Consider the following 72,089-nt stretch of genomic DNA (forward strand, 5'->3'; position numbering starts at 1 on the left):
ACTGCGGCCTTCGCTTCACCCCTTGCGGCGCGCTTACCTGTCGGTGGTCCTAAGCAAATATTTCAGGGCCGCGTTCGATCCAATTTGCCCCGGTACGGGTCTCCGCGAAATCGAATTAAGATCCGCGCCCGCGAGAAACGGGAAACGAGGGAAGATCGTTAAAAGATGGTCTGCGTCGCGGAATCGCGGGCCGCCGCGCGTGTAATAAAGTTGGCAAAGAAGCGATAATTTCGGGGCTCGCATTAAGATGCTCGTAATTCCGGAGCGAGACGGGCGGCGTATAATGACCGGCCGCGTAAATGACAGACCCGAGAACATAATTGGCATCGGTGCGGTGGTGCGCTCGAAATTCCTAGCTTCGGTGGGACCACGGCCGTATACTTAGCCGGAGAACCACGACGTGTGTCCGTGTGCTCGAGCTTCTTCCGCGATGTCAGCCGATATTACGCTGTTTAGCCCCGAGACGTGCGTGCGTTTCGCTGCACGCTCGTCGATCACAATTTTCATCCGGTTCCGTCTTCCGTTAGCAAGGAGAAAACTATCGTATCGCTGGACAACGTTCTTATTTTTCTGTTAAGCTTACGAAACGCATCGCGTCAGGAAAGTAAAACGACAATTTGAACATCGGTGATTAGAGAGGAGTTGGCACACAGGTGCGAAGGCGCGAAGCCAGCTGGATAGTTGAAACGGTACGACACGAGGAGATCTCCGGCGCGCGATGATCTAACTCACCCCTCCCGAGGGGTGGCTGGCACGTACTGCATAATGCTGCTACCTGTGGCTCTCATTTAAATGTACTAAACCTCGCTCCCTCCGGCTTCCTCTCCCCCTTGGCCGGCAGTTGCTTTGCGCGCAGCGAAACATGTCTTTTTTATCCGTTCCGTCCCTGTCAATGCCACCCCCTCGGGGCCATATCGGGCCCGACACCCGTTCGCTAATTAATCACACCCGTATTTAACGTTGACTGTTGAATACGATTGTGTTGATCGATGCGATATCTTGAAGTCTCTTTTTTTTTAAGAAAGAACGGGTTCGATTGCCAATGATGCATGCACCTGTTGATTGAAATTGAATCTTTTTATTTAAATTGCAGTACTTGCAAGTCTTGAAACTATGTTTAAAATGTTATACTAAACTAGGACCTGTTGCGTGTCCCGCGAAATCTCAAACTAATTTTTATGAACCGAAGCGTAAGATCCCGATGGTAACGAAACAGAGGTAAAATGAAAAAAGAAGGAAGTGAAAAGTTTGATAAGATACGAGTATAAGAGGATACAGTAAAGTAAACGATGAAATAGTCTCGAGATGTTTAGGAAGTACGGAAGGATTCGAGGTCCGCTCCGCAGTAAGTGTTCTCGCTCGATGTCGGCGCAGAGGAGCGCTCGTGGCGTGAACGTCAGCTAGCAAAGGTAGTCGAGCGGAGGCTCGGAGTCGGATGGGTACCGGCCGAGTCCGAGGGGTGAGGGGTGAAAAAGCAGTGGCGCCTGGGGTGCGTAGGACGCCTCGGAGGCGCGGTCAGTTCGGGTTCCGCCCGACGGTGACGTTCGTCGACGGCCACCTTGCTAGCGGGGCCAATGGTGAAGCGAATGGCACCTCACAGTGGGGATGTGCAGGATGTTGGCGCGCATGACTCGGTCCCACCGAGCAGCTCCGGGAGCCTCGGGAACCTCGAGCAAGCTGCGAGGCGAGGCAGTCAGTCGCTCTCAGCTACGACATGCATAACGCATGAGAGAGCCCGAGCGAGATCTTTTCCGAGTCCGTACCGTGCTCGTCGTCGTCGCCGTCGTCGTCGCTGCCGCTGCTCTCTCTCTCTCTCTCCCTCTCGTTCGCTAGTTCGCTCGCGCGTACACATACTCGCGCGAGGAAAACACAGTAGCGCGCGAGCGCTCTTAGTACAGCGACAGGAACGGCGGGCCGAGGCTTTTACTCTCTTACCGTGATCGTGCTCGTTCGCCTCGGCACTCGTCCTCGTGAATCAACGGGCCGCTGCTATCGCGTTCGCCGGACGAGAATCCGCGAGTGTCTTCGCGCCGCGCACCCTTCGCGGACGTGCCAGTCCTCGGGTAGTCACCCCCGACGTCGCCGATTGTGATGATACGCACCGCGATGCACAGTGATCGCGAGTGATACCTGCACCGTCTCATCAGCACGCGAATTCTCAGTTAGGATTTCGGGTCGAGCTACACCGGTGTGCCTTGTGCAGTTCGAACGGAACAACGGAGACGAAAATCTTGGACGGAGGTAGTGGTGATAACGTACGTCTCCGTGGGGATCCTCCCCGGAGGAGGAAATGAGCTTACGCAGGTTTTCGATACAACGTACGAGTTGGTTAAGCTATGAACGAGTCTTTCGCGCGTCAAACAATGTCATCTATTTGGAATTTGGTGTATAGCCGCGAACGATGGACTGTGCGCTAGCTTACAAGTGTGGTCGATGGTAATCGACTCGACTGCGGTAGGACCGGACAGTGTTTGTAACGAGGACCGAAAGGAACGCAAGTGATTCTGTTCCAGCCTGTTGTGATCATCGAATATCGGCCGAGAAACTTGTAAGATAACGAGGTGGAACGGGTGGTCTCGAGGATATACTCGAGTGAACGTCGGAAGAACATCAGTGAGAATAAGAGGAAGAGAAAGAGGAATAAGGTAGGAAATCCGGGGCAAAGAGAGAACGAGGCCGGGAGAGGAGTCACGAAGAGAAGAAGGAGGCAGTAAGGGTGCCCGAACGGGCAGCCCTGAAGGATTCAGAAACGGAAAAGAGGGTTTCGCGACACCTCTGCACGAGGGGAAGTAGATGGCCGCTACCACGTACATGCCGATTAGTAGCGCAGTGTCGTCCGACCTGGATGGTGGTTCGGGTACCGCGATCGGGATGAACATCGCCGTGGGTGGCTACTCCTCGGGCTCGCCCCGCAGCGCCGCCGACGCCGGGGAGATGAAATACATGCCGGCGCCGCATCATCACCAACACCATCATCACCATCATCAAGTGACGTCGTCTCCGTCGCCTAATGGGTTGTCACATCCGACGGCGAACCTCTCGTCGGCGAACCCCTGGGTGAGCCTGCAACCGAGCGGTGATCACTGGGTGACTTCGATGGGCATGCACCATACGAGTCATCATCCTCACCATCATCCGCACCAAACGAATGCCGGGCTTGACGTGAAGCCGCTGGCGGCTGCGGCCGCGACCGCCGCCGCTGCAGCCGCGGCCGCGAACGAACAGTCGATGCACCAGCATCGCGGCGGGCCTCACCAATCGCCCGGGATGGGATCCCCGCATTCCTGGCACGCGCCGGTGGTACCGTCGGCACACTACAATCCGAGCGGCGGCGCGGCCTCGCCGACGACCCTACAGCAGTACCATGCGGCGATGAACGGCATGCTGCACCCGCATCCCCATCAACACCATCCCCAGCTGCATAATCATCAGACCGGGTTGCATCCAAACCTAAGGGACCCGGGCTCGCCGGTTGGCCATTCGCTGCACCCTGGCCACGCGCACGACCGAGATCAGAGCGCCGGCGAGGAGGACACTCCGACGTCGGACGACCTCGAGGCGTTCGCGAGACAGTTCAAACAACGGCGCATCAAGCTGGGCTTCACCCAGGCGGACGTCGGTCTCGCGCTCGGTACTCTCTACGGCAACGTCTTCTCGCAGACGACGATATGCAGGTTCGAGGCTCTACAGCTGAGCTTCAAGAACATGTGCAAGCTGAAGCCGCTGCTGCAGAAGTGGCTTGAGGAGGCGGATTCGACGACCGGATCGCCGACGAGCATCGACAAGATCGCCGCTCAGGGCAGGAAGCGGAAGAAACGCACCTCGATCGAGGTGTCGGTTAAAGGAGCGCTCGAGCAACATTTTCACAAGCAACCGAAACCGTCCGCGCAGGAGATCACCACGCTCGCGGATAGCTTGCAGCTCGAGAAGGAGGTGGTCAGGGTGTGGTTCTGCAACCGACGACAAAAGGAGAAGAGGATGACGCCGCCGAACACGCTCGGCGACAGCATGATGGAGGGCGTGCCGCCCGGACACCAAGGCCAGCCTGGCCTCCATCAGAGTTACCATCCGCAGGATCACCTCCACGGATCGCCGATGGGCCATAGCCATAGTCCCCCGATGCTCAGTCCTCAGGGCCTCACGGCTCACTCGTTGGCGGCCCACTAGCGTTCGCCGGGGCCTCCCCCGTTGGGCCTCTCGATAACCTCACAAAACTCGGTGAACAACCCGGCTTCCTCGCCGCCGGAGACGCTCCCTCCGTTCTATCATCACTATCTGCAGGCGCGCACGGGCAGCTACTCGACCAGCTCGTAGTAACCGCGTTACCGCCTTTAACGCGTTCCGAGCACCTAGTCCGTTCGACCAGACCTATTGACGATAAATAGCGTCGTCGTCGTCGTGATTGTGATCGTGATCGTGCGCCACCCTTGCCGAGCTCAACCTTCGTCTCCGACGACGAGGTTCAACGGGGTACAGTTGAGGCCGAGGAGTCAGAAGCCCGCTAACGGGGAGGCTCTTATTTACGGGCGCGAGAAGAGACAAACCGCGGCAATCGCGCCCGTCAAAGCCGCGTTTAATCATCGCCTCGGATCGGCTCAAATCATCTCAGGGATACACGCCAACGCCGTCGTCGTCACAGCCGCAGCAGGATCCAACGAGAACTGTTTCTCACCCCCCTTTGCTATCAAACGAATCGAGCGCGTGATATCCCGGTGTCGGAAAAGTGTATAAGTCGGTCCAGTTCCTTGGAAGAACGGCAGCAGTACTACGCTGTTTCGTCGTGGTCGTCGTTCTTGTTTTCGTTGCGTTTGAACGAAACGGTGAAAGGGGAAGAAAAGTGTAAGGAACGCTGTTTGTGAATTTTCGAAGGCCGACGGACGTACTTGGCCGTACCGAGCGGAGAACAAGAAAATATAAAGATAGAGCCAGAGGCGAAGAGCGGTACATCCGCGCGGGATTAGTTCTCGCCGGATCATGTAAAATAAGTAAATATGGACTGTAAATAATGTACTAGATAAAGCTAATAAGTTAAGTGAGAGCGCGCATCGTCGTCGTTGTCGTCTACATTGCCGTCGTGTGGAACGGGTTCGATCGAGGGACCGAACCGGAGGAACGAAGTTTGAAGGGAACGACGCGACGCGACAAAGTAAACGAATAAAAAAAAAACAGACGAACACACAGATTGCAAAAGAGGGATGTGACACGCGCGTTCGCGAAAAACGGGGAAAAACGCGCGTGTCGGGAAAAAACGTGTGCCGAATCCTAGCGACAGCAGAATCCCCTCGCAATGAAAAACCCCTTCTGTATAAAGAGTAAGTATACATAAATACACACATATATATATATACACAAATGAAAGCTATATATATATAAATGAATATAGATATATATAAATACAAAGTCTATGTATATGAGAGAGAATCTATGGCGACGTCGAGAGGTTGTAGCTACATTATTGCGACGTTCGAACGAATACACCGTATCGCGAAACAAAAACGCTATTGTAAACGACAATAGGATCTGTCATCATTATTTGTCATCATTGCGATGAGTTTATTATTATTGCTATTAATATTATTCGTCCCCCCTTATTGTCATTTATTATTCCTTATTATTACGATTATTATTAATTATTGCTATTATTAATGTTATCGTTTTGTGTTGCCCGGAGGCAAATCGCAGAGCGAGAATATTAGTGTTTTTCGTCGCCGCCGGGCACTGTGTGCGATTCCCTTTTCTCTCTTTTCTCTTTCACCGTGTCGTTCTTTTTTAATGTCTCTCTACCCCCCCCTCTCTCTCTCTCTCTCTCTCTCTACGTTTCCGAATTTCGAGGGCTCTCTTTTTCCAAAATCGTCGGCTGTTTTTAAGTAATGCGACTGTACGTACAAAGACTCTCGCTCTGCGATTAGCTACGACAGACGGTCCGTCTGAAATTTTTACGATACGTATTTCCCCTCGGCGTCGCGATGGCGGACCTCGTCACTTTTTCCCTCCATTCTCTCGATTGGCTGTAAATATTAGGATTAGGACGTCGTCGCGACATTGTGGGAAAAAGTAGACGGTGATCGTTCGGGAAATTCCCGATAATTTTACGAATTCCGACCGCGACTCGATCGATGCTCTCCTCTTTTTCAAAAATCACGTATCTTCCTTACCCGAGCTCTTTGCCTTGAAAGGAGCATTCGCGTCGTACGTTCCCTCGTAATTAACGTTGGTCTCTAAAATTCAATGGTAGAACCTCGTGTCAGGATGTTCGAGGGTTGGACCACCCTCACGATACTTCCCAGGGATACATGTTTCGAATTCAGAGACGACACGAGTTGGTTTCCCCAATTTGCTTGTAGGCAACAGTTAAAAAATCATAAAGCTACCTCGTTAAGCTTATAGCCGATGTTTAGGGGTGGCGAATCTCGAATACAGGGTGGCCGATTGTAGACGAATCGCTACAGTTCTGATAGTTCCCTTCTAATGATACGTTACGCACGACTGTACTTTGTTTCTCGTTAAGGCGTTCCTTCCAAAAATCTGAAATCCCTTGGACTGATTTTTCAGCCGCGCGAGATATACGGCATCATTAGGGCTCGCGATGTCGACGTTTCGTGGTCGGGATTACGCGTGTTAACGGTTGACACGGTTTCTGTGATTATTTGCTCAACTGGCTCGAGTGCCGGCGCTTTATCCAGCGAGTCTCCGGTCTCGCATCGACGTCGCAGCTCCACGAGGCCGCGATTTCGATATGAACGCGACGAATCGCGTTTCCGAAGAAACGAAAGAGACTAGAAGAAGCACGGGCCAATTTTGCGCTGCCATTTCACTGTTCGAGGAAAACGCTGTTAGCCGCGTGGAAAGAGAGAAAGAGAAACGCGTTGTTACTGTTAACGAATCGTCGCCACTCGACGCGTGTTAATCCCAGCGAAACTTTTTTGGTAACGAGTTTCTGATAAATATTCGTCGACGACCGGGTTCTTTAGTTTTTGTTATTTTAATGAAACCGGGAAAGAGGGAACGGAAGGGTGTCGATTGGATAACGCGTGGAAAGAGAAAGGGAGAGCGAGGACGATTTGTTGAGCCAACGAAATCGTGTATAGGTTGTTTTGTTAATTTTATTGTCCGTTCGGAGTCGCGTATCCTCTCGCCCACGATCTCGCGGGAAGATCTTGGCTTCGGACTAGCATCGTCTAAGTCCGATTTTATTATTGGTGCAACGAATTAAACTGCGACAGGATACGCGAGGCGTTACGTTCAATTTTGTAAATAGAGAGACAGAGGGGGAGAAAAAGAGAGAGAGAGAGAGTTTCGTTTTGTAAATAGATGCGAGAGAGAATCGATTGAACGTGGGAGAGGGAGGAGGAGAGAAAGGATCGATACCTTGGTAGAAAATGCGTCGGAATCGAGGAGCACGATTAGCCCGTATGGTCCGATTTGTGTTTGATCAGTGAAAAATCCGAGCGTTGCAAAAGTTCTTATCGTCAAATTTCCAATTCCGCGAGCGTCATCGGGCTCCTCGATTCCCCGGCTGAGTTTTCAGCGACGCAGGTGAAAAATCTGATGATGCGCGGTACGAAAAAAACTGCGAGTGGGAGCGGCGTTGAGTGTACATGTGTAAAGGAGACTGAAAGGGTGACAGGGTGAGTGAGAAAAACGAAGAGGCATGTAAAGATACTTATAGACGTTTCGTACGTATGTGCACGCAGAATCGAAACGAAAAAGAAAGCCGAGCTCGCGCAAAAATCTGTAAACAACTTCTGATTCTCCCTGTATATTATTATAATTAAATATTAATTATTATTAACGTAAAATGAGTAAAAAAATACGATTTGGCGAATGGTGGTGACGTTTTGTTAGAAAGGCAGAAACTAAATTACTACTGAATTTTAATTAATAAACGACATATGAAAGTAATACAACGTATTTGCCGTTTTTTTTTTGCTTTGCAAACACTCTCACCTGAAATAGCGACAAGATAATAGGATAAATCGTAACGATTCCCAATATTGTTTACACAATACTCCGATTCCAATCTTATTAGACTCGGTCACCGACGTGGATCACCGTGTCGTCGACGCGATCGACGGAGCTGACATATTTCCTACAAAGTCGCAGAGTCCTATTTCGAAACAAGCACATCCTTCTCGTTTCAATTATTAGTTATATCGCAGGGATAATAGAACGCGCAACCGTTAATCATCGCGGTAGGTGACGCGACAAGTGGATAATTAGACAAGAAAAAGGTTCGACCGGTGCAACGTAACAAAGACTCTCCCCCTCGAGCACCGATTTCATTCCTTCCACGTGACGTAACTAGTGAAAAAAGAAATTGATTCCTAGCACGCGATCCTCAGTTTGTCGAACGATCAAAATTTCTCTAAATATTCTATCAGATTTTCTGAATACGCTTTTCAGCGGGCATTAATTCCTACATTCCACAGATATTTTCACTATGCAGAATGAATCGATAACAAGCGTCACACAAAATAACCTGCTTAGTAAAACATGCTGCGTGTCAAGATCATTGAATAAGTAAATGCATCCATGTATTTTGACGAATCAAAATACGTTTCCGTCAGACTGTATAATGAAATCGATGAGTAATGAATAGTTTTAAATGCCTACGGATTCAACTTAACGTAACAAGGTTTTCATTTAAAACGCGAGGAGGGGAAAGCAAATAAGGTTGCTTCTTCTCTAGGAGCGTCCAATTAATTCGATCCCTGAAAATTTCGGATTGCTCCTCGGCGAAACGAGATTCCATATAATTGCGTTACCCGGTTTCAACGACGATGTTACCGATTCCAATCCCAGGGCAAGCCACGATTCCAATCCGCCGCGCGCCGCTGCCGCGAAATAATTGGAGGTAGATTCCGGCTGGTCCAATTTTTACTCGCGGCTCGGAAGCGGATCGTTGTTACACCGGGAATTCGATTCTTGCGCAACTTCCTTCGATCCACTTTGCACAGCTGCGATTTCGATACGATCATTGTCGAAATTATCGATAAGAAGCAACGTGGAACGGTTCAGGGTTAAACCGTGACGTATACTTTGTAACCGGACGTAACCAATCGTTATATTCGAAACGCGTCCTAGTGTTTAGCAAATTTCGGCCCAGTTAGTATGCGTCCCGTCGTGCTCTTTTCACAGTTCGTTGATTCCACTCGCACGCTTCCCTTTCGTTCAAAAACAAATCAATCTTTCCAAAGGAAAGAAGAGAGACTCTTTTCTCACCCCTTGACGTTCACAAAGAACGAGAAGATAATCCTTTAAAAAAAGAGTTTCCTAGTTCTATTATAATGTAAGAAACGTAAAGTACTCAAAAATTGCTTGTGTAATCATGATAAAACGAGTGATAAATTCTGATGGATCATGATCCTTTCAAAGGGGAGGCTTCGCTGAAAGGTGTCACGTTACGATATCTTTCAGCTACTTGGCCGGACGGTAATATTAATAATCGGCTGTCGATAGCCCGACAGCTAGTAATCCAGCCGTTTCTCGCGTAGACAAACCAGATTGCCTGTTTGCCAGATTTACTAACACTCTGCCCGAGAGCTATAATGATCCCCCGGCTCTATTATTTAGAAGAATCCGATTCGTCGAGGCGCGAAGAGTATCACTTACGTTAGGAATTGGAGTTATTTATCGGTGCTTGTCATTATTTTAGTCGAGAAATTTGTCCCCTAATTAAACCGGTTAATCGAGGTTTTATCATACGTCAGGAGATAAAATCGTGCTTCCGGTTCCCGTGCATTTACACGAGTTCAATCGTCTTTAATTGGTACATTCACGAGGTATGCAAATCAAAACGTTCAAGGTATCAGTTTAAAAACTGCATTGTCGATAATCATTTCTGACGTCGTTTAAATATTATAATGTGCAAGCGCCTATAAATGCATAAAATCCGTAATTCCAGGTAACGATGAACAGTCCGCAAGTGTGAGCTACTCTTTGTTCGGGTGTTTAAGGGGAATCGGCGAGACCGGGACGGGTAACCGTTAAATCAATTTTAGAAACAGGTTTCAATCCGACGAATGTTTCCCTATCGATTCTAGGATCTGCCGACGCTGGCGTAAATCGCTGGCGACGTAATTTTTGTCAGGCTCGCGACTGACATAACGAGCAACAGACTCGACCAACCGGTCGTCAAGGTGGAGAGGACTCTCTTAACGAGATCGCGCCGCGATTAATTTCTATCCTTAACCCGTGAACCCATGGGTTTGCGTAATATCTGTGGCGCGCGTGGCCGATCGGCAAAAGGAAAAGGCGCGAAACCAGGTGACGAGTAGAGAGAATCGTCGTCGTCGGATGGTTTCACCTCGTCGGTGCGTGACGCGCGCGAATAATGAGGCGGTGAGGTTCGAACGGGGGTGACAAGCGTGGATTGCGGCGACACTGACAGACGGTGAGAAGAAGACGGATAGAGGAAGAAGGGTCAAAAGGGAAATCGCGGAAAAGCGGAATGAAATAAAAGCACGGGGACTGAAAGAGAAATAGAAAGTAAGCTGGACGGGATGGAAGAGGGTGGAGGAAAAGTGAGAGTGGGGGTGTAGAAGAAGAAAAGGGTGAGAAGAGAGCAGCGAGCGCAGGCGCCGGCCGGCTACCCCTTCGGAAGTGGCAAGACATGCGCTCTCGGTTTCCTTGTTTCCTCTTCGTTTCTCCTTCGAATTTCGCCACCCCTCCGTTCTCGTCTCTCGCCACGCTTCGTTCACACCTACCCGAATTATCGTTATAGGCGTATACACCGTGACGTCTGCGTACAACAGGATCGCGTACGTGCTCCGCGATTCGCGTTACGTCCAAGCTTAGCCATCGATAAGGCTTTTCCGATACAGGGAATACGTACCACGGGATTATTCAATCGATTATTCAATTGTTTTTTCCCCCGTGCTCCGATCAGATGCGCTCCTCGATGGACAGAGACTCAATGATACCTCCGCTTTTGAAATCACGTCCTTCCCAACAGGTTTCTTTTTTCACCCGGATGACTTACGGCGCCAGGCTAATCGGTTGATTGACATTCCTCGACTCATGCGTACATTGCGTCGTTGGAAACGGGATAAAAGTGCAACCTGGCGTGGCTCGCGTAACGCGACCTTAACCGGAACACCGCAATTATACCTGGGAAACACCTTTCACGAATTCTTGCCGTCAACGCCAATTAGTTTCCTATCGTTTCCGATTACATTATTGCCAGTGGAAACGCGAATGTCTAATTTATAGCCGCTTCGTAATCGGTCGATCGGTCGTTATGGCGTTCTTCTCTCGGATCCATCGAGTTTCCGCGAGCGATGCTCGTTGACATTCCAGGAACGCATTAGCGAGGCGTGAAAAGATCCTGACAGCATTGATTTAATAACCGATGCCCACACTGGGATCGCCGATTCTCCCGTTCGCGTACGAACGGATGCGCAGGAATATACGTCCGTTCGCGAACGTGTATACACGCGAGAGGGAACGTCGACGGCGCGACGTCGACGAATATATACGCGGCACTCCGCGCGGCACGCGTGTGCGGAGGAAACAATTGAATCTCGTCCTCGTCTCTTTCTCTCTCTCTCTCTCTCTCTCTCTCTCTCGCGTTCGCTCCTCGCGGTTCTTCCTCTCCGTCTCTTTCTCTTTCTCTATCGCCCCCCGTGTGTCTCTTCCTCCACCGACCAGCCAGCGAAGCTTAATAAGCACAGCTACCTACATTCCATTTCCGGTGCGCTGACGTCACTTGACAATCCGGCTACGGAGAGCTCGTCGAGCCACGTACTCGTCCATCCTTTAGGTATACCCACACCTCTCGCGAACGACGACGTTCCACCGGCTACGATTTCCTCTCGTGGCCTCCGATCGACGCCCAACCGCGTCTCCTACTACCTCTTATCGAGGACAATACCAAGTTTCGCCTGCTTTTCATCGTCCACTCCGATTCCGAGCTCGAATCTGGGACCTGACGTTCAATCTCGATTCATCGCGATTTCAGTTCGTCAGTTTCAAGTAGAATCGTCGTTTCTCATCTCGAGAGTTTCCACTTAGACATTTTGGAGGTTGATACAAGATCTTTGCGAATTTTTCTGGCTCGGTTGCCACAGTGGTTTCTCACGACGCGTGTCCGATGTTGCGTAGCTACGACTAGAGAAAGATAGTAAAGACTGAGCGAGAGAGAGCGAAGCAACGCAAGCAGGTAGGCCTTGAACAGCTCCGGACCCACGCGCTCGGGCTCTATAGGAGTGTTGCCTCGCATATAGAGGCATTCTCGGTTGGCGCTGCCGGGCAAAAGACAGATAAATAACTCAGGTATGGCATTGGCTAAGTAAACGAGCCTACGCGCGCATTCGTGAAACGTACACCTGTACGACTCGCGCCGCGTATACTCCTCGCGAGCGTGTACGTGTATATACACGCGCGTTAAACGCGTTTCGCTCTTTCTTATTCCATCTTAGCTCGTCTCTCCTCTGCTCGCGAGCGGCAAACAAGCGCGTAGGCGTGACTCGCGAGAGTAGTGTCTCGATCCTACGGACGCGTCGCGCCGCGCCGTTTTTATACGTGCGGGCGGCTACGCTCGCCGATCGAGGCCATAGGACGGGCCTGCTTAGCTCGGCTGCTCGTTTAGGTAGCCAGGACTCGCGATAGGTGTGCTCCAGAAAAACCGACGCGATGGACAGTCGATGGACGACGCGCGCCGACTTTGGTGCTATCACTGTCACGATCGAATCCACTTTAGGCCGGTCTCGATTCACGATACGCGGATTCCTTGATCGAAGGACGAGAGATTGCAGCCGGTTCGCTAGGAATCAGACCGGAAAGCGGTGTTCCGTTCAACGTTTCAGCGCGCCAGTTCTGATCGGAAAATCTCCATTCAGTCTCACGGTTTTCCCTAGGTCCGCTCAGGTTGGCGATCGGTACAAATACGCACGAACTGACGGACGGCAGGCCGCACGCCTTCTTACTCACTTATGAAGTTAATTGAGGGCAAGCGTCCACCACCGATCTACTGACTAACCCGAAAACATTTGCAGCCGGCGTAATTGTTCACGCGACCAAAGCGATACTCGAGCTTTTTCGGAAAAATTATCAACGAGAAAATCGAGCGTTTCATTCATAGACAACGATCCGTGCAAATAATCAATTACGCTCTGTCAAAGATAGCTAGGTAGTGCGTGTATTTGCAGTTTTCTTGTAAATGTAACAGAAGGAAGCTAATCGAATTCCCGTTGGCGTTCATCGTCTAGACTTTGCATCGAATCAACGGATCGTTGAGCAGAGAGAAGACCGGCTGGATGAATTATACTAATGGCGTGACAAGTTACAAATATTGAATCTAATTATGGTAATGCGCCGGTAATCTATTTACATTGCTGAATAATGAAGACACAGGTGGCGCGGAAAGATCCCACCCAGGATTCCGGTGCGAGTGACCCAGAGAACAGAGAAAGCAAATAAGAGCGAAAGAGAGGTTGACGCGAGACCTGTCCATCTGAATTTTATTGTCGAGTCAAAAACCGCATCTCAATTAATTTATATTAGCTCTCTGTTAGACCGGTGATTGGCGTTCGTTCCTCAATGACATCGAGCTTCGATCGAGCCGTAAAATAGGGAGCGTTATCTTGACGAGGTTCCTCCACCCGAAAAGTGAAATTTGGACGTTAAGAAACGGAATGCGACGATCGCGTGCGTACGCGAGGCGAGCGACGTTCCGCCTTTTTGCGCTTCCCTGTCCGGCTGTCGACGACAAGAACGCGGACGTTTAATGCAATTATACGTCACACGGATTGGCGTTGACTCGAATTCGTGCCGTCACGCTCTCAGTCTCGACTTTTTCCACCGGCACCACGGGTCCTCGGCCCTTTTCCGCTTACGTGACGCCCGTGCTACGTGCATTTTCACTCCCGCCTCCGTGACAATTATTCCGTGCGTGACCCTCGAGACCCGATGCCGTACGACGCGACGGATTACTATAACCAGCGTTTTGTACGAAAGCTTTTCCGCCAATCTAGCCGAGATCCAGATAGCCGAACCGCTTTTATCGCGTGCACGCGCTTCGGCTCAAAGATTTGTCCATAGGAACGCGTACTAACTTTTCGAAGGGTGGAGCTTTTCGAACGCGATACGAATAATTCGATCGCCTATATTTGCTTGTACGCGCGCAATCGAATCCGCGGCGTCCGCCAACGGACAGGTTAATTTGATCGAGCTTTCGGTGAATTCAGGTGTCCACTCTCTACGAATGAATTTATAATCGCGATTGGAAATGACAGCAGGTTGATAGCATCGGGCTTAGGTCGGAAAACTGATGTCCACTCTCTGCCAATTCGCTTGTTTCCGTTTCAATCGATTGACAAGATTTAAGGATGTATTGGCTATACAATCAATCCCAAAAGTTTATGCACTTTAGAAACTCATTTTTTAAAAAGAAATCAGACGCCGGAAGAACATTGCTAATAATAAACAACAACAAAAAATTTTCGATTTTTCCGAGATTTTTCCAAGGGGTACCCCTTCAGATTTGGTGCAATTTTCGTTTTTTGCCCATAACTCCCAAACGGATGGACTTATGGAAAAATTGCATAAGACCTTTCTTGTAGAGGATAACGAGATCTACAATTTCTGTATAAAAATTTTCTGCTAGCGTCAATAGTTAACGAGTAATTTACAAAAAACTGTTTTTTCGTTTATCGTCAATAACTCGTTAAATATTAATGCTAGCAAAGAATTTTTATACAGAAATTGTACATCTCGTCGTCCTCTACAAGAAAGGTCCTATACAATTTTCCCGTAGATTCAACGGTTTATGAGTAATTAAGGAAAAATGAAATTTTTTGCCAAAAGTTCGCCGTTTCGACGCTGGAATGGTCGGATTTTGTCAACATCAATAAAATACCAAATAATCATACGTAACTCATTAAATATCGAAATTAGAAGAAAAGTGCACTATTTCTAATGATAGGAAATGCGTTTTTCTAAGGAACATAAACTTTTGGGATTGACTGTATAGCCAATACATCCTTAACACGTTTGATTCGCGTTTCAGGTGAAACCTGTTAGGGAAAGAGTCAAAGCATAAGAATATCGTTGTTCTTCTGATTGACGCATGGTCAGACGTTTAAAGGGAAGAAGAGGCTGATGTAGGGTGGCGCGTGTCTGGTCCGCGTGTCTCGTGCCGGTGGCGCATTCCGCATGCCCGCGGGAGGCCGATAAAACGTATGCAGATTAAAACATTTTATTTGAATGATAATATAACACTTGTTGATGCAAGCGCGTTGGCCTAGGTTAGCATAATAAACATTATGTAGATCTGTACGGGGCGAGCAGCTATCCGTTCCGTCCCGCCGTTACACAAACGCTTGTTAACTCTCTCCTCTCTATGCAGAGGCGCGCGCGCGAGTTGCCGCGTGTTGTGCCGTGTTCTCCGCGTTCTCCAGCGTTTCTCCCTCCTCTCCCAGAGTGGCCCGTTCGTTCCCTGCCACCCCTCCCTTCTACTCCAGCCTGCCCCTTACCGCATCCACGAGACGTTCATTCATTAAAACCGGAGAGAGAGAGAGAAAGAGAGAAAGAGAGAGTGAGAAAGCACGCATTCTTAATTTTATCGATGCTCCGATCAACCGTACTTCTTCTTCAACTTTTCGTCTCTCGAGTCTCGCTATCATTTTTCGAACGGAAAAAACTCCATCGACTCCGTTTTCATTGTCCCTTCATTATACAAACGTTGATTTATTAATTGATCGAATTTCCGATTGGATTGTTCTGTTTGCTCGTCATCGTTCCGAGAGCTTGAATTCCTCAAATCGAGCACAGCGTCCGTAGGTGTTGAGGGAAAATGTCAAGGAGAAGGTGTCGACTCGACGAGAAGGCGAGTTCGTCACTCTATCGAGGCTCGTTGCGTATCGTCCTACGAGCTTTTCACCGGTACTGCGGCGCGGCGAGACGACCGGATGGCCCATAAAATCGAGCTACTTAACATCTGCGCGCAGAGCCGCGATGCGTTTCTAATCTCGAACGAGCGACGATTCAATTAGTCTCGCTCGTTCTTTCCTTGCCTCCGGAGATTCTTTACTCCACCGCGGCTTCTTTGCTCGCGATAACTCGGTGGCGTCGTAAAACCACGCGAATTACGTTCTCCGCGAGCTCGTCGCGAAACGCGGAAGCGAATCCTATCGGTACAAAGGTTGAGAAACGATCAGCTGCTAACGAGAAACTGGAAACCCTCATAAATGCTCGGGGACTTCGAAACAGTAATAGATCCCGCAGTGCATTTCTATTCTTGACAGAATGTAAAAAAAGGCTTGCAAATTCCTTGATTTTAATACTTTTAGCATCACGTTGTCCATTATTCAGAAGCTAGGTTGGGATAGGTTGGCGTCAAGCGTGCATTTAAAAACATTTACTCAGACGTTTACGTATGGATAAGGAGTGCGATATAGTTTGAGATGATTCAGGAAGATCGACGAACTCGAGAGGGAAGGGTAAACGCAGCTTATCCCGTTTAAATGGGTCGCGATAGTCGTGGCGCGAACTTTAGCAGCAAGCTTGCTCGCGCAGATTGTCCCGGCATCAAGTGGCCACGATAATAGGACCTATGACACGCACGTAGAAGCGTACGTACATGCGCGCACACGCGGCAGACCAAGTTAAGTGGCCAGCACTCGCTGAAAATAACGTTCAATTCCGACGTAACTGCACCTATGACCCTGACTCCTCTAGGTTTACCTTGAGCACTCGTTCAGAAATCCCTCTCGCTGAAAATCGCCCTTTAAATCCAACCCCCCGGTGTTCTTGCAAATTATTTTTTTGCAACATGCGAGCTTCTAGGTGTAATGTTGATTTTTTAGTTCATCCCCTCGAACCGATGTAGCCAGCGCATACATTTTTGGGCGACTATCATTTTCATCGAGTGAAATCGTTAGCCTAATAACGATCTATTCGTGGAGTGGACCGCATCGTCCCTGACCCTCGAAGGGCACCTGCCCTTCGGGGCGAGTTCGATCCGCGCGAGAGAGGCCGAGAGCGTAGGCAGACCCTTTCTCTGTCTGGCCACTTTCAGTCAGCGTAGCGCCGCAATCGGATGTAAATGCGATGCAAATTTCGAAGGGTCGGGGAGGGAGGCGCGTAACGGCGCTATCGGACCACCGAATGTACCGGGTGACGCTATAAACTAGAGCACCGCAGAAGGCTCGAAGGGATTGCGGAGCACGAATTCCGGCCACGGGCCCCGCTGACAAATTTAACGACCGTCACACCCGAATCTGCGACGAAATATTTACCTAGAAACTAACCCCTTCCCTCGTTTCAGCGTTACGTATTCGGAGAACGCTGTCGGATCTATCGATCTCGCACCTCTTCGACTGTCAGCAGCTGGCCAATTGGTTAAACTCAATTATCATTTTGCCTGAGTTAATCGTTCGGATTATTCACTGTTTAAAAGTCTTTCGCTATTTCCATTTTAATGAATTCGTTTTCATGGACACATCTTATTTTGATGGCTATTCGATGCGTATGCGAGACACAATTTATCCCAGGAACCTTCGCTTTCCCTTTCGATCGGACGTCCAGTAGAATTTTCCGCAATGGCGCAGCTAGGATAAATCTGATTTCTTTCTTCACCGGTTGAACGTGAAGCGTGTCGGGCAGATGGAAAGGATCTCGCAAAAAAGTCCTTCCTGAAATCCAATTCCAGACTCGGCCAACGGGACGGTCATAAGAGATCTCCGTCCGAAGGGCGGAAGAGCAAAGCGAGGGAAAGAGAAGTGAAACAGTGGTGGAGGAGGATAGGGTAGTAAGAGCAACACTGGGAGGGGAAAGAACGCGAGGAATTAGCGGTAGGACGCGTGCAATGCGGCCCGCATTGTTGTCCAGTCGTGTTAGCGGCGGTATAGGCGAGAAAAGAGACGCGGTTGTTTGCGGGAGCCAGGGAGAGAAGCGGGAGCAGTCACCCCTAGTTTTTCCGCTTTTGTTCGCGTAGCTTCGCCCCTCCGCGAGTTTTCGCGTTGTTTTCCGTATTGCCGATTTCCGATCTCGGCAGAGAACCAACTGATGATTCATCCGAACGACGCCGCGATCGTATCTTCGCTGATTCCCTGATTGAGAGCACCGAATGCGATCTTCGCTCCCGCTTTTTCCCCAGCGAACTTAGCGCGTCAGTTTTCCTCGTTCAACGCTTTTTTTCATCGTTTAGTTATCAGAAGTTCGCCTTGAACTTTATCATCGGTTGCCAGTCGAGGATCGTAAGAAGTTATTTTTACAATACCGGTAATTGCGCGGTTCAGTTCTTTCCATGGATCCGACGCCGGTCTTCGGATCGACAACAGTCGAGTGATGGAGTAGACGTCGCTCCGACCTCGTTCCCGCCCTTTCGGATGCCCGTGTCACAATGCATTGTCCTCCGCTTCACGGTTTTTGTTCGGACGTGTTTCGCCGCTCACGTTCCACGCTTCTATCCACGTTCCACGCGCGTCGGGGATCGTTTACGGGGGTTCCACCGCAGCTGTCCCTGGCTACATTCGATCGAACTCCACTGTCTAAATTAGCCCAGAATCGAAAACAAAATCCTTCGGTGAAGTCGATTTCGTATTTGCACGTCGCGAAATTTTCCAACGAAGTGTCGGTAGAAAACAGCCGAGGGCAAAGATCGCAGGTAGTTTGAGTTAGAAAAACGCGGGGAATGATTCATTTCGCGGTTCTACGTCGGTGATAAATACGAGGCTACATATTGTTGCGTCGAATCGGAAGACCGGTGGCGCGACATGTGTCCAATGACGCATTCCTTTCTCCGTTTTGTGGAACGGGTATAAATTCCGGCGAGAGCGGGCAGACATCCGTGGCCACCGATTTCAATCTCGCGGTCCTTTCATAAAAGGACTCGCGGCCGCGAGCGTGCAATAATTCTCCCCATTCTACTCGGTGTTCATTAATTACGGCGCGAGAGGGGTGAAAGAGAAAGAGGAATTATGGATCCACCTTTATCCGTGCATCGGCGAACCGACCAAGGATATGCCCGTTCGCAGCATTTTTTTCGCGCCGGCGATAAGCCTCGCGATTACTTATTATTCGTGAAATTCTGTTCGGCTACCGCGCGCGTGGGACGCTTGTCGCCGATTTTTCTTGGCAATTTTCCGCGAGATTACATCGCTCGATGTTCTTGCCTCGGCCAAAGGAAAAGTATATTCGTTTTATGCGCATTATCTCGCGTATTGAAATATCGAGACCGGTTCTCGTTGAATTTACGACGTCGGGTGACGACGCACTCCAACTTAATATATTGTACGAAATTTGTAACGATTCTCACTTGGAGAGTCGCGTGGTACCGTCGCAGAACGGTTCGTGAACGTTCACCTCTGTATCCAGCAGCGGCGAGGGCCTCCTCTGCGACAAACGGGAGCGAGGCCGAGCGCGCAGCGGGATACGAGCGGATAGAAGCTCGATGGAAAACGCGGAACAAAAAGACGTTAATGCCGAACAGTTTATAATCCGTAGAAGTTAAGATCATGCGACAATGGGCCACGCGGAGCGTAATAAGGGGCGCTTACAGGATTACGCGCCAGGTAAACGTTGTGCCCCGATTTTATCCCTCCTGCTTCATGAACACGTTGGAAAATAGGAAATTTTCATCCAAAGACTTCATAGAATTGATCGAGTAGTTTGATATCTCAATAAATACGTAAAGACGTAATGAATTGATTGAACACATTTTTGCATACATTTTACGAACGTACACGCACCGACTAGTTTTTGAACGAAGTCGATCGTGAATGTATGTATAATAATACTTTGTGCCGGTTATGGCATCGGATGGAGAAAGGATAATTAAAATAAAAGATGTAAATTGTATAAAAGACGAGAAATTTTCGGAAACATTGTCGCCTGAAAAGAAGAGAAAATTCACGGGTGGACATGGGTAATAGGATAGGTAGTATGCAAGCGGCCTTTATGTTGTCGGTTATGGCAACAAACTATTATTCTACGTACATTGTAAGCAATTGCCAACTAAGATATCGTACTACGTTTGCAGTTGACTACAGTTATATCACGAAATTGAAACAATATATTTTAGTGTCAAAGTCGACCTCGTTGATTTTACGACTTCTCGATTACTTGGAATTACGTTGACCAGAGGGTAATTACGATAACGCCACGCGGCGTCGCGTTGCGACCGGAAAAAACAAACGGGTCGAGGAGAAACGAACGACAGGAATTTGGTCTGTAAGGTAAACGCGGGTATCAATTCCGATCGATCAATGGGGCTTCGCTGGACGATTAGTAGGCGAACGGCGTTTAGCCGTTAAATACGACGTTTCAGAGCGTAATAGCGGCAATTATCGTGTTAGTAGCTATATTCCGAAGGCATCCGTCGCTTCGTACCTTTCGCTGTGTAATTACGTCTCGTTAAAGACCTCGGGAATGTAATCCGGCCTGCCAGCCGACGAAACTGGAAAACCCGCGCTCGCCTCGCCTGTCTAATACTTTTTCCCTCTCATTCTTTCTCTTCTCTTATCTCTTCCTGCCGTTTTTCTTCCGCGTCCCACGCGCCACGGAACATCTTGTCGCTGGTTTACATTGATTTTCAAACGGCTCGGATAAAATTTGTATCGAGGCACTCGGGGATCTTTGAAAGCGCGAGGAGCGGTCGTGAGGGCCTCTGAACTTTCACGCATGGGCCTCGTCTCGTCCGTGCCCACGGTCGAGAGTAGGAAGAAGAAGTTGGGACCAGAATGCCGAAGGTGAGCTCTGAGGGATACGTAATCCTTCGAGCATGTTCGTCGGGCACGATCCTTTTCGGATCTACGTGCCGTTTCTCCTCGCATTTCATTAAACGATCAGTTCGGGATTACTGTCAGTACCATTGAAAATTGATGTGAATTTTTCTCAACCGCACTGCCTTTTAGATTAAATCCAATAATGACGAAATTATGTTAGCAACACGATTGATGATGATCGGTTTTCGCAATGGAAACTTGTTAAGAAAACGCGTGTGTACGATGCAGTGATAACGAGCAGGTAAATCGAGCGACACGCGTTAATTACGCAAACAGGTTAAAGAAACGTGGCTATTGAAAGGCAACCTAGAATCGATATTTACGAGAGCCCAACGCGTTAAAGTTCTCTAATTTATTAAGACCCCGTACGATAAACGTCATGACGATCAAAAGCCAGGGCACACGTGCGTTCTCTATTAAAAGCCGTGATAATGCTTGTCGGGTGCGCGTTGAAGAGTGATACGCGAAATTTTATATCCAGATCGCGATCCTCGCAAAGTTCGTGCAGAAGGGAGAAGCTTTATGCGAAAAGAACGAAGACGTAGAATTTCCGATCGGTGGGACCCCACGCGGACAGCTCTTCACGGTGGAATCTAATGGTGACGGATCGACGAGGAAATCGATGTACCGGGGTCATAGGTCACCCGTTGAAACCCGGCGACGAAAGTCACCGGGTTCGTTGTTTGCCGCGGAAGAGGAGAGAGGAGGAGGCAGGTGTCCTTAGGCGGCGTACACAAGCGGTGATTCGTCATAGGCGTGACACCCAACGACGCCGGCTACGACGACGTTCCATCGTAATCGCGTCATCGACGTCCAAGACGCTCGACTTTTTCTCGCTCGTGGATCGATGGTATCCGCGTATATTTATTCAGACGTCGTCGTTACCGCATGCCACGTGGTAGCGGAAACCTTCGGCTCCGTTGGACGCGTGCAGGTGCCGAGGTTCCTGCTGGATCGTCGTCGCGTGTCCGCGGAAGAGTTCCATCGATCGGCCATATCCGCACGGTTCTAGAATTTTTTTTACCAAACAAAGAGAGGATACGGCGGGGCGGAAGGGTGCAAAAGAGAGGAAGGAGATCAGGTAGTGGAGCGGATAGTAGCCAGACTGAACTGACCAGCGCTGGACCGGTTTTGCCTGAATTCCCTAGGAGTTCTAGCCTTCGGGACTGGGCTCGCAGGATTCTCACTGGACCACTGCTGCTGCAGCCACGACGCACAAGAGACAAGGATCGCTCTTTGGCCAGTTCGCTCGGTCAGCTTTTTTCTCCGCACCGTGGCTGTCGTGCCGTGTTCGTTTCCTCCGTCGTTTCCCTGGTCCGGCTGTTACCTCAGCAGGGAGGAAAGCTTCGTATCGGCTCGCTCCACGTATCAACGTATCATTTATCATCGGACGGTTGCAAGAGCTCGTCGCTCTCCTACCCCTTTCCACTCTTCTTCCGTTGGTTGGCTTTCTGATGACTTGATACCGGGCACCGAGCACGCCGGACCAGCCTCGCGACACCGATACGGCCGCCGCACTATCTGATCCGTCGAGAGAAACCGGCAGCGAAACAGGGATCGAGCGAGCCTCCCGCGTGCTTCCTTCTTTTTCGCGACAACAAGACGCGTCGCGGATACTACCTACCGGCTACACGGCTCTCGGATTTTGCGCGATCGTAGATACCGCCTCTACCGGAACTTTAATTATAGCAGTGGCTACGCAATTTGTCTTATTATCGATTCGAGATTTCTGATTTGGTCGGACCTCGCGACCGGAGACGGTCCCATGCTCGATACACGGACGTTAGTTTATTGCTGGAGTCTTCTTCTCGTTTCCTTCCTCGGCTCGCACGATCACTATTTCCAACGTTCTAGTTCCCGAGCTATTATGCTTCCCTCCGGAAGGGAATAGGCTTTCGGTTCACCCTCCTGCACGGCCTCTTTCAGGTCGGAATCCAGTTTTCGAATCGAGTTCGTCCAGGATGAAACGGTCCAGGATGACCGTTGCCCAGTGAAAGCTGCTGTGGGCATCACAGCCTAACCGTCGTCGTCCTCCTCTCCGTTTCGTTGTCCAGGTTGCACGAAGAAAAAGGGTTAAGGGGGTTCATCGCAGCATCTTTGACGAAATTCCGATTAAGCCTCGATAGTAATTCTTTTTTATCTTCTCGTGGCAGAGAGCCAAGGTTTTATTTACGACGAGTCGCGAGCCGATTTAAATTAATAACGTCGCGTTTCCCTCGGCTCCCGCGGAGATTAATAGCACCCCCGTAATGGAGAAACGAGCGAACTTTCGGCAGCGTTTCCCCGAACGTTCTTTCGTCTCTTTCAATCATTCACCGATTCGTACTCGATTCCGGTTTATGCATACCTATTATATTTTCCATTCCTGAACATTTATTTACATTCGAACTAGATTTCTTCAAGGCGGTCTATAGTTCCAGACCGCATTATTATGAAAATGAGCGAACACCGAGCTACCGCGCCTTGTGGACGTTTTTCTCGGCGCACGCGGATGTGGATTAATGCGAGAGACGAGCGTTCATTATTGCAAGTCGTACCCACTTAAGCGTCGTTAATCTCCTAATAATTCTGATCGCGGTTATTATCTAACGACGCGACGCCAGCAACGAACTTTGCTAACGTGTAATCGATCGGATTACATTAATTGCAACGCGGACAAGTAAAGTAGGCGTCAAGTCGAGCTGGGCTACTTCACGTTATCAGCCGATAATCAAAATGAAATAAACTTTTTCTGTGTATAAATATTAACACGGTGTCTGTCTACGTTATCACGTCGAATTCTATAGTATTACGGAATCGACGTTCTTCGTAAGATCAAAGTATTACATTAACTATCGAATATCTATATGGCAGAAGACTGTAAGACTGGACTGAGAATATCTCAGCTGTTGATTTTCTTTAGCAAATTTGTATATGGAACTAGGAGGTAGTATGAGCGAATTCCATGGGCCCAACGACGTAACGAGCGAACACGTATAATGATATTAATCAAGTTGGGCGCGTTCGGCTTCCTAAAAATTGCCGGCGGGCTCAATTTCTCACTTAAAATCTAATTAGAGCTCGGGGCCCCGGGAAGGGAGGGACAAGAGGGATTTAGACCGGTTGAGAAAGGGGTGGGACCCACGGATCAACAACCCAAAGCTAAGACCCCACTTTACCAAATTGCAGTTTCCTGCTCCTGGATCGTCGATCGTCCGCGGATCCACGCAGCCTCTGTCCAACGGGATCCGGATCCTCGACGCTCCTTCGGGGTCGCTTTGGACGTTTACGAGTGCTCCATACGCTCGGACTGCCCTGATCGTCGGATTCGAGGTAAGAGCCTTCGCGCCTGGAACAAGAGAAATATCGTGGTTGTACATTTTAACATTTGGAATTGTGACAAAATCCAGATTAAGATTAGAATAAAGGGTTCTGGCTGATTAATAAATGAACTGTTGTTAAAGATTGTTAGTCGGAGACGCGTGTTTCCTCATTAGGTCGTCTCGAAAGGGAAATGTCGCGCAGTTGTTGGGCGTTGGAAATGGTCGGACGATTCGAGGCGAAGAGGGGTAATCGGCAGTCGCGAGCTCGTGGATCAACTCGTGGCGATATCCGTTAATTATTCGACTATGAGCGAGTCCCGTGTATCGGTCCTGGGGGTGGGAGGACGGGGGACGATGGAGCAAAAAAGACGGTCGATCGTTAGCAAGGTACAAATTTCGCCATTTGCCGCAATAAACCTTCGAACCCGCTTGTAACTTCTTCTTATGGGAGGCATGAGTAATCGCCTTGTTAGCCCTTATGGCCTATAGGCGCTCATACTCTCGCTTCCCTTGTCCATGGGAGGGACAACAGCACCAGCAACAGCAACAACAACAACGGCCGACATGCACGCACAGCGATCGAAAAAAAGAACAGAGAGGGTAAGGGGGAGGAGGGATAACGTTAGACAGAGAGAATGACAGAGGTGGGGGAGGAGAACTACGACGAGACGAACTTTAGAGACGAGGGGACGGAGGGAAACGATAGGGGTATGTATGAAACGCGAAACACACGCGATATATATACCCCATCGACACCGGTGTCTGTGTAACGAGCGAAGCAAAGGACCCGCCGATCCTCCGAGGTGGAGGAGAAATCGAGAAGGAGCGAACGACGGAGGAAGCAAGTCGAAGGCATTTGCGTTGTAACCGAGGAACGAGCAAAAAACGAACGCGCGCCAACGACACGCGGGGAGATAGAGGGAGAGCGAGATAGGGAAGAAAGAAACGAGACGCGAAACGTGGATGCGACGGGGGTGGACTCAGGATCCCTTTTGTATTCTCGCGTTTCATTCCTCCATTCTCTGGCCGCGCCGCGCCGCGGCCAAATTAAATTACCTCGCGCGCAGGCCGACTCTACCACTTAATTAGTGGTCTATAAATTAGAATATCTTTTCCACGACGAACCGGCGAGCTTTGGCAAAACGGCTGCGTCGCACGATCGGTATGTAACACTGTTTCGCCAACCCGTACTTATAATTGCAATTAGCATTATTGTCGTGAAGCGTGAATCGTTTGCGGACGGGCACGAAATTCGGCCAGCTTCGAAAAAGCGTTGTAGGAAAAAATCAATGACATCTTAAATTCATTGCTCTGCTACTTCTGACAGCGTGTACCAGAGATACTTAATACGATTTGGTACATAGCCGTATCGCTTCTACCGAATTCGAGAGACATTTTTCTGTCACATTTTTTTTCCCATCCGCGACACGGCTGTACACGCGGATGCATACACGCGCGTCCGTGGGTCGAAGTCGCGTGGCCCCATATCTTGGGAAGAAGCCAGGGGAGGTCCCGGCGCAGGACAGCGAATGGGGACTAACACTGTTTTATCGTGTAGCCAATTAATAACGTTTCCCTGGCCTCTTCCTCCGTCTCCGCCGTGAAGAAGAGATCTCTGCTCAAAGATATAACCCGGGGACCTCCGAAAGGTAAGGTCCCAGACTCGTAGCTGGCCCACTTCGCGCCCTGTTCGCATACCCTACGTACATACACGTATACGTTTTCAATTCTCGATGCATTTATCCCATGCAGAAAAGCGTTTCGCCGATGGTGAAATTAAGTCGGTTTTGCTTGTGATGTTACAGCTTACAGATTTGTCTCTAATCGTCCCGCTGCGAGCGATCAGTTCCAGAGTCCTCTCGCAAACCAGGCATCGTGTCAGTGTGGAAATGCATAATTACATAGAATTTTACGGTATAAGTTGTGTTAAAATCAATGTTAATCGCTGTAGCGAAATGGGGTATTACAATAAATACATTATTTTATGTAAAGTGTCTTTCTGTTCGTACTCCACTTCTACAAGTTCGTTATCTTTCGTTCATCGTCGTTCGTTATTTTGGTTCGACGTGTATCGGGAACAATAACTATAATTATTTCGAATGTACAATGACTTATATAATTATAGTTACACGAACTACTTTTCACCCACTCGTAAACACTGCTCGTATATTTTTTCTGCTATTCTCGTAGATGTAGTCGTATTCGCTAGGAAAGTGAGTCGTAAAGAGAGCGGCTGCAACGGCCTCGGCATCTGCGATGCGCAATTAACGAAAGGGTTTTCGCCTAGCCCCGTCCACCCCATTTCGCGTTACCTTCTTCCTTACGCCAGCCGCCGCCGCGCTCGTTGACAACCCGTTTGATTTATAACGAGCTTTTATTTTTTAATCCCGTGGCGCAACTGTCACCCTTCTCGCTCCCGCCTACCGCGGTTCTTCGGCCCGTACGAAATTAACATCGGGAATAATAGAAAACTGTCAGAGTTTCTAACTGTTAGCTAGACTTGGACTTAATACAGAAGTTGGGATTCTGGGATACTTAACCCTCGGGATGGGTTACTAGATGACTTTATGGCAGATCAGAGGCTCGGTTTAGATTGCGCGAGGGGGTGGCTCGTTTCGACTCGCGCGACAACGAGCAGACGGACCCTCGAGGATTGCGCAAATGGAATCTCGATTGGTTGCTGACAGTTATCTATTCGGCTATCGGTTTAAATAAAACGGTTTTCTCGGTAGGAGGTGGGCGAAGGTGAAAAGTGCAAGCTCAGTCGAAGGACGGGCGACGAGGCATCGACGAAGCAATTTTGACGCGTGACGAGCAACGACTCCGGGGGAGGAAGCCTCGGTTTGAGCACCTCTTTTGTAATTTTACGTTGCCGTGGGGTGGCTAAAGCTGACGCAGTGGGGTAGGTGGTCGAGGTATGCCCAGTAGCCAATTCCCGGCTCTGGCCTCGACTCGCCGGGTCCATTCATCGCCGGGCACTACGTGACCGGTTTACCAATCCGGCCCTCTCTTCCTACATCCCGAGCCCTGTCCCGTCTCCACCTTTCGGCTGCCACCCAAAGGCCCGTGCCTCTCTGCTTGCGCTTACCTCCGCGTACGTCTACTACGTGTATCTGCCAAACAACCCCCGGAGTCATATCGACCCGACTACAAACTCCCCTCGAGCGATGCCCAACTTCTCTCCCGTCGACCATTTCCCCCAGGTTTGATTTTCAGCCTCGATTCCTTCGCATCACCGTCAATAACATTGTCTTAAGGTTAATTCGATACGAAACGTCTGTTTGATCGTTTCATAAGAATTACATTCGTTCAAATTCTATAATCAAGTCCTCTTTAGACAAAGAATCGTCGACCGGGTCGAAAATCCGACGCCCACGCGAATAATTGTTGGAAATTGGAAGGGAAGATTGGTCGGAGGGGGCGGCGATGGTCGTCACGCGAAGGCGACGCGACGCGACGAGGAGGAGGAGGTTCCGGCTCGGTTTCCGCGCGATGATGACATGTTAATGTATGGATGCGTAGTACATAAGAGCGCGTCTGGGGAGGAGGGCACGAGCCAAAGGAGGGCCCCCTTTCCTGCCGGATGAGTTTCTTTCGAGTTGAAAACGAACGGGTCCTCGGCCCCGACGTCCCGAGTCATTGTCGCCCTGCCTTCTTCATCTGCATACAATGTCGGAGACATCCGCGGCTCGGAACCATCTCCCTTCCCCCGGAACCGCCTTCCGTCTCCCCCGTCACCGACGTATTCGTCGGAATATAGTTAATACGGCCGCCCATCGAAATTATCGAGCAGTCCGCGTGTCCTCTCGCTTTTGAATTCCTACGAGATCTCTATCGATCGCTTTCGAAGGCTTTCTTGGTTTCGAACGAATCCGCGAGTCAGAGGGGAAAATCGTTGGACCACGGGAGAGGTCGAGCCGTAATTGTTTAGCTATGCTCCCTTTTCGAACCGAATAGTGGCAACAGTTGCGGTTTATGAAATGAAATCCAGCGGTGCGCGTCAGGAGTCTCGAACGTGATTTTCACGCGAGAGCATTCTTCGATTCGGCCTCTCGAGCAGGCAATAAGCGCATAGAGAGAGGCGACCCTCCTCTTATCTCTCGCGGATCTTATGCGACGGACCGGAGTCGTTGAAAATTAAGTAGGACGGCAGTTTTTCGAGCGGTACGTGGCTCGCCCCCTTCCTCGAAGGGACGATTTATATTTCGGGGGTTTGCTCTATAATATCCAGCACGAGCAGCCACCTTTATCTCTACTATTAACCCCCGGCAACTAATTAAATTAAATGATCCACGGTCCCTCGATCATCCGGCTCGTAAGTGCCTATTTATTCCGACACCCTTCGAAGTCTTCGCGCACGCCGCGTGAATTCCGAATTACACGCGTCCCTTTCAATTCCCGGTGACGACCGATCGAAATTGCGTTTAAGGCCTGCGTCCTAGTTTAATCGTAGCAAAGAAATCTCGCCAGAGACCGCGACAGCGAGAGAGAAGGGTTTTCAGTTGGATCGAGATCGTTCCAGGATACGTGGTACGGGGACCCCTTTCGGGACCGATCTCCTCGAGTGGTCTGGCTCTGCAGGATAAGAAAAAGAAGCTCGGGAGATGCACCGAGGGGGCCGTGACACGAACCTCGCACGCGTTGGCTACAGGGTCGATCGGCGTTTCTGGTTAAACTCCCGAGGGAGCTGCGTACCATTTTGCATAAATCGCGAGACACCCCTTGGCTTGCGTAGCGGAACCTCGGGGAGTTGCTCGAATAGCTCGAATTCAGCTTCGCGAGGGACGAAGCTCAGTCGATATTTCGCTTTTTTCTAGTTCTCGCCGAGCGTGCTATCAAGAATTTACAGTTTTTGTAGCGTAATTTAACGCTTATTCTCTTCACGGGATATTATATATTCACGTCTATTTAACGTTTAATACGTTTGGAATAAGAGAAGGTTAGATTGTGATTAAAAAAAAGGCTCATATATTCTGAGATAATCGGGATGGACACCGAAGGTCGAGTCCCTCTTTCGCGCACCCTCTCTCGCGGGTCGGCTTAATTCAACAATAACCGCAATATGCTTTCGCTCGCGGTAACGGAGCACAGTATCGTTTTATAGCCGCGGTGGTAACTTTGCGAGTACCGCACGCGGGGGATGTAAGGCCCACCCCTCGAACCCGCGCGACAAGGGGGACGCGGGTCTGAAATGAAACGAAACGATAGCTCGGGGTGTAGTTAATGCGTCCCGTCCGAAAGTTCCTTGCGAAACTCCAAGTGAGCTCTGTGAAAATAAAAAACACAAGACGATTTTGGCGAGCCGTCGCCGTGTCGCTCGGAAATCCTCGAGCCGGTAGGTAGTTTTTTCTCGTGGATCAGCGCGGTCATTAGCGGGGACAGTCGTTCGGCGACGCGATCGATCGATCGATCGGATCGAGGGTGATCGCGATTCGTCGCCCGATAAGGCAAGTCCCGGTGGAACCGGTAACAAGCGGCATCCTTAGCCGTAGTACTTTGGGTAGTAAAACGGTAAGCGAGCAGCTGCGGTCCAGCGCGCTGCCCGGTTGCATCACTTTCGCATCGGGATTTAAGTCAAGCCGGGTCGAACCTTGGCTTAGCGTCGATACGCGACGGGAAAGTCGGCCTTTAAAAAGTTGCCTTTAAATATCAAGAACGCGGGTCGCATTTGGAAACCCGTCCCCGGAACGTCCGCGCTTCTCTCGGTTTTCTCAGCTAGTCAACAATAAATTTTTCTACGGTTATATCGACAGTCGTACCGTCTTATATTGTTTATTTAGAAATTGTTTAATGACAACTGCGATTAGAGAATGATAAAAATCAAGAAGTTGTCGGGAAGTAGAACGAGACAGGCTTACGCAAGACCGGGACCTGTAAGATTAACCTTGCTTACCGGGGACTATCGGGCTCCGGGCTGGTTAACGAACGAGGACATTTGACGGGATTAATTTATGTTCAGTTTGGTAACCGAGCGTCGCTGATACAGAGGAGGCTCCGGTGGATCTCGGTTTTAGGGAATAACGAGTCTAGCCTTCAACCTTCTATCCTTCCTCCTCGTCTCTGATCTCATCATCTCGGACGTTTCTCTAACCTGCAAACCTATCTCGAGGGTTAACGGTGAATGGACGACCGCGTTGCCAAACCGGATACCTTTCTGCTACGTCAGATTTTTTCGCAGCTGTCAAGGAAATTGTAAGGTATATAGTTCTCTTCGAGGGTTGCTATCATTTCTTTTTATTCAACAATTTTTACAGCGAATGAAACAATTGTGATGTAAATTTAAAAAATGAAATCTATATCGATCCAAAAACAATGACGTTCCTATGATTTTTCTATAAATATATGAAATGAGAATAGTTGAATTTATAACTATGTACAGAAGAACGACGACACCTTAATCTGATAGAGGTAGCTTGGAATTCAGCGCGCAGCGTAACTCGGGTGTAACTCGTATAAAGTATCCACCCTGTCGTCGAGTCGCTATGCACCTTCTCTCGCGCAACACGCCCAGGTAAAAGGAACGACAAGGATTTGAAGGAAAGCTGACGGCTCGCTTAACTGGAATCGTGGGCAGCCCGAGAATAGAACACAGTTTTTCTCCGAGATGTCGGCCGATCGAACGATTTAATCGGGAAAGGGCAAGCCGCGCATTTATATGCGCAGTATCTTTGCTTCCGTTCTCGATAGGCACGCTTATACATCGTGTGTAAACCTCGATACTATCGGCGCACAGTGCAATATGAACTTCTGGTCTCGCACGTTGAACGCGCTACGAAGATTCCATGCGAGAACGTTGTCTCAAGCGATTTTCAGGGCATTGCTCGGCTCTCTGGAACCGATGTACCCTCGAGTGGAGAAGGAGTTGAGTCAGCCGGATGAAAAATTTCTTTTAAATCGTCCGTCTAATTGCGATTTGACGAGGCTCGGGCTCCTTAGCCAGAGGCTTCCGTGCCAACGATCCGGTCGCGAGGCCCATCAACGGGGATGATCGATGGACCCGCGCGAGGCGCCGCGGTGCTTGCCAAATTTCACGGTGAAGCTTAACGAGAATCGCAGACGGAGAGCACGTTGGTATACGTCTACATAGGTTTGATCCTTTCATTCTCATCGAGCGGGACTCCCTGGCTCCGGAAGATCGGTGGCGAAAGGAGAGAGAGAGAGAAGAGGGAGCGGACGGCTCGTTAAAGTCGTCAGTCCGATTTATTTATCGCGAGGAGGCTTAGCGGGGATCGGTTCGAAGGTTGGTTCATTGAGCCGAGCGTCCGGCCGGTGCGTCTGGATCGGCGAGTGATTGATAGTGATTTGGCAGATAGCGATCGGAGAACGCGAGGAGGTGTGCGCACCTGACGGTGCGAGCGAAAAGGGAGAAGGAGGGACGCGGCTAAGACAGTTTGAAAAGACGAAGGTGGCTTCTGCGGGCCTCGGAAACCCTCTCCCGTGGAACCTATTATCCGAGGTGGGCAACGGCTATCGGCGAGCAGCATCGCACCGTGTGGGTGTCCGAATACCCTTAAGACCCCATAAGTCGAGTGCCACCCTGCCGAGAAAACCGCCCCCGCGGATTGCTCCGCTAGACACCTCCTTAGACACCCTTTCAATTTCCTATATGCCCGATAATCATCTCGGCCGGATCTCACTGCGGGGTGGAACCACCTCTTCTCCTCCTATCCTCTCTTTTTTTCTTTCTTTTCGACCGCTTTCGAACCGAGCCTATCATCCTTCGGAGTATCGAGGACATCTTCGCCAGACATAATTGGAAGTATCGAGATCGGGGCGACCCGATAGGAATATTAGAACCGCGGCGCGACGTTCGAGGGTGTCCGGCCGGAAATGAACGGGCGGAAATCGTCGTGAAAATGTCTCGCAACGGTCACCGGGCTCGGGTTTAACAAACCATTGTTTCCCCTCGCCTCGAGTAATCTATAGCCCTTAAATTTTCTAAAGTACTCGATCACCCGGCGTATTTTTATGCAAAATAATCCCCCGAGAAGCTGACAATAAAACCGAGTCGTATGAATCTACCGGCGACATAAACTTCGCGCGCATATTATTAACCGCTCTATACCAGCCAGTCTCTTCTACCTGAGACCCCGTCAACCTCTTTCAATCGCATTCCATTCTTACGACATTCGCGCGGGGCCTGTTAGTCACTTCTTCCCGAGAAATTATTTTCTCGAAATCGTTTTTAACGTTTCGCTAAATATCAACTAAGATTCCGATCGATTTCGCGTACTCGTAACGGGACCGGCGAGGCGTGTAAACTGTCCAATAAGTAAGGGACCGAACACGATGCCCGGTACGCGTTCGCTTCTTGTAGTTTGCGCTGCTGCCTGCGCTTCATAACGTACGGCACACGTATCGAGCCGGGAGGGCTCCGAGGAACGCTATAAAGAATATCCAAGAGACCGAGAATAAAAGCGGCTTGACTTATTCGAACCACCACGGAACGGAGGAGACGGGCCCGGAGGTGGGAGAGAGACGGGCCCGAAGATAGGGGAGATGGGCATCCTGGGATGTACACGGGAAGGGCCCAGAGACCGAGCAAGAAGCGGTGGCCGAATGTTGCTATATTGCTCGACCTTTGCGATCCGAGCACGCGTGCCCACACACGTCGGTCTTATCGAACAGCTCTGCCGATCCTTCTTTTACATTCTCTATCAGTTCACCATTTTTTATAATTGCAATTTTCATTATATCGAATTGATGATTGAAAGAGATATGTACCGTGTCGATTTTCGTGGCACGGCTCACGGTCAATGACTCGGTGACACACGGTTTTCTATTGTCAAGAAATGAGGCCATTCGAGCGCGAGATAATTGAAAGATAAATCGAATACTATACAGGAGCCAGGCGCATAATAAGTTCTGTGACACCTAGCGTTCCTCGCTCGCCAATAAATTAATATAATATCGGGGTATGCCCGAGCAAAAGGTCGACCACGTTAATTGCAGATAGTAGCAAGACGTTATCTTGGGCGACACTAGAGAAGTAAACGTCGTCGCTGGCTCGCGATGAAAGGAGCAGGGCTCTATGTACTAAGTGACGGTAATTGTCGTAAAAACTGATTTTTTCCAGCTACGCGCCGACTATTTTTAGAGGCCAACTCACTTCGTATTCACCTATGCGACGTTCATATTCGCAAACAGTCGTTTCTATCATAAATAGACTGCGGGTTTTATATTAAATATTTGTGGGAAAATTGTATCTGCGGAAGGTACAAAGAATGTTTGTCATGTACGAAAGTACTGAAAGGTGAGTGGATACTGCAATGTTTAAACGAAAGGAGAATTTTTTAAAATCGTAAGTCGTAAATGTTTCGTTCTGCACAAAAATCCGCAGTCTAATAGTAAGCGCAGGGAATTTGGTATTCTGTAAATTGTAACCGAGATTTTACTGCCTCGCCACGTATCTACGCGCGTTCTATTTGTATCGCATTGTTAAAAATAGTGTCATCCTCGTTAGCCAGTTTTTTCCATCACCCGGTGATATGGCGATATCGATACAATTAACGTTGTAGTATAGCTATTTAGATAATTAGCCTTAGTTGTTTGAGTTAATGTTACCGGTGTTCGTGCAGTGCCGGTCGTGGCAATCGTGCACAAAACAATGTTCACATATTTCACGAGTTTAATTTTCTAAATTGTTCCGTAAGAAAATTTACTGCGTAACAAGCTGTAGTCAAATTCAAGTGTCGATTGCCATACGATTTTCATATCGGATATTACTTTCGAATAAGCAGAGACGTCTCAAATCTTGAAAAGACCGAAGGATGAATCGGAACGTTCGCTAATTTTCTGTTTGCAGGAAAATCTAGTGTCACGGGCGGACCGGATCGGAGCCGAGAATCTAAGGGGTCGAGGATGAGCTACGAGGCACAGCGGATCCTTTCAGAAGCGGCAGTGTTTATCGACGTAATATTTGCTCACGTGTCCGCGCGCGGCGAAAAAGGCGCGGTGAAATTTGTTTAATTTCATGTCCAGTGTTAATTTTATATAATTTTTCCGGCAAATAACGCGGGCCTAGGAGCGACTTGGCGCAAACGGAAAGGAAGAAAATTGTTAGTCATTTCTTTCAATCTCTAATTCTTTCACTACTTGCTTTCTTTCCGCAAGAAAATAGCGTATTATACATTGTAAACTGTGTGGAAATTGTTCCTTTCAAATATACTTAACGTAAACTTACACGCTTTCCATTATTCGATTACCCTCTCCCCATGTATCAAGCTTTCTAATCCATGCGTCATTTTCATTATTATTATCCTGTTACCAAAGTATGGAGTTAATCGATATGAAGTATCATTTGAAATTATTCTTTATTTATTGATTTTATCATAGAGCCTTAGAAAATGAATTTTGATTCGATAAAATACAGAAAATCGATTCACTGTGTATCATTATTCATCACGGTAAATATATAGAAAAATTCTTTCCATGGAATCAAACATCAACTGAAAGCTTGTCTCGATGCCTGCATCAACCATTGTATAAAATATTACATGAAATATTGTGTTAATTATCGTTACGATACTTTTATGGTTAACAGTGTAAAATGCAAACGGGTTAAAGATTATAAATCCCTGCGGCGTTCTCGCTCGAAAAGCCTACCGGAATGTCCTTTCTTGTCTTGTCTTATCTGAAAGCGTTTCATGCCCCGTCAAACATAAGAACGACGTCGCGCCTTGGTCCGTCATCGCGTGAAAATCGAGTCTACCTTCGGGACCAAGGTCGCTGCTCGCGAAACGCCGCGCCGTTCGCCGTTGCGGAGGTTCGCGTTTCCATCAATTTCGTCCGTTAAGGGGGACAATCGAGGCGAACGGTTATAGCTGGTGGAAAGAGCGAGTCCAATAATTTCATTAGAGGCAAAGGTCCGCCGTGTTTTCCCCGGGACAAACAAATTCAATTTGAACGTACAAAGAAACGCTCGTTAAAAATCGGACTCGTAATTGTTTTCATTTAATAAACCGGGATCTCGTTTTCATATCGAGGAAATAATAAAGCGATTTAAAATTCATGACCATCGATTCGATTCTTCTCTTCTTCTTTTTTTTTTAAATTACGGACGTTCTTACGTAATCTACCCGTTCTCGGTTGAACGGGGTGTCGATTTCGATTAAAATTACTGAATAGGTCGGAGCGGCACGTGAAACCACGAAGCCCGTTATTTCGAAAGGAGGAGCACGGTCGGGGTTCCGAAAGAGAAGACGAGTTTCGAGCCTCGGGCCAAACAGCGTGTTCTGACCCAACACGCGCGAGAATTCCACCTAGCTGACCCAAACTCCGTGGTTAGGCCGCGCACCCACACGGTTTACCTTGCACGCATGCGGCGCCTACGTTTTCTACTTTGCACATAACGGCTCGGTATTTTTCCTTGACTTAACGGTTCGAATTCGCGTCGACAATGGACAGGGGAAGCCGACGCATCGAAATAATTTTCACCGGGAGACGTATAAATCGTCGCTAGGAAATTTATTAAGCGCGCGTAATGACAAACACGCGCATATATTACGCTCGGCGGTGGCTCGCAGTAAGACGTCAACTCGCATTCTTCTATGAAACCGCGCGCGCGTCTCGTTTTGTCACGGTTAATGAAGTTACCAGGCTCTGTCCGAGCGGCAACGTGTAACGGGCTTTCGTATTCACCGGTCAATTCGCATTAGCATTATACGTCCACCGATCTGGTAGCACTATGGTCGCCGTTAATCCTTCACCTTCCATGTGCCACCATTAATCACGGCTTTATCATTTTACTATCGTTTTAATAGAATACGCGCCGACCGTGAGCCGTGTACGCGTTCATAGAAAGGTGGCTACACTTTCCTACGCGTTTTCATACAATTCTCGTGCATCGTCACACGTATATCACGGACTTACTGGCTCGCGATCCACTTGAACGAGTTACCGGAAAAAAATATTTTGCAATTCTTGGAACGTAATATCGCTGAGCGCCGATAAGGCAACGTACACTTATAATTCACTTATAAGTTGGAATAGAAACGTCACCGAATCGAACTCGTAACCCTAATGACAAAATTGCTTAACGATCCATCGTTAAAAACGGAAATAGCGATAACCGACGATTGATGATCTCGAATTTTCCTCGAAGTCCTTTCGGACAGAAAACGCTTGTCCCGAAGAGAAGACGAGAGCTGGTTTGGTGCATATGCACGCGGCATACATTAGCATAGGTTTGCTCGGGCACGGGCTGTTTCATAGGTGGTTAGTCGGCACGCGACCGCGAGAGATTCGAAGCCGGAGGAGGGATTTCGAAGAAGGCACGTCGAAACAAAAGCTGCTCGATTAGTCGTAGGAAAACGAGTCGACGCGTGTCACTGGAGGGAAACCTGAAGAAAAACGGCCGTAGGACCGCGAGAGACTCGGCGCGACGGCCTTAAACGTTTTAATGTTATGCGGGATTCCCTTACCCCGTGAATGAAACGGGTGAGAGAGTTGTTAAGGAGAGACGGAGAGCGGGCCCTGCTCGTAAGAAGCCGTTAACCCACTTGTTCGTCGTATACTAATGAGGATGAAAATGAGATGACTGCGTTTATTTTAATTTCATCAGGTGCAAAGGACGTCGACTGGAACGCACCTGCCGGCTCGTGCCGACTTCGGACCTCCGCGAACTTTCCTCAGGATTACCCGTGCCCTGCTTTTTTATTATCGAAACCGTTCGAAAATCGTACGTATTCGAGTTCCGCGATCGTTTCGGAAGACGCACGCGATACATCGAATTTTTTCACTAACGTATTCGAGCACGATTGGAAAGGAGGGACGAAAGGAGAAAAAAACGGTCGATGGAAAAGCTCTTCGAGCGTCGTTTCACGGCGGTTACTTGTTTGCCTAACAATGAGAAGCTCTTCGTCTATCGTTACGCTTTCGTGCCGATTGGTCCCGATTCAGCATCGACGCGAGATAGACGAACGCTCTTTACGTATGCACGATTGTCTACTGGTGGGGCGAAGGAGACGAGCTACGGAAAGAGAGTCGAACAGCGGAAGAAGGGTGCGCGGGCGAGGGGCAGGGAGAGAGGAAGGAAGGAAAGGGGTTTGCTCACGGTTCGACGGCGACGATGCCTCGGAGACGACCATCTATCTCATGGGTGTGATCTTTTTACCCCCTCTCGGGGAGGATCGGACGCGGGGGTCACAATGGTTTGCATACACTTTCCCATAGGGATGACACCGTTCGGATGTATACCTGGACCTTTAAACGCGAGAAGAGAAAAGGGATACGTAACGTATGGAGATCTATGCAAAATCGCGCATACCTGAGCGAGGATATATCCCGGTCCGATACCACCGCGGGGTCACCCTTTCCACGGTGTTTATTGTTCCAGATCGGCCTGGAGAAGGGTTGCGCGCTGGCCCATACCCTCTCCGCCCCGACACCCCTTTTCCGTCTTCCTAGCTGTTTCTCTTTCCCGGCGCGCAACCCTTGAATTTTAAATTATGCAACGACTGGGCCACTGGGCGACCGACCGAAGGGGTTACGCGCGAGGAAGGAGCGACGGAGAGAGCTCGGCCAGGTATATTCAAATGGGCATATTACCTGGGCTCTTCCTATTCAAACAGCCGAGCTACCTCGTAAACCCCCTCCTCCCGATCATCGGAGATTTATAATAAAAGCAGCAGGCTGCCACCAGCGAAGACTCCGTCAAACATTCTCACGGTGTCTCCTCCAGTTTCCGCTCCTCTTCTTCCGACCGAGCCTCCGCTGTTTTGCCTATCGGGCAGAGAGGGGGGAAATCGAAAACCGAGGACACCTCCGATGCGTTTGCATCTTCCGAACGATCAGCAGTCGCTCCGAAAGGGTTCGATCGGTCCACTCTCATGGAAAACCGTTACTAGTTAAAAATTCGACGGTTTCCAACGGACTTTCCTCCGTCGATCGGTTAAGAATACGTACTGCGAGCCACGAGTATAATACCGCGAGGATAACAAACGGAATCGTCCCGCATCTCTCTTCGCACGCAACGTTTCTTAAAAGCGACAGCTGGATTCGTGAAAGGTGAGAAGAAGGAGCACGTGTTTCCGCGATAATCAGACGCGTCTGGTCCACGCGGTGGGTTAAGGTCATCCCCCTCGCCGCGGAATCGGGAATTAATGCGACGCATCTCGCCGGGACTGGCTACTACCTAAAGCCAGGCGTAATATGCAAATGTCGAGGCCGGCTCGCGCCTCGACGAAACGAGGAAGAGAATGGAAGATCCCCACCTTCTTCGTTCCATCTCTTTCTGCGACGGCTTCCGTTTCGTTCTTTCTGCCGGACCCAGTCCGAACGAGACTTCGTTCCTTCTCCTTTTCGACTTTTTCTTACCCTACCGTGCGCGCACCGACTCTTCCGACAGATAAATAATTCATTGAGGCTGCATGCTTTATGACGATTATGCTAATCCACGGTGAACCTGTTACCACCGCTTGCTTACACTATGCGTGCATGCAACTTGAATGGACGATGCAGCAATCGTAGGCGATCCTTCGCACGCGTCCACCCTTGCTCCCGCATTCCTCGTATACAAAATATTTGCATATCGGGTCAGTACGTTCGATCGTTTTCCGGTCGATAGCGAGTACGCGTAGAATTTGGAAAGAAATTTTCTCCGGTCGGAATTCACGTAGTCACGACAGGTGGATCCATTCCGAAAATGTGGAAACCGATGACCTACTCGATTCCCTTCTACCTCGTCGGCCCTTTTCTCTGTCCTTGACACAATGACCCCGTGGAAGAGATTCCTCCTTTTTAGTTCCATTAAAGTTGCGTCACAGCCAGCCGATATTTATCGCAGATGGAAAAAGCCTGTCAGCTTATCGTCAAGCGGCGAACGCGTCAGCCGTCGCGTAAGAGAGGCGAGAGAGTCCGCTTGAGTTACGCGAGATTTTTTGGTCAAAGTGGAACGCGTTCCACTTGGTTTCCATGGGCAGCCGGCGCAAACGAGATCCGAGCTCCAACCGCGATTTACGAGTCGCCACGATGAGGCATTGCTCAATCGTTCGCGACGGTATCGAGCGGAATGTAACCGGCACGCGCGTAAATCGAGGTATACACACTCGTGCCCCGTGTCTATTTTCCCACTGGCTGGTTTTTTCCTACCGAAAGGCGATGCACCGACCCACCGATACACTTTTCTCACGCGAGCAAGTCTTTTCCACGGTAACTTATTAACTCGCGGCCGACGGCTAATTACGTCAGACGTTGAGGAAAATATTGCGTCGCGAGAACCGACTACCGACCGTCCACCGTTATTTCCAACGATTTTTCTTTCCGACTGCTAATGAATAGCAGAACCGCTGTTCGTGACACGAGGATGATTGCGCTGGAAAATTAGTGGATTCGTCTCCCCCCCCCCTCGATCTTCTGCCAGAATTTCGTTTTAACCTGTGGAGCCCACAGTGTAGACCGTTTATTTCTGCTAGCCGTTTCCTGTTTCGGTACCGATCACGATCGTTTTCTTGAAAATTATTCATCGTTACCGAGAGCGCAGGCTCTTGTCGAAGAGTTTTTTTTATACGTTAAAAATAGTGTCTTTACATAATCATCTGTAAGTTCATTAATCATGTACATGCTACACCCTGTTTACCTCAAACGTATTCCTCTCTGCGATGTCTTTGAGAAATTTGAAAGGAAATGAAGCTATCTGGTAATAAAAAAAAAGAATCCACTTGTGGTATCAGTTTAAAAAATGATACACAGTTTATGCCATCAGATTATTTGAAACGTAAGAATTGAACACGGTTAACTCGTTATCTTGGCAAGAACAGCAGTTGACCGAACGCGTATATAAAGCTCGTAACAAAGTGTTTGGGGTTGTTGAAGTTCTCGCGTTCATTCGCGCGATTCCTTTTTTCCGTCGAGCAACCGGTTGGCAAAACGAGCCGAGAGGATGATATCTTTCCCGTTTAGCCGTGGCAGACGAAACGTCGTCGAGGCGTGGGAGGATGGCCTGTCCGCGACTATTCTAAACTCGGAACGGACCCGGAAACCGGAGCCTGGAAAGCCTGGACCGTTTCTTATCGCGTTCCAGCCGGCCTTTATTAGCGTTGCTAGTTATCCAAGACTATCTAATAAATTGTTGGACGCGAGTGCGTGTGTGCGTTTACGGTTAGAATCGCTCCGTTCCCGAAGGCTGTTCGCGTGGCTTCTGTAGACTTTGCAGTTTCTCGAGTATAATTTCGTTCAGAAATCCGATGATTGAAAAATTGATCCGCAAACGTATCGTCGGAAGATTCGATGTGTCTCGTCGAAACTAGAATGATGAAAAAACCGTTGGCAGTTTTGGTAGGTGAAAAGGGTTGGAAAGGTCGCATTCATCGAATCGAAGAATGATCGATATGCATATACTTTGTCGGACATTTACGGTTGGACCCTCGTTTGAATAACAGTAGAAGGAAATTTTCCTAAACGCTTCCGCAGGTCGAGTTGCATAATAAAAGAAACGCATTAACTCTGGCCGATACACGCCTCGAGCTCGCGAGTGCACCATCGCCGAATCTTCGGGGTGTTCGCCTCTTGATCGGTTACCTGCTCTACCTGCTCTCCCTTTGACATCGCTCGGGGTGCGATTAGCGATGGGTTCGAATTTCGAGGCTGCAACCCCTTCCTTTCCGGGACAGAATTAGGCTGCATTCGAAGCAACGAAACTGATTTGCATTTTTTTGGTTAAGTACGAACGATGCGAGACGTGCAACGTTCGAAAATAAGTTGGGATCGTCTGGAACGTCACGTATACCTTCCGATTCTGATCGAAGAGAAATGGAACGGTCGGATGTCTCGCTTTCGGGGAATCGAGTATCTTCTATTGACAGAACCGTGCACCTTTGTAACAGGTCGTGCGCACCTGGAGGAAGCCTTCAGGTGAACGTAACGTGTAGATTTTTACCGAAGGACAGTTAAGCGTGTAAAAGTGGCGAACACTCGAAAGACAGTTTTCACCCTCTCTCGACCTAAACTCATTTGCTTTTGGCTTCTGGCGTTAAACGAAGCTATTCATCGAACGTCCGTCCGTTCGTTCGGTGGCGTGTGCAAACACAGAAGCGAATAGACGCGGAATCTAATGGAGGAGGAGCAGGCTCGTGCGTTCACGAATTTTCTGTGGCGTACAGTCGCGCGGAATCCAGAGACGGCGCTCGCTGCTGTTTGTGTTTGAGAAGTAAATTACAATAATTGAATAGACCACTAATTCCCCCTTTAGTTTACCGTCTAGCTCCCTCCGTTATTCTCATCTTTTCTCCACGCGTTCTCCCATCCCTTCTGTACACACAGTCTGTTACAGTCCTCCGTTACAACGTCCAAATTAAATTCAAACATGTGCAACAAATTTCCCTTAACATTCTTAAACGAAGATGTTCAATATTAATTAATAGAAGGATGCACGGGTTGAAATTTGACAATGTTGGGTAACGACGAAGCGTGATTGCGAACGCGTGGATGAGTTGCGTAGCGAGCGGGTACGTTCCGAGCACGATTTTCCTTGGAGCGGACAAAGTGGAACGAGCGAGTGTTTTGAAAGACCGGCCTAGGATTTCCGAAGGATTTATTTCAAGAAGCCGTGCGGTGACCAGTGGCTTATAACCGGACGCAACGTTAGATATACGAGGTAACGACGCAGATAGAAAAAAAAAACCAGAGCCAGGAATGTCACCTGTTTGTGCAAGTATCGACTGCAGCTACGTATATATCCCATTGCGACGCGATAAAATCGAGCTTAAAAGCAAAACAGGATATTACTTAAGCGCGAAAATATTTTGTCTTGGGAAACGCGCACCTGTCGATCCGCGATTGATTTATAATATCAGATGTTCTACGCTTCGGAGTATACTGCCTGTAACGTTACGCAACTCGCGAACGATCGAGCGAGTGATCGGAATAGTTTTCCGAATTCCCGAATTAATCGCTACTACCGTGAACATCGTTTGCGAGCGATTATCGGTTTACGAGCTCGTAAAAGTATTAACACGCATCGAAGTCGTAACCGATAAAATATGTCTTTTTAAATGAACTGCCGGCCGTGATCGCCGCGACTGATAAAACGGTCTACACATTATCCGCGTTAATTGTACAGCTTCGCGGAGGGTAAAATCAAGTTAGGGTTTTTACTTTTCTCAATTAAGTTTATCTGATTCTTTTACGAGACCGCGCTATACATTGTATCACACTCTACCATACGAACATCAACCATTTGTAATTGAAAATCAACGAAGTATGAAACGTCGATCGGAGCAAAGAAGGCCAAGTTTCCTGCGTAGTTCTAAGTTGTTCTTTCGCGCGCGCGCTCTGTACATACGAAGCCGCGAGCAAAGGTGAACCGAGACGTATTTGTGGAAGAAGCGAAACCGAGAATGAGAAGGAGAGGAGAAACGGCAGCGGGAGGATAGGATGAGGTCGAGACGCGCGATGCTCGACACACAAAACGTCCCCAGCTTCGCCATTACAGCTGAGATTCGTTCTGGCTTCCAAGTATTCGTCGTTCGTTTGCTCCTCTCGCCGGACACCGAGTTAAGGCCCCGGGTCCAGTCCAGAGGGGACTTCGAATACCGGGAATTTCGGCTAGATCGGATAGGCCAACGGGACGGAGGTACCGTTGCCCTTTCCGAATCAAGGTCACATTTTCCTGCTCGCTAACTCTGTCGTTTTGTACTTCAAGTTAGAATCATTTTATAGAAACAATTATCAGTTTTCGATCCGACGAGCTAAAATACGATTGCAAGTGAGCGAGGCTAGTCACGTTGCGTCGCGATCAAGATGCCGCTAACTGGATAAACAGGAAGGCGAGGCGAGGAAAGATCGAAGGACTCGAACGATCTCGAGGCGTCCTCGCGTGAAAAGTTAGCCGGGAACGCCGAGGAGATCGAGTTTAGCAGGATTTTGGCGGCGATGTGTAGGGGTCCGGAATAGCGCCGGGGAATGCTCGCGGCTAGAGGCGAGGCCTTTTCGGGCCCGGTCCCCGGAGTACTGGTGACTGGCGATTATAAAGAACAGTAAAAAAAAGAGAAACGAGAGAGGAGACACAAACCGACGGCGAACGAGAGAAAGAGGAGAGGAACGGTGGTATAGGCATCGTTGTTGGCTGCGTTTAAAAAACCAGTTGTGCGAGCCGAGCCGACAGCGACGGGCCCATCGAGAAAACCGGCGAGGAAGACGCGTGGGCCGAACGACTCCTATAAGGACCGCGCTTTCGAGCCACGTTCACAGTCTCTACAGTTTGTTTTCTGCTTGGATATCACTGTTTGTGCAGGGCAGAGAATCTTAACAACCCCTTGGTTACACACGCTAACGAAAGGGTTGAATCGGATCTAATATCATTCGACCAGATCGCCCAGAACCACAATACGAGGACGTTTATTCCTTGCTACATATACTTAAATGAAAATGCAATGCTCGAATGCAAGATCTCGCAAAGGACCGAGGAGTCTTTTGTAAGAAATTGTGAAGGGATGATTCGCAAACGTGAAGGGGTCTATGACGTCACTGGTTACTCGCGAGATGCAACAAAAATTATGTAAATGTGATGCAAATCCCGGATCGACGCGTGACGCTAATCCACGTCACAATATTGAAGGTAATTGGTCGAAGGTGTTCGCCCTCCTTTCTTCGTGCTCTCTTTTTTATTCAGAAATCCATGAGAACGGAAGCCTCCTCGGTCGTTAAATTTTTACGACAGAGAGGCTCGTATAGCTAAACGTAAAGCGCTAATAAGTATTTTCATATCAATTCTATTGTAGGATTATCGTAAAACTTGTACCAATGCAACATTTGAAATGTTTAGATATCCATCGTAGAAGATTGCTGTTTCTCGTTCGCATTGAGACCGAAGCGTAGGAAGAGATACATATTTCGATTCTGTGTTAATGTAAAAAAAGGCAGAAGCGCGTTGTCCCGTCGCCTCCGTAGTCGATTATCTCGAAAGATCGTCCTTCGTGTTCGCTGCTTATCGATCCTCGTACGGATCCCGTGTTACGGTAGGAGAGGGGGACGGGCAGGGGTTCATTCATGCCGCCGCGGAAGAAGAATTATCTCAGTCGGGGCCCGTTATCTCCTCGACGTACGTGCGTGTACGTAGCCGTACCGCGGACCACTCTTCGGGTAGTCACGAACCCGAAAGAGATACCGCGATTCCGAGCAGGAGAGTGGCGCTCTGGCCGGCCGACAAGACGAAGAGCGCGAGTGAGAGGAGATCACGGTTTGTTCGTGGGGGTTGATGAATGACGGGCGGTTAGCCACGACCACGCTAAAGTTATCTGGGTAATCTGAGGAGGCGAGGTCCCACTGTCTTACGAGGAGTTTTATTATGGTGTTTCTACTCCTTGTGGCAAGGGCGAGGTCAGCCAGGCTGAAAACGAGACTGGGTCAGTCCCCGGTTGCATCAGAGATGGCGAACTTTCCTCTCAAACTGTCGGCTTCAACCTCCCAGGCCTTGACCCACTTATTAGACGTCACCTGTCGTTCCGACCGATCTCTGCGCTTCGTGTTTGATGTCATAGCGACATCTGAGGGCGCGAGAATTGGAGCGCGGTTCTTTTTTCACCCTTAAATATCGGTAACCCCGGGCCTGAGAAAGAGTGACGGTCCCGTGCATCTTCCCGCTCCATCTGTCTCCGCCGGTAAGGGGATTCGTCGCGAAAACGGACCCGAAAGGTCCCCACGAAAGGGTGGGCCTCCTTTTCGAGTTGCCTTACCGACCGCGATCGTTATCCCGAAATCTTTCCCCGACCATCGCACGGCGGTCGAAAAGGGTTAAAGGATGCTGCATCCCGAGACACGTTTTAGCGACGTGTTTACCAGACGTTATAGAAAAATAACGCTACCAAAAATGCAACAGAATTCCTCGAAACAAACAATTATCGCTATATTACTCTTGGCGACACTTCATGCATTCTCCGGCATTACCATAATTCTGATTACCGTTTACGCGAACAGCAATGATCTCTCATAATAACCATAATCACACGTCTATCCCTGATTTTCGTTCCGGTGTTTCTCTGCACGGAGAGATAGATCATCCCCCCTGGTTCTGGATTTACGAGGAATCGATGAACCGTTACCAAGAGACCGCTAATAGGCTGCAATTATCTGGCGGCGAAACATTATTATTTCCCGGAGTAACGCCTCGAGTCTTTTCGAGAATTCACGACGATTTCGTCGCGTGATCGGGCACGCGCCAGTCGAGGAAGGGGACCAGACGTTCTAACTGACCGTGGGTCAAATCTTCCTGCAGGGGTCGGCGCCAGACTAACAGTGACCTTTTTCAAAGTCGTTTTCGATAACACGCAACCTCCACCCTCTCCTTTCGTCTCACGAATTTATTTTCGGGATGCTGCCAATTAATCGTGCCATTTATTCACAAATTATAGTATGTTTAATTGCTGTTTTTCATTCGGGTAGTTAATATAGGAGCAATTATGAAACTCCAGCTGAAAAATGACGAGGCCAAGCTTTCACTTGAAATTTACATGTCCGCAATGGTAAAGCGAGTTAACCAGATCGAGTATGGTTTGGTTTTTGCGCGGGGACATCGGCGAAGACTCGAAGGTTGTCGAGCATCCGATGGATCCGTGTTCCCTGACTGGTCGGATGCGAAACGAAACGGAGCAAAAAAGAAACCGCGTAACGGGCGACGTTGCACGCGTTCGCTTAGGAGGGACGACCGGAAAAAGCATGAAAAAAAGGAAAATCCCAGTGGCTCGTCACGACTCTTTTCCTCCATTCCTTTTTGTATCATTAACTCGTATGCACAGTTAGAAGTATCGATTTAACGTGGACTTCGTGCGGCAAAATTTGTACTATCAATGATGCTGCCGGATTCGGTGAACATTTGTGCTACCAAAGGCCTTGCGAGATTTGACCAAAATTACTAACCCTGATTGAACGGATTTTTTTTGGAAGAATCGACGCGAGATTCGACGAAGGACTGAAGAAAATGGATACACGCAGAGTACGAGCGCGCGTATGCAACCACCATACGCGCTTGCTGTACGCTTGCAGATACGCCATTCACCAGACCCTATGAATGAACCACGGAGGAACGCGCGATGGCAACTTTATAGTTGTAACGCGACCAGCCAGAGCCGCGCCAAAAGAAGGAGAAAGAGACGCTAGACGGAGACCGCGCAGCATCGTCCGCGGATCCTCTCGCGAGAGATAGTCAGTCTCCGGGAGGAGGGAGTAAATCGCGGAGAAGGGAAGATTGCGTGGACGTGAAATGTATGCACGCGCACGCCAATCCTCCGAGTGGTTCTCGCATTGTATTATTATTCAATAGCGATAGAGTAATTGATCCCGAGACTCCCAGCGAGAATTATATCCGTTTGTGTACGCGTACTCGAGGAAACGAACGATAGGCGTGAGCAAGAGGGGAAATCTGCTCGTTTAATGAGTTTGATATGGAAGGGACGTCCCTGGCCGTAATCTTCATTATTCACGCGATGTCTCGACGGCTCGCCGCGGTTAAATCGTTCCCCCCCGATATCGATCCACGAGACTCTTTGATAAATCCGCTGACCATCCGTTCCGCCTTCTACTTTCTTACCGCACCTGTAACCGTACCATGTTAAATGTATCGACTACTGTAACTCTTGTACCGAATCAATTATGAATTTCAATTAATTATATCAAATTGATTCAGACGAAGAAACACTCTGTCTGTGCTATCGTTGAGATCACCTGCCTTTCGAATCGGGAGAGCGAAAAAATTGCATAACTCGGAGGAAACGAGCTTGGTTTTGAAGAACACGGGCATCGACATTTCGGTAAAAGTATCCTTCCCAATGATTTACCGCTAGAATTTCTGACCTTTAAATGCGAACAACTGGCTGGCTGGTGTCCGCGCGTTCCCAAGCCCTGGGAGAGACCAGTTGTCACGTAATCGGGAGTATGGTTGTACGCTTTCGTCCCGATGCAGAATTGTCCATTGGAAGCGAAAGGTACGAAGGATACAGGTCGGGGCATGTATATTATTGTGTATTTGTCAGGCCGCGGCGAGAGACTGGGGCCTCCCATACCGAGTCCTCGCCTTCTGCGCCTCCACCTTCGTTCCTCGCTTTTGCCACAACCTTTTCCACCCCTCGCTGCGTGTCGTACAACAACCTGCATTCCCGTAAGTATAATTCTCGCCGCGTTGTTTGTATGCACATGTAAATGCACGGGGTATTGTGTTTGCCATCGTGGTGTTCCGACACGAGGCGTTAAACGCCAGCACTGACACGAATTCGAAACTATAAAACCGTCTTGGCAGCGAGTACTTTCTCGTGTTTTTCTTTTTCAGCCGAAACGATTCCTTCAGAGATTCGTCAATGCTTTTAGAAGTTCCTGCTTCTTTTTTTCTGTCATCCGTAAAATCAAAGGAGGTGGCGTTATTCGAAGACGAAAGGGGTGAATCCGAATTCTGTTAACCGTGTAAACCGATGCAAATATCGAATTCCTGGTAACGATATCGGTGGACCGCCACGAGCCCGGGCTGCAGCCAGCAGGGTCTCTTGTGAAGCGGACTTAACACCAGCCACGTTGCCAGCTGAACCATCCCGGGGCCCGACAACAGGAATGCCGTGTGTTAAAATGCCTTCTGCGGTTCTCTGTGTGTTCACGAACCCGTGTGCGTGCCTCGAGTGAGTAGGATGCGTAAAACGTGCGTCTGCGTTCTCTCCCCGTGCCTCGGGCCCAGCATCACCTGTCTTCCCTCTTCGCCCTGCCTCGCCCTTCCACCTAACTCTTCCTTTCCCTTTTCTCTCCCATCTCTGACCCCCTTCGCGGACCCCTAGCTCTCTCTTTCGTTCTTCGTCCAAGAAAGATGATAAAAAAATCCAGGAGACTAGTTCGATTTCGGATCTTCGATTTAGAAACGCACCTCTCCCTGATGCATCAAGTTTTTTTTTATCAATTTTGTGGACATGGAGTAAAAAATGTCCAGTGCCGCAAGACAAGTTGCATTGTACCAACTTTACAAGACTTTTTTAATCATTGGACGTTGCGGTGGTAGCTCAGCGTGGAATCTGGATTACGCGCGCGCAGAGATCTCCTCAATTTCCGGTGGCCGGTCGTTAAGTAATTCCTGCGTTGAATTCCGCCGTCAGCGGACGTTCTTTACGCGCTAACGAAGCGATATTAATTTCAATGGAACTAGACGTCGGAATTCGCGAATGCCAACCGGTTGATACCCACTTTCCGTTCGATTATCCGTTTTTCAGTCCAAACGAGAGTCCTCGTAAAAAGACTGTGTAATTAATAGACGCGGAAAGAAAGAGGTCAGAAGACGAATGTCTCTCGAGGGGACACGCACGTGGCAATTTTTCAGAAGTCACATTATGAAAATTCTAAAGTCTTCGGGCATACGCTCCGCGGGAGAGGGGGAGGGAGGCATGAACGAGGATTTCGTGGCAGGCGCGTGCTTGCGTTTACGGTGGTTGCGGTTTTGCGGTTTGTACGACAGGCGTCATCGTTTCTCTTGCCTACCGTTCACGCCCGCACCTGAATCATTTCTAACGCAACCAACGTGTAAGAACATTGTTAATAGAGAGATGAGGCAGGGTAATAATTTTAAATAGTCTTTCGATCGATTTCAAAAACATTTCAATCACTTTCAAAATATGCTTCAAAAGAGACACAAGATGCAAGATGATAAAATTCATCTCTGTGTCGTAACTTGATTATTGCATTCTTTTTTATGGTGTTTTAACGATGCATCCTTGGGTTGATCTGTAAGATTCTAGTAACGCTAGCTCGTCCTATTCTGAATGTTAAGAGCTGGCGCGTTTAATTTCCTTTTTTCGTGGCGGTGCACCTTCAGAGGCCTGCACCTACTCCTTGGGGCCCGTTTCAGCTAAACGTGGCCCGCAGGGGCCCGGGCCCTTGCTTTTACCCTTGACCGATCTCCCTTCGGACGCGTCTTCCTTCACAGTGCTGGACCTACTCCGTTTCGCACCCTATCTATAGTTTTACTTGGAACGACTCGCGGGTGCGCGAGGTATCCAAAGGTTAAATCGCATTACTGTCATCGATGAGTCACAGCAATTTATTATAGTTATTATACCAGTGGCGCGCGATTATGGTTTCGCGAAGAAGTAGCGGAACTACCGCGCCTTTCACTTATCCGCGTAATAGGCACCGATCGACGGTGTCGTCGCGTACACGCAAGTTTCGTAGGGATCTCTCTGTACGTACTATACTTGCGTCTGCGGAGGAGAAGAGGGAGAGAGAGACAGGGGCCCTCGACCTCGGGAACACTGTTACGTGTCAGGTACCATAGCCGTACGCGTGAATAAGTTATGGTCGGTCTGCCATATCCAAGAGGCAGCACGCGTGCATCAGCCTCGGTCCACGCTTCTCTCTCCGAAGAACGTCGTGTTTCCTAGTATCCAAGGCGTTAACCTTGTGTAGAACCGACTGCGCCTTCGAACTCCAGACTCGACGTTCCCTCGAGCCGTCTTCTTCTAGGCGTGTACCGTTGTCTTCACGGTGTCGCGACGATTACGAAATCGTCGAACGAATAAGGAGACGGTAACGCAACCGCGGCTGCCGAATAGTCGAGACTTGGTGACGTGTAGATACAATAATGGGGTTGAAACTTTGTTTCTACTGTTTTTTGCTGCGAACGGTTCAGCGAAATAAAAGAGTCGAGGGTGTTCCAAGGATTGGTCATCGCGAACGGTGGCGCGAGTTATTTTCTCCGTGGACGTAATTCACGTCGGAGGGGTGAGGCCCTCTGGCCAGCATTGTCCTCCCGAGGCGCACCTTTGAGCTCCCGCATTCTACGTAGCGTCACTTTATAATATTTACAGCCCTCCGCCAAATTCCTTCCGCGCCGTTTTATCTTGGTGAACCAGGAGGGGGTGGGAGGAGGCTCTCGTTTCTGTGCCGCTTCCTCCGGGCCCCTACGAGCGGGTCCGATCGCGGCGGCCTTTGCTCGATTTTCTCCTCTCGCTCCTCTCAGAGAGAAGCGAATTTCGGGAACGAGCCAGGGAGCAGGAAAAGGAGAGGCGAGGGAGAGTTATACCGTGGACCTTCGGGCGAACGGAGAAGCGATCGTTGCATGCGTCTTCTATTTGTTAGGAGGGCGGAGGGGCCTCGTCGGCTCGTAACCGCGGCCTCTTATAAGCACCCGATGGGGGCCCCCAATCGGACACATGAAAGCCAAAAAGCCGAAAGTTGTCGTTGATCTAGTGCTCCACCGGCCGCTTAACTAGGGCCCGATACCTTCGGATAAGGGCCCAACGGGGACCCATCGACGTTTTCGAACCCGCCGTCATCTATTATATCCGCCAACCACCCTTTATCGAGCGAATCCCGCCGACTATCGACTGCTACCATGATTCTTTCGCCAAGGGTGGATGCGTCACCGCCTTTGTTGCAAATTCTTCGATTCGAACGTTTTTCTCGGCTGAGAAAAATCGTTTAGGCTTCGAAGTAAGTTGGCAGCCAGCCGAGATTCAAAGGATCGTGTTGCAACGATCTTCCTCAAGGCTTCTCGCGTGTCGTACAGGCGTCCCGTAGGCGTCGAGCGTTAAACGCATTCCAACTTAGAGGTTACCGCGTTGCGAAATCGCTTCGCGAGTGCTAACGCGAGCGTGAGCGTGTTGCGTCTAGTTAGCCGAGATTCGAGCGTCCTTGTCTCAAGTTCACCTAAGCATCGCCCAATAAGGAGGAGAGACTCGCTATCAAAATTTTTGAAGACAGAGGAACGTTGCACGGCCTGGTCGTGTTTGTAAAAATGTGAACACGTAATTCGTAGAGGATAATATATGGATAGTAGTCTTACACCAGAAGTGTCGACATCAAGATTTCTTTATCTTCTTTTTTTGCCAAGTGCCATATGCAAATCTCGGTTGTTTTCGGGTGGCGCAATTTCCGCGACGACAAAACCTGACGCCGAGACGTTACATTGCTTATCTACGATCCCTGGCGAACTATAATTTTCGTCGCGATTAATTATCTCGAACCGGTGAATTTATTCGCGAGGAGATGCTAGTAGAAAACGGAATTTCAAGCTGGCCATCAAGGCTGGCCTAGTCGTTCGAAAATGTCACCTGGCGTGCTAAAAACAAAAGACGTCGAGAACGAGAGAGGAAGAGAAAAAGAGAGAGAGAGAGAGAGAGACTAAGTGCCTGGGGATATTAACGCATGTGTGCACGTCTCTGCTCGTCCTGTCGCCGCGCTGCTTCGAACGAGGTCGCGTCTTCGGGCGAAAGTTCAATTTATGGCTCGAGGTTTAGGAAGAACAGTTTTGCCTTAAAATCTCGTCTCTCTCCGGCGATAATCGAAAGGTCGCCTCGTAGCGAGTGGCCAATTTCAGATGTTACATCCTCGATTTCTATCTTCGCCAAAATCTTGTTTCACGAACGTGCGGATCGAGGTGACCAAGTACTCGGAATCGTTTTCAACTGACAAGCAAACAGTAAGCGCAGGCAATAACGTGATTATAAATGCGCAGTCAGATTCGACGTTGATGCATCCACATGACGCACATTTCCGGCTGACACATTAAAATCTTTAATGATCGGACAGGTTATTAGACCATTCGATGACAAAGTATATTTTTATTGTGTAAAATCGCGAGGCCAGTGAATAATTTAGTCGTCTACTGAATAAAAATGCGTGGCCACCGACGAACGTTTATTCACATTGTCGAGTCGATCGCGGCCGCAATAATCGGTGAACGATATCGATTGTTGCACAGCAGCGTAGAAGTCGTTTCTATCTTCGCGAGGCTGTCCAGCTCCGTGGAAACGTTCAACGAGCAGTCGAAGCCTACCAAACGACTTCTACTTATTGCGTAATTCCGCGGTGACGAAGGCGAGCGAGATCGCGGCTCCAGACCATTTATATATATGTATATATGTATATATATATGTATATGTATACATAGAGAACTTATATGTACACACGTGTGTAGAGTGTAGACATAAAACACACGAGTGTGTATGTAACTACGCGTACATAGTATGTGCGCACGCGTACACGCGGCCAGCTTTTTTCCTGCTAGCTCGTTTTCCTTTTGCCGTTTTAAACGGCTCTTTCCGATCGACCTTTTTTGTAAATTCCTTGATTTTATGCAGCTACAAATTTTCAACAAATGAGCATCTGTTACAAATAGTGAACTTCCTCCCGAACAAGAAAATAAATGAATTAACGAGTTTTCCTAAGTTTTTAGAAAAAAGATTTCGGAATAGGAAGGAACAGGGTCGGTTGTGGTGAACTACATATTATTCCAACGCGAGTTTAGAAGAAAAAAGAGGCGAGAGGACTCGAAGGTATCAGAGTGTCTAAAACCGGTATAGCGTATCGGGGCGAAGGGGGCCAGATAAAAAAAAGAAGTAGGGACGAAATGAAACCTGAATTTTCGATCGGCGATCGTCGTAGATCGAGATAAAGAGTCGGAGGTAAACGGAAGCCGGGCGAAGGCGACACTGGTTCGTGGCCGGGCTTTCAGCCGAGAGCTGTTAAGAGTTGGGAGCGGCTTCGTGACAGAACTGGTCTTTTGGAGAACCTCTCGGACCTCCGAGGTCCTCGCAACACCATTTAATTTCGCGTTTCGTCGCGGCCAGATACGCGAGATTGGTCTCCGGACTGAACCCACCCGCTCCTTTCCTCGACCGATAATAAACGCTTTTTTCGCTATGTAAATTATGCAAAAGTTAACGCGTCGGCCGGTTCTAGGTTGACCGCTTCGTTACAAAACCATCCGTTCCTCTTTTTCTTGGCAATTTATGAGGAGCCGCGTTGCACCAAGTCACTTTTATACCGATCGTAAAATAATCATGCATATTCCATAAATGTGGAAGAGTCGATTGGTAAAAAGTGGCCAGTTATGCAATTCTAACCGCTTAATTTATTTATCTATTTTTACGAACATCGCGCGATCTCTGCGATTTCCGGTTGCGTTACTTATCGTTAGAATCGTTCAATTCCACATAAAAAATCATAAAACGTTTCATTGTCAGTAAAATGAAATGAGAAAAATTAAGAGATTATTCATGGAAGTATGAAAAACGTTGATTCGTCCATTCACACTGTCGGTCTCATCGGTTACGTTTTACTATATTCTAAGACTTATGAACGGGGGTGTACGTGTGCCGCGGCAAGGTCGGGCCGCATTAATAAAACAAACACAATGTACGACGCAATTCTGCATACAAGTAGGCTGTCCGTCCCCGAGGCGACGGTTTCTACGTACGATCGACAGCTACTATCTCGCAAGTGCCTCGCCAAAGTTGTCTCTCTATATCCTCGCGTCTTTTCACTCTCCACGGGACACCGCTTCTCACCTCCTCGAACTAGGATTCGCTCGAAACCTCGTAAAATGTAGCCTAACGGTAAACAAATCGTTCAGACGACGTACTAAATTTATTATTCGAGGGGACCGAATCGCAAATGAACGTTTTCGCGCAGTCGTGTCTTGCCACGCCGTCGTCGTCCCGTTTGGTTACCGGTTCCAATTAGCGCGACCATTTTTACTATGAAGCGACGAACATCCGGTAGGAGTCGTCCCGAAGTTGCACACAAACTGTCTTATCCACTTGCAATGGAGTTAACTTTTACTTTCAATTTCTAGTTTACAGAAGACCATGAAACGTTGTCGGCCTTCCATAGATTTGTTCTTTTTAGATTGCAGAATCTCTCCCTTTCTTTGTCGTAGACTAACCCTCTTCTTCCTATCTTGCATCTCTCTGGACGATCGCGAATCGATGATCGTGCCTCGAGCAACGAGTGTCACAAAATCTAGCGAGCCTCGTCGAATGTATTCGTTCCGTCTTGACACTATGCCCATTTACGCAATCGAGCGCGTTAAGTACGGAGTTCTGCAGTCCAGCGTACCTGAACGAGCTGCTCGTTAAGGTGTCTCTCCGTGGACACCGATGACGTCGTCGAATGGATATTGCGACACGTAGCGGCAGCTTGCATCGTGCTGGACATCCTTGACTACTCGCGCATACCGTAGGGAAAAAACCTTCTGTACATGCCATAGAAAAATCGTGCACCGATTCTTGCCTTCATCCAATATCCACTTGTTCATCCATCATTTGATTAATCATGCAAAAAGCGAACCAAGTTTTTTCGACATCACAGATAGAATGTGATCTACAGAATTATTGTCATTGTAACAGCTGAAGATTTTGTGGAACGAAGTGAAACAAGCGATGTTACTTGTATTTTTTCTTCTGCTTCTTTTAAAGTTCTGCGTCGCGCGATGATGTAGTCGTATGGAAGTTGCGACACGAGGAGCTACGTAGCTCGCACGGATGGCGGCCATCCTTGACAAGCTCTTGGCTCATTCCAACCACGGTAAAACTGTCCGTAGGTACGAGACCGCACACGCCCGACCGACCGACCGACCGACTGACTAACTCGACTGGATTGCCGTGTGGGTCGTCCGGTTGCCATTCATACAAAACGGATCCGCGGAAAAACCATAATTGCCTTGTCGTCTTCGTGCGCGATCGCTGCTTTTTCGTCTCGTTCGTTCGGGAACGAGGCAACTTTCGTGTAACGACTATACAAACTTCTTCCATCCTGCAGGAATTGTTTCCCGTTCTCGATTCGTAGAGAAACTTGTACGACTTCGATGAAGTTCGGTTGGGTTGGGTCACCTCGATTTTTTGATTCCTAACTTCTTCCTGGACCGGTGAAGCTAGTGGAATCTTACCAGCCTGTCGTAAATCTTGCAAGAAAGCTGATCTCGCTGACCCTGATTGGACAAACGCGTATGGAGGTTCGCTTAATTTTCGAGCAACGGAACACCCGGTGACAAGAATTATTGACCGCGTAGTCGAATATCGAAAAATTTCAGCCGACCGCTCCTCCTCGAGAACGGCGTTGACCTTTTTAGTTGCCTGCTTAGCTACTTTCTCCAAAAGATTCACGGGTCAACGAAATAGAGTTACAAGATAATCTACAGCTTCGATTTTATAGAAATTTAAAATGCGACGAAATCCGCTTGTATCGTACACTCGTATCGCATCGCTGTTGCTTAGCATTAAGAACAGTTGGATCATCATATATAAATCACGATGATTCCTGCGTTTGATTAGAGGATATTGTCCAACAATTTTCCATGACGAACCTTAGTCAATTAATGCATTCTTGCATTTTAGCAATTCACTTTAATGGAATCAGTAAGATTTGTCACTTGAAATGATCGATTTGTTTTACGATACATCGTAAGACTTAAGGGATGATACGGAACTGTGATACGCGACGATATAAGGACGAGCACATTTGGAAAAGAGGAAGGGTCGTTTTTTCGTGCAGACCAGGTGAAGAGCAACTAACCGTGTAACAGAGGTACGTAACGCGTGGAATATGCGTGTCTGATATAGCGGGGCGAGAGCCAATTATCCGACACGGTGGCAGAAAAACGGGCTGAAGAAGATCAGAGCCGAAGATAGAGAGCATCGAAGCAGGTGAAGAGCACGACCTTGCGTTTTCGTTAATGCGTCCCTTTTTCTTATAAAAATTGGGCGACACCAGGTGGAGGGTAACGGGAATCGAGAGCTGCACGCGGAACGAAGGTACGGATACCGGATAAAAAGAGTACGAGTGGCGCTTGTACGCGCTTTTGCGTATCGCGAACCGGTTAGATTTTTTCCCCTCCCGAGCTAATGTCACGTCAACGATTACAATTTTTTTCCTCGACTCTGTTGCAAGCGGAATGCGATAAAAATTCGATCGATCACGATAAACAAATAAAAAATTCCCTTAAACTTATCTCAATTTTTTTATAATTTGCTGCCAAAGAGATGGAGAAAAGATTGATAGGTGTTCGATTCGTCGTGGCTCGAATCGATTAGCATCGGGTCCTGGTGACGTATTAATTAAACGTTGTAAGAAAAACGGAGCAGGGCCACGATAGAGATCGGTAGCAGTAAGAAATTACCGCGACCGGTATGCCTCTCCGGTTGTACTCTGCATTTTGTACTCGGCGGACCTTTGACCGGGGCGCGCAGAATGCTGCATAAATTTAAACGGCACGTTTTATCGCGGCGAAACGAGTTCAGCCTCGCGGTGACATAGCGAGTGTTGGGCGTGTTACACGCGCGTGCGAGCGCCTTCCGACACCTGTGTTCTCCGGCTAATTCACCTATCGAGCCGCTTACACGCACTCAATATCGCACGACACCGTTCACTTCACGCAATGAACCAGTATCGTGCATTCCTGTAAAAAAAAAGTCAAGCCGCAGCCTGGATTGTCAGGCCTAATCACGGCACAGCGTTCGCACAATCGATTTTATCTTAGAAATAAGATCGAGAAGATTTAGAAGAATGTCTGTTCCTGATAAAAGCGTTACCGATACGCTTGAGAAGAAATCATTTGATTCTCTGTCTACTAATTAAGTTACTCGGTTCGGATATTTGAATATTTTTTATATCGCACAAAAAGTGATAAATTGAATCTGACGATAGATATTAATTATACAGAGTTAACAGTGGCGTAGTAATATGGCATCTAACCTTCGCATACGCGAGCGAGATCGATCGACGTAGCCGGCGCAATTTTGAACCGTAGGTATCAACGGCTTACACATTATCATATTGCTAATATCTATCTTGGACTCGGAACGACCGTATCTCCGCGTGTAATTGGTAGCGTTAGATGTAACGTTAGCAGAGCTACATAATTGGCATCGTTGGATATCGCCAACTCCGCAACCGACTATTACAGCACACCGTTTGGAATATCATTAACGCCCGTTAAGTAGCCAGCCCTGACTTTATATACATCTCCTTCCCATGGAAATCGTCCGGGTTCCTCTTAAATGCTTTCATTTATTATGTTCCCTCGCATGTTCTTTCCGATCCTCTCAAATTATCGACACTTCACTTGAGAAAATCATACGAAATGCAAACATCGGCGGTGTACAGCTTAATACGATATAAAGTTGCAAAATGATCGCGCGTTTGATGTACAATTGGTGCATAAATGAACGCCACAGCAAAATTTTACGTTCGCGTCCTGATCCTGCACGAGGTTCGGGATTACTCTGCGACAAGTAGTTGCGAGGGAGGAGAGGAGGCTGATATGCAGATGGTATGGTAATCGTAAGACGAACGCGAACCTGTCTCGCGTTGAAAAAATAACGAGGAGAGAGAAAAGGATCTGGAAGTCGCGGCGGAAATTTTCGAGATCGACGACTCGCAGTCGCCGATAGGCGAAAACAATGCGCAGTAAAAACTGCATTTGCACACCCGCGCGATGCTTCTCAGCTTCCATCGATCATAATCCTGTTATCCGGCAACAAGAATGCGATTTACGACTTGGTTCTTTTTTTGTTTGCGTGTTTATCGCGTTTCTGTTATTTTTCTTGCATACGACGCTCCACACAGATGGTGGCTAACGATAAATACTTATTAACCCGATCTCGTCTCGATTACCTATCGCGCCACGTTTATTATACGCGTATGATTTTCACGCGGTTTCTTTCCCAAAGCCGTACGTTAAGTCGCCGCTGCCGTGAAACTGGTTTCGGCTTACGTTGGCGTTTCTCGCGGTTGAAAGGACGAGCAGGTCGAAAAAAAGACAGTTTACGAAACGGGAAGGGCAGGTCGTGTCACATACCGGATTTTCCGGTATATCTAGACGTAACTAAGCGTGCTCGAGCGATCCGACACACAGGTACTTACGGGACAGGTACGCGGACCCGGTACGCCGGTGTGTGTACAAACGTGCTCGCGGGGCTTTTCGCGATACGCGTTTTGAATTAAGCGGCTCTTGTCCTCGCGCGAAATCTCGTGCGATCCGGGTGTCAACGGACACTCGACAGTCTCGACCTCGCGCAAGACCCGTTTTCACGAACTGAGAAATACTTGACACCAGTCGTTAACCCTTCACTTCGTTTCCAGATCGCACTTCGATACAGAATTTCACGGAATACAAATATTCCATCTTATTGCTTAATGAAATTTAGTGAAAAATTGAATGATCATGTTTTAAAAACGTCGTCAAATAATTTTCGATCGATAAATGAAACCAGGAGAGCGCCTATTTCGTTCCATGCTACGTAGGTATTAAAGGCCAAGAAAGGGTTAGTAGAAGCGATGAAGGATGATCGGGAAAATACGGTAGCAGTGTCGTACACACGCGAGCGATTCATTTGGAATCGGTTTGATTAACGAACGGGCAAACCGGACCATAAATAAAGTACTCGGCGCGCGCGTTACGTGACCGCGTCACGTGCAAATTGCGCATCGAGATACAACCGCGGTTAATAATGAATTTCTCGGTAGCGTATAAAAAAAGCGCCGTTTATTAATCGATCTCTAGTTGTAGGCGCGCTGTAATCTCAACCGCACTTTCGTTCTCGATTCAACGAGCAAGCATCATGCTTTCTTATTTAATGGGTCAGATTCGAATCGAAAACCCAATTAGAAAAAGAGTTGAAAAGTGCATGTCGACACACAAGTTCGAAGAGGATCCGCTGTTTTTCACGTCTGACGACCAGCGGATAGAGCTTAATCGGTGGATTAATTATTTATGAGGCGTGTTTCATTCATTCATTAAAGCTCCGGTACTCGAGATCATTATGACGTGATAATGTCTTAATTAACGATGGTTAATGAATCCCTATCGCGGGATCGCCTCGCTTTATAATGCAGGCGACCGACCGCCGCGGCGCGACGGCCTCTAAACGGCGAATTAACCCATGGTTAATAAACGAACCGAACGAAGGAGCACGTGCTCCCAGGATCAACCTCGTACAGGTTACGACCGAGACCCGCATATTTTCCCCATCGAGCTCGTCGTGAACGCGTTCACCTCCGGGTACCAATCGCGAAATCTAACCTGTCTCGTCTCTCTTTTATTTTCAGCCCCCAACGTCCCACGTGCTCAGGCTTTAACGAAACGTTCAGACTGAAACTTCGTCTTAGGGCCCGAGATCTGACTCGTTTCAAATATTAATTATACTGCGACTGGAATTAATGTTGTTTACAGGAAATCATAGTTCATTGATTAATTGAGATTCAGGATGATAGCCAGAGGTATTTGATATTTCATACCCTGCCGCAGTCAGCGTAACATTTCTGTAACGCTGCATTGAATGTTTCTATTTGATATTTGAAATGATACCGGAATGCAGAGAAGGAGTAAAAGCTAGGGAACGTGGTTCATTTAAATGGTTGCAAGGCGAGCTACACCGCATAGAACCAGTCGTACGCGTTTCACTAAAATGGTATCGCAAAGCACTTCATTAATTACTCGAGCTTCTTTAGCGCGCGAAACGGTATTAGTTATTTCGACGTGGCCGGGTTCTTGTTTGTTGCCGGCCTACTCGAGGGCATAATTAATAGCGGCAGACGCGAATGAAATCATCGTAAACGCGGCGTGACTGATTGCGCTAGGGTTACCGGGTATCGAACATTTCCAAGTCGGGAATGGAAGATTAATATTGGTCGTTCACGATTCACAAGACGTTCGTTCCCTCTTCTCAGTACGTACTAATTATTCCCTGATAGAATTAATTGATAGGACAATCGACAGGTTGAACTTTGAGAAAAAGATACGCACGTGTGATATTGAAAAGACGAGCTAATTGAAAATACACGCATATAATTACTGTCAGATAATTAATTGACAATCGGCAGATTGAATTTGAAAGAATCGATGCAGGCGCGTGAAATCAATTCTATCGACAATGAAAGGAAAAAAGGAGTTGTATCTCGATTCTCTCCTCGCTTCTGTTCCCCGCTCGATAATTCTATTATGTACGGTTTAATGTACAATTAACCGATCACTTAGGGCCTGACGTTACGCCGAGTCACGACGTCTTATTAAGGCTGTACCACCGGGTAGTCTCGACCACGCACGGCGCTATCTCAAACCGGAGCGGGCCTGAGCCACTTACCGTCTAGTCTATTAGACTCCGTTAACGATCCGTTTCTCTTTTGATTCGCGATTTCGTGGATAAATCTCGATTTACCATTTATGACTCTTCTCTAATAGCTATCGAATTTTATAAATTGTAGGCTCTCAAGTTTGTCTTGGTCAATACAGCTAGTAACAATGAAACTGAGTCAGTTCGGGCTTGTATCAGTTTCCCTTAGGGGGACAAAATTCAAAATGAGTAATAAGTCTACGTCTTGTTTTGCTCGATGCTTGATTTATGATCGATACTGTTGGTTTTTAACATAATTTTGACGCGTGTCGGAATGCCGTTTAATCCGGGGATTAAATATTAATGTGAGCGTTAAATAATAAATCGTCAGGATACCTATTTTATTATTTCATACTGTCGCTAAGATGACTACAAAAGAATGAATTCGGCAGAACACCCAAGTTCAAGTACGCCTCTGCGTCAGCATGACCTCTTGAACCATTTTTTATGACACTTTGGGCACAGGTCTATTTACCCTTAAAGAGGCCTGCATCGATGAGGTGTTCATCCTTTATCGTGTCTTGTAATTTTCTTATACATTGTGCAATTTCAATCGTAAAAATATATTTAGAAAGTAATACGATTGAAGAGTTTCAAGATCCTAACTACCTCGTTATACCTCGTAATTAAATAATTCACAAAAATTATTGTCAATCCGTCATGTAACAATGTTTGTTGAGGATTTCGTGCGAATTTCTTTGAGGCTAATTTATGAGTCGATAAAATTCGGCCCTTTGGTCCCTTGTCTCGATTCCTCTTTCTCTCCTGCCCCACCTGAAGACGACACGCCACACCATGTACTGTGTCCCTAACGGACCCACACCGATGATATTTCAGTGTTAATTGCACCCGGTATCTACCGGCTACGAACCCCTGACTTCTAATCTCGGGTTCATTAGGGACCCGAGCACCGAACTATTTTCAGATCCGGACGCACGAATGGTACCTTCGACATGGAACGAGGGACAAGATCGGAGAAGCGCGACCAACCGGTTGTTTCTTTGCGCTGACAAAAGCTATTCATCTATGTCTTTACCTCTGCAATTCAACTTCGCAACGCAACAAAATTGATTATTCCAAAAAATATTATGTATTGATTCATTATTAAATAAAGTATATATAGTGAATCTAGTGTGGCTCGAAGGAAGACGAGATCGAGAACCACGGACCCACTTCCAGTTTAATCGAAACGAACGCAACATCATACTTAATGCCAGAAACGCGTCGGAAGTCCCAATTAAACGGTTTATCTCAGCGTGTACTCGTCTCGATTGGCCTGGCCATCGATTACGTTCGACTCGGAATTCTTGCGGGACGCCCCCATTCGCTTTTATTTATTTTACCGGCCATGGGATTGCTCCGAGCTCTGGTAGCGATCGCGTGTCATTCGCGGCCAATTTACCGAAACGGCTGGTTCGTACGTTACGTACGGCGAGGCTCGCGTGGACGAGCGAACGTGTTGCATCGCGGTATCTTTAAATTAAGAGTAACAGACTTACCGCGATCACGGCATAAATCCGCTCCACGCTGAGCGAGATCCTCGTCTGATGATCCCGAACCATCACCTGTAACAATTTCATTTTATTCACTCCAGATTCAAACGATTAAAATGTATTTCTTTTAACATTTAAAAATTACAATATGTACAAACGAAGTACGTATATCTACGATCTTGAAAATGATTGTCTCTCTACGCTTTCTCAATTAGGGGCTAGCGAACATACTATCCGTGTCGTACCTGTTCTCTCGCTTTGCCCCGCGAAGGAGGACCATAGGTTTTCGGTTGCGAGAAACTGTCGCACGACGACACATAGAGTCGATAATGAGTACGTATTAGATACACATCGGCGAGGTTACTTATACTCTTCAGACGAGATCCTTGCGAATAAACGCGATATAAGGATCGATAAAGACGAGTGATTAATTCGTGAAATACCTTGAACCATCTGACCAACGATTATTTAAAGACTCTTGCCCCCTACAGTTTCATTGATAAATTGTGTCACAATGGAAACGTGATTGGCATTGACGTATTAATCTCATAATACGCGATACGAGAGCGTATCTTGGGAACGTATACCGGAGGAGGCTTTCACTTACTAATCGCGTGGAGCAGATCGAAACGACTTAGGGCTATTCGAGTGCTCCTCTCGATCGAATCGACTAAAAGGAAAAAGTATTATTCGTTGGATAGTGGGTTTTTGCGATCAGAGAATCTGTCCGGGATGGGCTCGTCCCGGAGGCGAGGGGATCGAGTTCTCGAGCGAGGCAACGATAAGCCTAGAGAAGCCGAGATTACGGTTCGCGGTATAAGTTTCTGTTTTTCTGGTTGTCGCGATACGCGAGGAACCAGTCGAGGAAGGTATATACATACGAGAAGAGCGAGTAGGAACGTCGCGCGCACGGCTACCGCCGGCTTGATTTATTGACAGGAAAATCTAGTCGTTGGCGTCTTGGTTCGGCTCGCCTCACCTGCATCTCCGGCTGCTTCTACTTGTCCTTCGCACGAAAAAGTGCGCGCTCCTTCATATTCACGAGTGAGGATCCTCGTTCGAACAGAGACAGAGGAGATTTCACCGAATCAACGACGAGCGGACGGGAAAGAAGTGTCGCTGCGAGGTAAAGAATCCTCGTCACTGACAGATCCCGAGTGTCCTTCGAGCGAGGAGATTTATTTTTATTCGCGATTTCCTAAAAACCAGCGCGAATTAACATTTCGAGGCGTTTCGGAATCCGGTAAAAAGATACCGGGCTACACGCGATTGCTTTCTGCCGCGAAGGTAGACTGCGGGGCGAGAGAGAGGACGGTACGAGTTAGACTCGACTCAAAACAAGTACAATTCCACTAATTCGATTCCTTATAATCCGATTAAGCTGGCTATTAGCGGAACCGTGGCGTCGCGTCGATTCCACGGTAGCCCCTGCATTCCCCACGGATGCGCGCCGCTAATGGATTTTTCAGATTGAGATACTGTCGCTGGTACCGCGTGCCGACCGCTCGATAGCGGTCGCGCAACGTGAAAGGCTAAACTGTTACGGTAGCTAAGCGACCTTCCCTTCAACTCGCCTAAACCCGAGTCTCGCGTACGGTATTCCATTCGACTTCGATATCGGAACGAAATATTTTTCGATAGCACTTTTTAAATGAGACGTCTCGTAATTAAAATTCAGAAGAGCACCATTGTGCTCGCTCGCGTATTGTATGGAACGATAGGAGAGAATACGAACGAATAGCTTTGGGACTCAATTCGTCGATTTGGCGCCGATTTAAACAAAGCAGGATGAAATCGAGAGAGGAGAGCAGGTTGCAAGGAAGGATCATCGGGCCGGATCAGAAGAGGACGCCGCCGTAGGCTACCGGTGTTGGGCAGCTGCAGGGCCGGGCCCAGTGGTCGGCTTTTTCTTTCGGGTGTCGATTCCCCGAGGCGAGAGACGCGATGGTTCGACGGTTTGCGACGAACGGAACCATGGGCCGAAAATCGTCTCCTGCGCTCGGCCCTCGTCTCACGTTCGGCTAGGGGCGAAAGCATTGAGATGCAGAGAGCGTTGGTGCTACCGTGCGATGGTCCCGATACCGCCTAATGGACCGTCCCCGCCCCCTTTTCCCTTCGCCCCCGACCACGATCTTTCTTCTCCGCCTCCCGGCACCTTCCACCTTATCTCACTCCCCTCCGTCCCTTTTCCACCGAACCTACAACTGCATTCTAACGCCACTTTTAACCTCTACCTCTGCCGCGCCTTCCCCTCCTACCACCCACCCTATCCCTTTTCCTGCGAGTTTCTTCCTCGAAGGGCAAAGTCGAGCACCTAACCGATCCAGTTCTCTCTTTATCCTGATAACAACCCCTGACCTCGTGACTTCTATCGTTCGTGCTTCTGCTATTCCAGTTACTTGGATTAATGGACGATTCGGAATTTGGAGAGGAACGGGGAATGTTTGAAGAGGAACAAGTAGAATTTCTGAGTAGGATAGTCTACGCAGCGTACGTTTTATGTTCGTACCGAGGGGTTGTGCACGGTAGCGCAGCCATAACCGCGTCGCGGCATCATTTATATTTACGAGACACCGCGAACCCAAGCCGCATTGTTACTACCCAGAGGCCTTATAGCTCGTCTGGCCCTTATAGGGCCTACATCTCTTCTCTCTCTCTCTCTCTCTCTCTCTATACTCTTCATCCCATGTCTGATTCCAACAATTTTAAAGATTTGTTCATCTACTACTTTGATCGCGTCGTTTAATTAACATTGGAGAGAAAAATTTGTGTAGAATCGTGGAAAGAAGAGGAGGAAGAGATTTAACAGAGTGTGCAGTGGTTCGCGCCAATCAGCCGCGACACGGCGCATCGGCGGCGCAGATATTTCACAGTTATTGCCGGATAAACCACGACCTTAGCGCCGAATGTAGCGCCGTTTGGGGAATAGACCGCATCAATGATGCAGCGGCCGGCCTCCCGCAGCCATCGACCGCGCGTTTGTCTTCCTTTGCGAAGTTTATAGTCCTACCTATCAGTCGCGACTACCGCGATGCGCGTTATTCTTTATACAAGATTTCTTAAAACAATCAATTCGCGATTCATCCATTTTTTTTTAATATCCCGTATAATTAGTCTGAGAATTGTAATGTGCAGAAGATCGGAAATATAATCTGCACCGTTATCTCTAGAATAAAATAGATCTCAACAGAGATTGCAATTTTTGATTGTTTTATCCAGTAGAAAAATACGGAAGAGACGAAAATTGAAGTAACCGCAGAATGGCATTTGAGTTTTCGCTGTCATCGTGTCTCCCTCGAAACGGGAGGGTAGTCATCGACTGTAAAGACATCGACTTCGTACTCGAGGGTAGCTCTCGTGAGTGCAAGTGAAGGCAAGGGCCGCGGCATTTCTGCTGATCAGCCTGCTGAATCCCGAGTTCCTGATGGGGTCGTTGCCGATCGTGAAGAGACAGAGGGTAGGGGAGAAACGACGAGTTTTAAACCGCAACTCGATATCAACTCGGTTCCTGGATCGTAACCAACCAAACCCCGTGTCTCCCTCAGGGATTTCGATGGAAAACGACAGGGACCGCGGGAACGAAACCGTGTACACAAAAATTTGAAAATCAAAACCCGTTACCCCGCGCGTATACAAAACCGAAATGTTTTATTTATTAATTTAATAAAAGAAAGGAATTTAATAAAGGAAACTGTGTCACAGACATATCGGATTTCTGTTTCCACGAATACTGGCAGCTATCTCTGAGTATTTTGTTCTTGGAAGGAATAGAGATCGATCGACTTATTGTTAGAAAAGAGACGGATCGCTCGACGATAAGTTGAAAACCGTGTCGCGAGCCATAAATCGCGTAGCAACGAAAACTCACTCTCCGAGCAAAACCGAAAACGTGACGGTCCGTGGGATAAGAAATCACAAACGGCGGGGAAGGCGTATATAAAATTCCATCAATTCGCGGCCGGCACGAAACAGTTGCCGATACATTTCTCTCGATGCGAAAATCAAAAGAAAGAGGGAGAGAGAGAGATAGAGTAGGAGACCTTACGTATTTGGGGTTTCAGGCCTTATTAATGATTGATCGAGGGATATCGACGTCTCCCCTCTGACGCGACTGATATATAGACGCGGAGGGGTTGCTCGGCGCGGCGTGGCTTCGCACGTGACACAATAAAACGACGCCGTATCGATAGCTTATTGCCGGACTTTTTATCGATCCTGATAACTTTCTTCTCGGTCTGACACGCGATCGATCCTCCAACTTTTATATAAATCGCACGTGTTCCCTTCGTATCTCGATCCCGGACGTTGTTTTGCCAACAGATTAGTCGACCCGAGGGTATTCCTCAACTAAATCGTGCGCACCGATCTTTACAGATAGTACATTGATTGATTTATTTATTTATCCACGAAAGGTCGGATTTTAAAAAAAGAGCTTCCGTAGGACTTAATCTTTGTAAGAGGTACATAGGTCTTAAAAGTGGAAGCATAAAACTGCGAGACAGAGCGAAGCGAGAGAGTGAGCACGGCGAAGGTGGAAAAGCCACGTGGATCCCCGAGGGTGGCATTAATCCCAACCCCGTCCTACCCAGTGCTCAACCATCCAGACAACGGAGATGAAGCAATCATATTTTCCGCCCCAGAGGCACGATACGTGTCAATGCGAATCAGGCTTACCGATCCAACACGAATTCCGATAGGCGTCTGATTTACTCTTCACGAAAACCGCGGAGATTCGCCGGATTCTCATATTTTATCCTCGCGAATCGTTACAATTCAACATTATTCAATTAAACATTGTATCAAGCATCGTAATAATTATGATATGTACTAATTTACGATCGGAGGTGTAACCAAACTGATTAAAAAAGCGAAGAGATTGGTAACTGGGAATCCGCCTGTCGGCCATTATCAGGGCTGGTTATCGTAGCATGATGCCCGGAAATTCGCCGGCGACTTTTTTCCGTGCCTTTTCCCGTATCCTGCTCCTTTTCCCCGGCTCGTTTCTAACTCCCGTCACGTATGTAGCGAGAAAAATTGCAGCCGAGCGCTTTACTCGGTTCGCGTTCTTCACGCTCGACTCCCTTGTCGCCTTTCTCGCTCTCTCCCTTAGCTTCTCTTTCCTGGCTTCAAGGGAAACTCCGCGTTAGCTCCGCGTCGTTCAATAAGAGCGCTTAACGAGAATACGTCTAGAGTCTAGGAGCTTTCGGTATCGAAAAAATTTGTTTCTTGGTAGGGAGAATTCAAATTTTTGTGGCGATCCCTTCGGAAATCGAGCACGACGACTCGATGGGATCTCTACACCCTTTTATTCCCCCTTTCTCCCGCCGGACTACTTCAGATAGTTTGAATCTCGACGTTATTAGAGGCTCGGGGGCCACACGGAGCCTTCAAAGTTCAATCGTACTCGATGACCCGCGGTATCTTCAGATGTCGGAGAGCGAGTTTCGGGCGCATCAGCACTTTCCAAATGCTTGCAACAGATAAAACTCTATCCTCGTTTCGAATATACGGCGCCTCGTTGTTGCCACAATTTAATAAATCCGTGTTAACAGGCGACTTAAGATTTAATTCATCTTAATGAGCACGAATATGCAAGATGGAAGAATTGTACAACCTTTGTCAGAACCTGAGTTTATGTATGCGCTTCTAACGATCTCGCACGATGCTATAATACCCATGCGACAGATTTCTAGACGGTAATAGCGTCACGCTGTTATTATATACATACAATAATGCAATTATGTACGACCCGAGGATCCTTCCGAGCACTCGCTCTTAATTAACTTCTGCTCGAGACACTTGACCCGCTGACATACTACTTCGAATGCATCCGGACCGTGTTATCTACAAGGTCGCATCCTCGCTATTCTTAAATTGACAGCGTAAAAGGATCGACAATATAGACTCGCGTATATGAAACGAAACTTCCGGCCGAGTTCTCACGCACTCGCTCTATTCGTATGTTCGGCAAGATCCCTCAGGAGGAAGCGGAGGATGGTTATCGGCTCGATCTCGGAACGAATCCAGGGGACTTCATTGCGAGGTACACGGCGTAAGCGACGTAGCGACCGGTCGCACGAACCTTTATGTAACCGACGGTACGTGTTTTCTTCTTTTTTTCTTGGGCGATTTCCATCGGGATGGACGAGAGCTGGCAAGGGAAGACACGCGCATCCTGGGTAATCCGTGACGACGCGCGCCTCCGCCTCGCTATCCCCCTTATTCCCCTGTACCATCGTGTTCCTTGCTTTTGATGCAAGCTCGTGGTGCTCCGATGTAAATTCATATAAATCCGCTCTGAGCTTCTATTACGACCGATTAACGGGTTACGAAGACTCGTTCTACCTCTTGAGTGGAATCTTAAGCGTGCACAACTCAATGAAAATTGTTGCACATTAATTTCCCAAATATCAGGCGAGTGGCAAACTAAGAAAAGTTCGGTCAAGGACCGCGTTATCTGTCTACGAAAGCTCAGGCGTGTATCGAGTATGCAAATTACGTTGCCTGTCCAGTCTACGCTATAAAACGCGCCTTTGTCACGGATTCGCTCGCGTGAACGCGTGACGACGTTAAAACCGGTGTCTGGCGATTAAAATCGATCTTAAATCCCAACAGTCGTTTGCATGTACGCGAGGAGAGTTTTCGGTAAACGTGTACAAGGTATGATCGGTGTCCCGGAAACGTTCCACTTTCGCGAGGAATCCTCACGCTTTCGTCTCACGTGGCATCCTCGTGGTAGGTTTTCAACGTGGAAACGGCGCGTGCTCGGGATGCGCACCTTCGCGGGGGCTGATTAGCAACCCAGACCGAGGCGAAGGCCAATGGCACCCTGTGCCTTTCCTGGTCCTCCATGCTGCCAGCGTAAGGATGGAAGAGGGAAAAGGAAGCGAGAGCGAGAAAGAGGGAAGCCAGGGGTTGCTCGGTGGAGGCGCTTTGGTACCCGGGTGGCGGTAGTGGTGGTACGCGGTGCACGACATAAATATGTATGTATCATCCGCTGTGCGACCTGCCCCACTACCCGACTAGGTCAGACTCATGCTTCATCACAATGAGCACCTTGCCTCCTGTTCCTTTCCTCACCATTCAAGTGGATGGCACCAAACCATCTCTGATCAAAAACCCAAAAGTGATCAGCTGATCGACTCTCTATCCAAACTATACGCCTCTACGATTATTTAAGAAGCTACATGTCTTCGAATTTGCAAATACATAATTAATACGCTAACAGGTTATGAACGATTATTTTCGTGCTCGATAATCTTTGAAGAACAAAAGTCTTGGCAATGTTTATTGCACATGGATGAAATGGAGGAATTTCTGTTTTGATCTGGCAACGTTCAGCTGGCTTCGATCACTGACGTTGCACGTCGGTGACGTGGTTCCCGTGACGTCACCCACGCCTCTCATGGGGGTTGCGCAAGGTCTGCTTGGAAAAAGGAGAGAGAGAGAGAACAGGAAGAAGAGCAAGCGGAAGGACGGGGCACCAAAGGGGGCTAACGGCCCGAAAAGGGGTGGCTCTTACATATTTATGCCGCGTTCTACGCGCAACACCCATCCCGGGGGCGGCCAACCAACCCCCTCTGCGTTTCTCTCGCAGCCGTGTCGGTAGGTTGGTATGCCGACCTTGTGCTCGCTTTCACGGGGTACCTGCCTGCCGATGCTAATCAGCTTGCTTGATAGCGTTGTTACATACACAAACTACGCTTCTATTCATAACAGTGGTCGTAAATTGCAAATGATACCGTGCTAAGGTGCTAACGTATCAGAATTTTCACTGGGATATCCTCTACAAACTCATTATTAGATTGCGGATTTTGTGCAAATCATAATATTATTAATGTCAGTTTTGAAAAGTGGAATGTAGATTGAGATTTCTTTGTATGTCTTTGATGTCCTACGCATGTTGGTACATTGCGTGCATTTTTTCTTACTTCCAGCATAAAATTCGCAATGCACTGGGTATTCTTTTTCTTTACGTCTCATTAGAATTTGAACGTTGAAATCGTCCGTAGCTCGTGCTGGGGCAACGTTAGACCGGGAAGCTGTTCCCCGAGGGTTATTAATCAGGCCGGGAGTTTACGTCTTACGAAAGGTTCGCGAGAAACTGTCATCCTATTAATCGTAGCCACTAATGACGACCGGCCCCCGGGAACCGGGTTCTGCTACTGAAGCGGCAACACCCGGGCAACCCGTCCTCGTTCCATCGTCGTCACGCGATCCAGATCGCGTTTCAGCCGGCCGACGTGCAATTATAACGAGAATGCGCCGCGAGCACGCACTTTCAGCTCCGGGAGGAGCGCGTGTCCCGTGCCCGGAGCAGGACGATTTTATTTCTGAGAGGAACCTCTCTCGCTGATCGCCTTGCGGTCAATCGATCTCGCCTACGGGCCGTGCTGCACGACAGCGGTAACCGGGAGATTCCACCGTCTGAGGACGCGCCTCTTGAATTACTGTTGCAAGCCTGTTACGATAATGACGACAGGAGCACGGAAGAACGGATTAAATGCAAATTAAAATGTTTCCGGACCGAACCGCGCAGATCTAAAGATAAAACGCGCTTTACTTTCGCTCATTTGCAGAAATACTTCGCATATTTTCATGAGAAATTAACAATTGAATGGACCAATGGGAAGCTTATTCATACAGTTGATACAATGTTTTATCCAACGATCGTTGTTATGATTTTACGTACTTGTGAAACGTTATCTAATAAAATTGTTTGAAACTTATTTGGAGTTTCGATAATGATTATAATATATTATACATGTTCCCCGTTTTATTTCTCTTGCCTTATTTCTTTTTTGTCCTTACGACTTCGGTTGTAATCGAACGAATTTACTCCGGAAGATCTTAATTCTCATCGTATCTGAAGTGCAATGGAAACGAGCTCGATCGAGGGTAAAGAAACGGTTTACAAACAAACTCGCCCACGCGTTCCGTGCACGAGGTGCACGCGATCATTCGACAACGACGTTCATGGATTATCGCCTCGGTATCGGGACATCATTTCCCAGGAAGTTATTGGGCACCGTGAATCGTCTGACTCGAATGAGCTCCTTCCAGCTGTTCGACACCTGACCACTTTTCCGTTCGTTAAATTTCAACGATCGATTTCCTCGCTAAGGATTTTACTATCTACATATATTCTTAACGCTATCCTGTTATTCCACGTGTTATTCATTGTGTACAACAGAGTCTTGTAGAGTAATAGAATGATTCTTCACGGGGCATTAAAAATCAGTGGAAGAGGTTTTAATAACGCGATTACGTCGTTCAGTGGTTAATCGTTAACGATTTTCGACGCGAGGCATTACGGTGAACGATTTATCGCGAGTAATGCCGCGTAATGGACTCTCCTCCTTTCCGTCTCGTTCTAGCCTCGATTACGCGTGGACGAGGACACATCTTAGCACTTTGCGAGCGGCCTGCGAAGCCAGGACTCGACTAGGTGTCCTTGTGCTTTAAATAAATGCGAAAACAGTACCCGAGCGGCGTTGATACCGCTTCCAGAGAGAGAGGCGAGTCTCTTACGCCTACGCGAGAGCTAGCCTGCCGCCTCTCTCTTTCGCCTCCTCCGGCCGTGTCTCTCGTTTCCTCTAACTCTCCTTTTCCCTCTTTCTTCTTATCAAGCCGCACCGTGTCGTTCTCTTCGTTACGCAGAAAATCAATGTTTCTGCTATTTCTTTAAAGCCGCGCATGCAAAACGCGTGTAACAGGATGCGGTTATCTCTCTTTTTTCCACTTGTACTCAATCTACCGATAACTAGAATGAGACTTCCGCTACCGAACTCATGAATCACCTACCTGCTGCTACCATTGCCAAAGCAAGACCGTCTTCTTAAAATACAACCGTATCTACGTGTCTACATATCTTCTAATTTTAATGAACAGGAATAATCGGACAATTCGATTAACATAGAGATAGAATGATAACGAGCGCGAGGAGTAAAGAGTTGGTAATAGCAGTTCGATCGGAGGTCTGTTCGGTGGAACAAAAAACGGCGGAAGACAGGAGAAAAAGGAGAGACGAGACAGGAGTCACCCGTAGGAACGAGGAGGCCTGGGGCAAACCGATCACTTCTCTCCCACCGCACCCCAATTTTAATCAGGACCCGAAGTATGCAAGCAGGATGGATGCCTGCGAGCTCTCCCGCCGGTACTACCGGGCGTTACGATGCATGTAATTTATTTTTATTGCTACCAATTTTTTTTCTACCCCTCGATCAGCTCCTACTAATTTCGAGGAGGAGGTGCCTCCCCGAGAGCCGGACCGAGCACCACTTACGTACATACATTACCTATCGATCCTCTATACCAAGACAATTACGCATTTTTAGTTAGGAGATGTTGATACGTATTAGGCTAGGATCAAGGAATTAATTTTGTGTTTGACCTGGATAGGAATTATAACATTAGAGTGGACACGGAGGTGACTCTTAGCTGGTAGATCAGGTTAGATAGCGCATAGACGAGGTAGCACCCAGTAAACTCGTTATCAGATCGATGTAGCAAGATACATATCGTGTGTATAGTGTATGTATATGTATAGAGATAAACGAGTCGGTGGTTATGAAATTCAACGACGTAGGGCTCGAGACACAAGTCTTTTGCTAATTCAATTTCCTCACTGAACTGCGGACTTTGGCTCAACTAAAATATTTACAATATCAATTTAGAGAATGCAATACATGTTTATCCTTTAAAAATAACGATATG

At 48.3% G+C, this 72,089-nt stretch overlaps 2 protein-coding genes across 2 annotated transcripts; both read left to right on the plus strand.

The window, feature by feature from the left end:
* Nucleotides 1–1,647: 1,647 nt before the first annotated feature.
* On the plus strand, nucleotides 1,648–7,911 carry vvl (ventral veins lacking). Its single transcript, XM_018021164.2, has one exon. It carries the CDS (start codon nucleotides 2,794–2,796, stop codon nucleotides 4,165–4,167), a length of 1,374 nt encoding a protein of 457 aa, XP_017876653.1. The 5' UTR covers nucleotides 1,648–2,793; the 3' UTR covers nucleotides 4,168–7,911.
* A 12,770-nt stretch (nucleotides 7,912–20,681) lies between these two features.
* On the plus strand, nucleotides 20,682–26,230 carry LOC108622961 (uncharacterized). The gene is made up of 3 exons (XM_026811842.1): nucleotides 20,682–20,690; nucleotides 23,895–24,038; nucleotides 25,834–26,230. The coding sequence occupies exons 1-3, from the start codon at nucleotides 20,682–20,684 to the stop codon at nucleotides 26,110–26,112; spliced, it is 432 nt and encodes a 143-aa protein (XP_026667643.1). The 3' UTR covers nucleotides 26,113–26,230.
* Nucleotides 26,231–72,089: the final 45,859 nt, after the last annotated feature.

This window comes from Ceratina calcarata, unplaced genomic scaffold (assembly GCF_001652005.2).
Source record: "Ceratina calcarata isolate Rehan_Ccalc_2016 unplaced genomic scaffold, ASM165200v1 scaffold25, whole genome shotgun sequence".
NCBI lineage: Eukaryota > Metazoa > Arthropoda > Insecta > Hymenoptera > Apidae > Ceratina > Ceratina calcarata.

Bases quoted from the DNA above. Each gene is read 5' to 3' on its own strand.
- LOC108622961 (XM_026811842.1), top strand. The intron at 24,039-25,833 runs GTAAGAGCCTTC...GTGATGTTACAG, and splicing joins CCCTGATCGTCGGATTCGAG to CTTACAGATTTGTCTCTAAT.
- vvl (XM_018021164.2), top strand. From the start codon at position 2,794: ATGGCCGCTACCACGTACATGCCGATTAGTAGCGCAGTGTCGTCCGAC.